Source organism: Quercus lobata, chromosome 7 (genome assembly GCF_001633185.2).
Source record: "Quercus lobata isolate SW786 chromosome 7, ValleyOak3.0 Primary Assembly, whole genome shotgun sequence".
NCBI classification, from domain to species: Eukaryota; Viridiplantae; Streptophyta; class Magnoliopsida; order Fagales; family Fagaceae; genus Quercus; species Quercus lobata.
This window is the reverse complement of record NC_044910.1, coordinates 19,732,034-19,795,745: the sequence shown is the minus strand read 5'-3', so window position 1 is coordinate 19,795,745 and position 63,712 is coordinate 19,732,034. Positions and strand designations below refer to the sequence as shown.

At 34.7% G+C, this 63,712-nt stretch overlaps 6 protein-coding genes across 6 annotated transcripts; 3 read left to right on the top strand and 3 right to left on the bottom strand.

Annotated features, from left to right (window-relative positions):
• Positions 1-1,282: 1,282 nt before the first annotated feature.
• LOC115951723 lies at positions 1,283-1,711 on the bottom strand. The gene has a single exon (XM_031068876.1). The coding sequence runs from the start codon at positions 1,709-1,711 to the stop codon at positions 1,283-1,285; it is 429 nt and encodes a 142-aa protein (XP_030924736.1).
• Positions 1,712-14,412: 12,701 nt separating this feature from the next.
• Positions 14,413-16,196, top strand: LOC115953296 (rhodanese-like domain-containing protein 10). Its single transcript, XM_031070897.1, has 2 exons — positions 14,413-14,938; positions 15,770-16,196. Exons 1-2 carry the CDS (start codon positions 14,478-14,480, stop codon positions 15,969-15,971), a joined length of 663 nt encoding a protein of 220 aa, XP_030926757.1. The 5' UTR covers positions 14,413-14,477; the 3' UTR covers positions 15,972-16,196.
• A 1,985-nt stretch (positions 16,197-18,181) lies between these two features.
• Positions 18,182-23,912, bottom strand: LOC115953278 (E3 ubiquitin-protein ligase APD2-like). The gene is made up of 10 exons (XM_031070873.1): positions 23,381-23,912; positions 22,912-23,018; positions 22,492-22,617; positions 22,281-22,374; positions 21,615-21,689; positions 21,447-21,529; positions 19,806-19,952; positions 19,393-19,465; positions 18,964-19,315; positions 18,182-18,544 (listed from the first exon to the last, which is right to left on the bottom strand). The coding sequence occupies exons 1-10, from the start codon at positions 23,697-23,699 to the stop codon at positions 18,469-18,471; spliced, it is 1,452 nt and encodes a 483-aa protein (XP_030926733.1). The 5' UTR covers positions 23,700-23,912; the 3' UTR covers positions 18,182-18,468.
• A 13,822-nt stretch (positions 23,913-37,734) lies between these two features.
• On the top strand, positions 37,735-44,205 carry LOC115953169 (LIMR family protein At5g01460). The gene is made up of 14 exons (XM_031070702.1): positions 37,735-38,555; positions 38,640-38,725; positions 40,083-40,198; positions 40,377-40,487; positions 41,024-41,122; positions 41,240-41,362; positions 41,604-41,666; positions 41,741-41,805; positions 42,159-42,268; positions 42,363-42,477; positions 42,581-42,646; positions 43,250-43,360; positions 43,439-43,505; positions 43,611-44,205. The coding sequence occupies exons 1-14, from the start codon at positions 38,206-38,208 to the stop codon at positions 43,656-43,658; spliced, it is 1,530 nt and encodes a 509-aa protein (XP_030926562.1). The 5' UTR covers positions 37,735-38,205; the 3' UTR covers positions 43,659-44,205.
• A 1,936-nt stretch (positions 44,206-46,141) lies between these two features.
• Positions 46,142-49,521, bottom strand: LOC115951247 (GDSL esterase/lipase CPRD49-like). Its single transcript, XM_031068433.1, has 6 exons — positions 49,367-49,521; positions 48,038-48,115; positions 47,425-47,565; positions 47,260-47,336; positions 47,014-47,163; positions 46,142-46,602 (listed from the first exon to the last, which is right to left on the bottom strand). Exons 1-6 carry the CDS (start codon positions 49,475-49,477, stop codon positions 46,389-46,391), a joined length of 771 nt encoding a protein of 256 aa, XP_030924293.1. The 5' UTR covers positions 49,478-49,521; the 3' UTR covers positions 46,142-46,388.
• Positions 49,522-54,543: 5,022 nt separating this feature from the next.
• Positions 54,544-55,731, top strand: LOC115951722. Its single transcript, XM_031068875.1, has one exon. The coding sequence runs from the start codon at positions 54,544-54,546 to the stop codon at positions 55,729-55,731; it is 1,188 nt and encodes a 395-aa protein (XP_030924735.1).
• Positions 55,732-63,712: the final 7,981 nt, after the last annotated feature.

Here is a 63,712-nt window from a genome sequence, read left to right as displayed (position 1 = left end):
GGTTTTATCCTGGTTCACCATCTGGCCTGAAGCTGCTTCATACACTGCTAACAACTCCTTTATTTTGTCGCACTCTGCTAGTGTAGACCTACAGAATAGTAAGCAATCATCTGCAAAAAAGAGGTGAGTAAGCTTTGGGCCACGCCTACTAATAGAGAAACCATGAATCTATCCAACATCAGCTGCTCTCCTAAGAAGCGCATTTAGACCTTCAGCACAAAAAAGGAAGAGATAAGGGAATAGAGGATCCCCTTGTCTTAGCTCTCTTGTTGGGACAATCATTCCTTGTGGCTCACCATTTATCAAAATAGAGTATGACACCGTAGTAATGCATTCCATGATCAGAGATACCTAAGAATTCTGAAAACCCATCTTCAGTAAAATTTTCTCCAGGAAAGCCCACTCCACCCGATCATAGGCTTTACTCATATCTAATTTTAAAGCCATAAAACCTGTCTTCCCTGAGCAACAAGTTTTCATGTGATGGAGAGATTCAAAGGCAATCAACACATTATCAGTAATCAATCTGTCAGCAATAAAAGCACTTTGGGTTTCAGATATGATACTGTTAAGGAGAGGTTTAAGCCTATTTGCAATGACTTTACTGACAATTTTATAAATCACATTACACAAGCTAATTGGTCTAAATTCATAGACTCTCTCCGGATTTTTTACTTTTGAAATTAAAGTAATAAATGTATGATTTATGGATTTTAAAATAGAGCCAGAATTAAGACATGATAAAACAGCTTGAGTAATATCCATACCAACTTCTGTCCAGTAAGTCTGATAAAATAAAGGGGGCATGCCATCCGGGCCAGGGGCTTTCAAAGGGGCCATTTCTTTTATTGCTAACTCAACCTCCTCAGCCTTGAATGGAGCTGTGAGTTTTGAATTCATATCCCTGGAAACAACTTCTTGAATCCCCTCCAAAACAAACTCTAAATTTTGCGGGTTAGATGTTATGAAAAGTTCGCCATAGAAATCAACCAAAATTTTTGTAAAGGCAGCTTCCTCAGATACCCAAACACCCTCAGCATCACGTAGCCCTTTGATAAAATTCCTTCGCTTCCTATTGGTGGCTGTCCCATGAAAGAATCTAGTGTTCTGGTCACCACTTTTAATCCATTGAACCCGAGATCTCTGATGCCACATTTGTTCTTCCCTATCAAGCAAGACATTCAATTCTGAATTCAACCTCAACACCTCTTCATAATTATTTTCCCTGACCATTCTTTCCTCTGCTTTCCATAACAATTCCTTTTTCTGCTGGATTTGTAGTTTAACATTGCCGAAATGTGCCTTGCTCCACTTCTTTAAATGTTTTTTTGCACCTCTTCAACTTACTAGCCACGGTGAACATAGGAGTACCATTTGCACACTGATGTGACCAAACTCTAGAGACCGTATTCCCACATTCCGGATTAGTGACCCACATAGCTTCGAACCGGAATGGCTTTCGCTTCCACTTCTGTTTTTCCCCGTTTGGATCAAGAGCTAATAATAATGGTCTATGATCCGATGTGTAGCAGTTCAAATGAGTGATTCTACCCATCGGAAAATGAGCTAACCAATCATAGTTTGCCACCCCTTGGTCTAGACGCTCCCAAATCCATTCACTATGTCGACGACCATGCCAAGTGAACTCAGGTCCAGAATACCCCAAGTCGACAAACCCACAATCATCAAGAACATCTCCGAAGGACTGCATGAGATTATGGGACTGTTATGCACCACCTTTTTTTTCCTTAGCCTCCAATAACTCATTGAAATCTCCAAGACAGCACCATGGGAGCTTTGGTTTAGAATTCAACATACAAAGCATGTTCCATCCCTCAGAATTTCTATTCGTCTTCGATTCACCATAGAAGCCAGTTAAGCGCCATTTGTTATCCGAACCACCATGCACTAACGCGTCAATATGGTACTGTGAGAAACTATCAACCCAAACCACATCTTCTTCTTTCCACAAGAGTGCTAACCCACCGCCCCTCCCTTCACTTGGGACAGTAAAACATCCATCAAACTTCAACTGACATCGAACCCATTCCATCCAATCTTTATCCGACCATGTTTCCGACAAAAACATGATCTCGGGACCTTGCGCTTGTACAATGTCTACAAGCTCTTGAACTGCACGGCGGTTCCCAAGCCCCCGGCAGTTCCATGCTAAAAGATTCATTGGTTTCGGCGGGGCTGGGAACTAGCCTCCGCCAATAACATTATATCAGACTTGGCCACCTTTTTCTTGTTCCCCTCTGTTTCCTCTGTTTCTGTGTTCTCATCTATGGAGGTTCTTTTTGATAAAATGGAGGAATGATGTCCAATGGGCTGAACTTGGCTTTGTTCTCTAAGAACCCAACCTTTTTCCTTATTTTTCCCCTTATCTTTCATTTCACATGGGCTAGAGGAAAGGCCCAACGACCCAGGCCCATTGCCTAATTTTTCCTCAACCTCCTGTTGGTGTAACGTGACCTCATTATTCTCCCCATTGACTTCTTTGACTGTTACATCATCAAACTTTGAAAGTTCATAATCAATCGCCTCCAATTGCTCCTGAAATAAATTATTTTGCACCGTTACCTCATTACTGCGAAGCGGCACCGGCTCCGCAATATTTGGACTTTCCAAAATGGTTTCCCGTGGTTCTGGGCTACCCAACTCTGCTTCCCGATCAGCCACCCGACCAGCTTGCTCACCAGTCTCCTCCATACTCCGTTCTGCAGCTTGACTAGCCTTCGAACCACATCTGCCAACTTCCTTTGAACTGCCACCTGCCGTAACGTTCTCATCATGCCTCTCGAAACCGTTCCAACCCTCTTCCTCGTCCAAGCCCGGCACACGGATCACTATTTTCTTAAAAGGATTTGGCGTGGTTGCACGGAGCCATGCACCATATTGTTGATCACCATCCTTGAGAGTACCTCTGCTTCTAATCCATACTGGCCATTCTCTATCTCCATGGATGAGTTTTCCGCACCAATAACATATATTGGGCAGTCGTTCATACCGGAAGTTTACCCAACCCTCCTTTCCTCTAACCGTAGTAATGGTACGTCCACGGCATAACGGTTTATGGATATCGACCGCTACCCTTAACCGAATGAAATTTACACCATACTGGTCTCCCTCATCTGTCATTTGGTTCTCGACCTTGCCTGCTACCGACCCAATCTTGTTAGCCAGTTCTAAAGAGAAGCTTCCAACCAGCAAGTCATGGACCTGAATCCAGAAACAGGTGATACTAAAATCCAGGGATCGGATAGCAACATCCCTATCAATTCTCTGCAGCACCACAAGATGCCTATCAAAAGACCAAGGCTTCCCCTCCAAAACCCTATCAATGTCTGCCTCCTCAGGAAAAACGAAGAGAATCTTATGATCCCCCATATCTCTAATCTCAAAACCTTTCCTGGTCTTCCACAAGAGTGTAAAGGTCCTGGCTATGGCCTCCATATTCAACACTCTACGAGTCAGAAACTTCGCTGCCAATAAATACTCCTCCACCATGGTCTCCTCTTGGACAACAAACTTATCGCCTTCACCCTCTGAGAGTGAAAACTTCTTCCCCGAACCCATCAACTTCTCCATCTCAACGAGAACTCACTCACTCTCTCCCTCAGATCAAAAGCGACGTGGGAAGAGGACTCTAGAAGCCCCATTGAGACGTAGGCACTAGACTATTCTCCTGACGGCTAGGGTTTTCCTAGGTCAGAGAAACTTCTATGGATTTTAAGCTAACTCTGATTAAATTTTGTTGTAGAAAATGATAGTGTAAAATGCCTCAAAACCAAAAGGAAAAAAATAAATAAAATGATTGAATATTACAATACTTTGTCTAAATTATTCCATTTTTAACCTATGAAACAGCCCCAAAAATATGTCTTGATAGTGTTGTAAATGGAACCTGAGACCTCCAAGTTTATGACACATCTTTCAAGTCCATTGAACTAGCCTACCATTCAAGTGTCCTAAAAACACTATTCTCATTGTTGATGTTAGAAAAATGTTCAGATACATATTCTAAATAAATAAGTGAATCAAACAACCCCACAGCATGAGTTTTCATCCCACCACTGATAGTCCTTTTAATTCTTCTATGATGCCATTACCATCTATCTTGATCGCTAAACCCCACTACCACCAATTACCAGACCCTTTGCTCGATCATTGTCTCCCGCCCTCTGTCTTTGAATGTTGGCATCCACAAGGTCTTCCTATTATTACTGATCACTGACCAACGAATTGGCGTGATAGTGATAGTGAGAGATTCAGTAGAGTGAAAGAATTCAAATTGTTTCAATTCAATTTCACTAATCATCCTACATTTTTTTAACACAACGAAAACCACACACATAAAGCTTAAACACATTGTTCAATACTAGTAAAACCAATAATTACACAACACTAAGGTGGCATTTGGATCTGGATGATTTGCGTTTTGCGTTTGTGTTTTCAGTTTGTTTTTTTTTTTTTTTTTTTTTTTTAGTTGTGAACGTTGACTTTTTGCGTGAACAGTGCACCCATGCACTATTCATGAGACCCACAAACATCACTTTTCAGTAACTTTTTCATTAAAAATGAGTCTCACAATATTATTTACACATTTAAAAATTATTTTGCTACAGTGTTTTCAGTTTTCAGTTTTCAGCAAAATAAGCTGTATCTAAACAAATCATAAAAATGCAAACTAAGTTAACGAAGTCTTACTCTTAGAAACAATAAACATGACTTATAGTCTTGTATCTTGATTTAATTTAAATAAATTAACCACAGTGAAAATATTCAAATAATGATTTTTCCGGGTTTATCAAACTTGTAAGGTTTTCTCTCGGTTTCATTGTAATCACTCCAATGTTGAATACAAATAAAATCCCTAATTTGAGAGTGTTTCATGGTCATCACTCTGACATCATTAATGTTTGATCTCAGTTTGGACCCTGGTTCGACCTAAAAAACTTAAATATCTCCTTTTTCTGATTATTTAGACTGTTCGGGTTTTAAAACATTGGCTTGTTAAGAAGCTCTTATATATATATGTGTGTGTGTGTGTCAAAATTTTCCTTTTATTCCAATTCAAGATTTATGCGTCCAATGAGTTTTTGGTGAGATGCAACATAGCACAAGAAAAATGAACACGTCCAATGAGTTTTTGGTGAGATGCAACATAGCACAAGAAAAATGAACACACCCACACACTCAATTACGACTTCAATGCTAAGATGATACCAAGTACAATTTAACAAATAAATTGAAACACAACCGAATGTTATTGTGAAAATATAAAGATTTCAGCACTTATTTAAATAGGTTAATAATGAACTTATTTATTTAGAGTTACAAATTTTTGCACCAACTCCATACTTAGCAATAAATAGGTCAAGCTTTACTAAACTACAATAAGGAGGTTTTGGATATACAAGAGTTAGGCATTTTTAAATATACACCATTGTCTGTTTCTTTAAAACCTTATCTCCTCTCTCCGTGTGTGTGTGTTATAAATACTTACTATTCTCAAAGAAAAAAAAAACAGTGGGATTCAAGAGTTAGGCTCTTTTAGATATACACAATTGTCAGTTTCTTTAGGACCTTCTCCTCTCTCTCCATGAGTGTATTATAAATACTTAGTCTTCTCAAAAAAAGAAAAAGAAAAAATGGAGGAGGTTTTGAAGATATATTTCTTGGAGAGCTACAATTTGCAATTATTGTATTTTTATATGTGCAGGCGTACTAAACAGATAAAATGTTTATCTATAAATTTAAACATGGAAAAATCTTATTTCATTTAATTATTTTATATAGTCTCGAAGAGCAAAACATTAGTTTTCAATCTAACATAATTAGTTTCATCCAATTAGACAAATAAAATGTTTCAACCATTCGTATCACGTCTTCCATATTAGAGAGTTGCATAAAATTAACTCCTCTGCTCTTTTGTCAAACACTACACAATTTGCAATTTCTATTGTGTCGCCAACTTGCATTTCAAATATGTATTTGAAATATTGTTGTTCCACTTATATCAATTAATATTTTTTAATTAATATTTAAACTTAAGAAATAGTAAATAAATAGAGTTATTTACTTAATTAAATCATCGCATATATTGAGATATAGTGTAATAGAATTATATAAGTTCATATATTTTAAGATCACTATTTCATTTATCTTTGAAAAAATAACAATTAATACCTTGACGCTTTACCTTTTAACCCCTTCTTCATCTTGTTCTTCCTCCTCCTCATCAGATAAAACACACTTGTTGAATTTGAGATTATATTACTCCAGGGTTTGGTCAAGCTGATGGCAATTGTGTTGCATGGTTTATATTGGAAATTACTTGGGTTCATGCAAAAAAATATCAAACTCGGCTTGTTTTCACTCTTTGTGTTAATTGTTCTGATTATATTTTCTCATATTATTCAAACTTTCTCTAATTCCCAATTGAATATGTTCAATTCTTCATAATAATTTTAGAACATCACAAATAGAATTGAAAATTTTATCACTAATGTTCAACAGGAAAAAAAAAAAAAAAAATTTGAGGGCCGAAATCAGGCTAATGTTGGGAAAAAAAAAATTCTTGAACCGTGTCCTTTCATATACACTTCAATTTGTAAAATTTAATTTATATGATAGACTTTAAATGAATGAAAAAAATAATAAAAGTCCATGTAATTGATAAAGCGGTCAACCACATCTTGTCACATAGAAAAACAATTATGGCAAAGGGATGGAATGTTTTGATATTATTGACTTTGGCAAAGGTCCCTTATACGGATGTGCATGAGAGGGTTGAACAAATGAGTTCGACAATTTATTATTACTAGTCGCTAACCCGTGCGATGCATGGGAAAACTATTAGAAAATAATAAAGCATGCATATATTAAAAGACAATTTAAGTTCATATGTGCTTGCAAGGGATACATACCTAAATAGTTCTTGCGGTAGAAATAAAAGCCTTATCTTTGAGATAAAGAACTAATGTAAACAAACTAACCTTACATAAAACAAATTAAAAATAAAAAATAAAAAAACATAAAACTGATGTCACGGGAAATTCAGCCACATAGTAGTAATATATAAATCTCTTAAAACCTAAACCTAAACATAAGGACTAAATATATAAACAAACTAACCTTACAAAAGCTAAACTTTATAAGTTAAAATCTATACCGTGAGTTGTAGATCTTGAATGCTATACCGTGCGTTTAGGGCTTCCTACATTTGGAGAGAGAGAGAGTTTGCAGAAACCAAAGAAAATCTCTCTATAGTTTAAGAAACACAATATACTAAAATCAAAGAGATAAAATTTTCAGAGGACAAAATATTGTAGATAATTTAAAAGAATTTTGATTTAATTCTTGAACACCGCAACTCTATAAAATTCATACTAATAATAATATTTTATGATAGCATAGTTAGAATTTTGGTTTAATTCTTGAACACTGAATTGGAAATTGATTATATGAGTATTGAATGGTGAACAAAGTACTATGTATTAATTAATATATAAACAAAACTAACCTTACAAAAGCTGAACTTTATAAGCTAAAATCTATACCGTGCATTGTAGATCTTGAATGTTTTAGGGCTTCCTACGTCTGGAAAGAGAGAGTTTGCAGAAACCGTGACTTTATATTTCTTAACTTGAGAGAGGGGTAAGGTTGCTAGGGTTTTGTAGATCTTGAATGCTTTAGGGCTTCCTACGTCTGGAGAAAGAGAAAGTTTGCAGAAACCGTGACTTTATATTTCTTAACTTGAGAGAGGGGTAAGGATGCTAGGGTTTTGAGGAGTTATAATTTTTATTTATTTTTTATTTTTTAAATATTGTGCTGACGTGGAAAATTGTGATGCCAGCAAAGGTTTCGGTTTTATATATATACTAGTATTATGCCCGTGCAATGCACGGCTTAGTAAAAAAAACTTATATATAAATTATTATTATTTTTGATAATATAATCAAATTTAATAACAAACAAAATGGTAAAAATATTTTTAAAATTAAGTACATGGAAAATGTATATTATGTAAGTATTTTTTTTTTTTTGCAAAAAAAGATATTATAAAATATTTTAAAAAAATTATGGCAAGTTTTAAATTTTTAAAAGATCTTAGTATTAAAATTGTAATTTGATTATGTGTGTGTGTGTGTGTGGCACTTAAAAATATTTCCATTCTAATTATAGATAAATTTCTTGCATATATGGCCAAAAAAAAATCCATAAACTACCAAAAAAAAATCCATAAATTACAAAAAATGTAAGTATTTAGACTACAATATAAATGTAAAATTTTATCTATAAATTACCAATCATAACCACTTTAATGTTTCCATAAGGGAGGAGATAATCTGTATAATCAATTAAGAACACCAAATAAAAAAGTAGTATCAATAATTAAGATAAATTGCATTATCTAATTTTTTTTTAAATCATATAATTTAAGCAATAATTGAACTACTTTAATAGAAAAATAGAAACTAAAAAAAAAAAATGAAGATAGCTCTTCTCACATAAATCTCATAATTTCATATTGTAGATGAGCTCCATCTCAAATAGATTCAGTGATTATATTTTGACCGAAACAAATATGCCATAAATTACAAAAAAAAAAAAAACATAAGTATCTAGACCTTCTAGAGTATCACAATCAAAATAATTTAAAAAATAGATAAATGAAAGTACATAAAGAAAAAGAAAAATTGTATTACAATGTAAATGTGTAAAAGTTTACATATAAATTACCCGTGTCTAACTATTTTGATGTTGTCATTTGTATCTAGCCATCTTGATATTGCTATAAGTGAGGAAATAATCTGCACAATCAATTAAGAACACTAAATCAAAAAAATACATCAATAATTAAGATGAATTGCATTATGTAAAATATTTTTAAAAAAGCATAGAATTTAAGCAATAATTGAACTACATTAATAGAAAAATGCAAAAAGTAAAAAGTAAAAAGAAGATAGCTATTCTCATTGAAGAAGCCAAATCCTTCATTTAGTAGTTCTTCACTTAATTAATTTTGGTTTTTTATGTATTGATTTTAGCATTCTTAAATAGTAGAGTGGAGTAGGTTTAGTAGAGTTTTAGTTCAACTCAATTTCTCTTGAATTCAAACTTAATTGGTAGAGCTATTTTCTTTTTACGTGTATTATTATATATTTTTTTATTAGCTGTTTTCTTTTTAAGTGTAGCTATATCGATTTTTTTTTTTTAAATCATAAAAATGTGCTCTATGTTGCTATTTTTTTTTTTAATTAAGATTTGTTTTTCAACTTTTTTTTTTTAATAAGATTTTTTTTTTCAACTCAAACGTGTGCTATGTTGCAGGTTTTTTTTAAGTAAATTTTTATTTTAATTTTTATAAAGGATTAGATAAAGAATTTAGATTGAAATCAAATAAAGATAAAATTTTGATTGTAATTAAATTATGATTTTTATCAACTTAAATTTTACCTTTTTTTTAATTAAGAATTTTTTTATAAAGGATTAGATGAAGAATTTGGATTGTAATCAAATTAAGATAGAACTTGGATTGTAATCAAATTATGATAGAATTTGGATTGTAATCAAATTATGATTTTTATCAACTTAGAAATTATAGGAGAAGTTAAAATCATATAAATGTGTACTATGTTGTTGGTTTTTGTTTTTATAAAAAATAAGGTTCTTTTTACGTGTAGTATTATTATTATTATATATATATTTTTTGCTATTTTCTTTTTAAGTGTAGTTATATCTGTTTTTTTTTTTTTTTAATATCATAGAAACATGTACTATGTTGTTGGTTTTTTTTTTTAATTAAGATTATTTTTTCAACTTTAATGTGTACTATGTACGTATTTTGTTTTTTTGTTACACGTGATAATATAATTTAAATTAAAAAAAAAAAGGATTAGATGAAGAGTCTATTGATTTTAGACTTTGTTGATAACATTTTAGATTTACACAACTGCTATAGTTGTAAATCAAATATTACTTTAGTTCATTACTTGATTTGTCATATTTATCCAAAAAATATGTATATATCTATTCTTAAAATCTAAAAATTTATTAAAATTTCTGCAATTTGGTGAAGCCACTTGGCGCAACCACGGCGTCTAAGCTCAACTTTTATTATATATTATATGATATATAGATTATTATTAAATTAAGTAGAAAAAATATAAATATATTAAAAAAACCTAAAGATGAGTATCAATATAACTCTTTAAAGGTAAATAATACTAATGACTAAACAACAATAGTAATTGTAGGTTCCAGTTAGCTCAACTGGTAAAGTTTCTGATGGTTGAATAAGAGATTTGGGGTTCAATTCCTGCCTACACCAAAAACTGATTGATGTCTTGGTCTGATGACAAAGAGTTTCTTATTTAAAAAAAAAATTATTAATTATATAATATATGTAATATATATATATATATATATATATATATTAAATACTGCACACCCCTACTTATACCCACTCACATAAACACAAACCCTAGAGGTAGAGAGAGTAGATACAAGTACGTCTGTTTCTCTTCTTCCCCAACAAATCTCTCTGCTTTTGCCGCAGCCATGTCTCTTTCGAAGTCAAGCACAGACCTTTCTTTGCTCCCACTTCGCAAAAGAAGAAAAGAAAATCCGACCCAATCATCGGAACCATTATATGAATTGATCAACAAACTACCTGATGCTCTGTTGTCGGAGATTTTTTATCGACTCCCTTGTCGATCTGCTTTCCAATTCAAATCCGCCTCAAAGCGCTGGTTTTCTCTTATTTCCGATCCTTACTTTGTTTGCGGCTTCATTCACCACCGCCATCAATTCAGTGAATCAAATTCATCAGACTCGAACTCAGACCCTTTTACTCGTGTTACAGAATTGTTTTAGTTCGACTAAGAATTTCCTGGACCTCCTGGTTTTTCCATCCGATAATTCTGGGGACTGTGTCGTCGGTGATGATGTTCTCAACTTTCTTCCCTGTATCAAGTGAGGAGTAAGGAAAGATTATCACTATATAATCAGAGCATCGTTCAACGACTTATTGTTACTATACAGAGAAGTTCAGGAAGACTTTATTTTAAATTTTAAGCCAGGTTTTTGTGAGTATTGCATCTGCAATCCGCTTACAAAACAATGGATCACGCTCCCTCACCTTCCCCTTCACTTCTATAGTAACTTGGACGACATTATAGTTGGCTTTATATGCGATCCATATAGTTGTGATAAAGAGCAGGGATGTAAAACCCATGCACATTACACATTACAGATATAAGGTGGTACGCTTTCATCCTCCCACTCACCCCAATACTAAATTACATATGCAGATTTTTTCTTCCGACACTGGTGAATGGTGCAACTCAGTTGTTTCTTTGCCACCACGGGGATTGACACGGCACAGTTACATATCTAAGGAAGCTGGTGTTGTTGCATGCAATGCGATGATGCATTTGGCGAATTATACATATGAAGAACTCCAAGGCATTGTTGTGTTCGATCCATTCAACGATGCAGAACGATGCGGTTATATTGAAACACCCATCAGCTTTCCGTATAATGGATACTGATCAGTCTCTCTTTGTGTGTTTCGAGGGCATCTTCGGATAATCCATCAATATTCTCCATCGAGATACATGAACCAATTTCTAACTGGTGACAAATTTTCTATTTGGGAACTGGAGGATTATGATAATGGAGGTAGATGGTGCCTGAAACACGAAGTTTATATTGTGGACATGGTTTTAAAATATCCCAATCTTGCGAAATTAGCGTCTTTATCACCGATGGTGCTGTTGCCAGCTTTCCACCCAAATGATGATAAAATTTTCTTCTTCAATTTCCGCAATTACATTCTTATGTGGGACTTGCAAACGATGGTATTGAAAGTTGCCATCGAACTAGAAAATACGAAGGAAAACATAGTTGACAACTCAAAATCTCTCTTCCTAAGGCAGCAACAACACTTAGTTGACAAAGCAAAATCTGTCTTCCTACTTCAGCAACAATCATGGCCAACACCAGTTCCTCCCCTCCCATTGAAGTTTGAATAGCATTCTAGTTTGTGTCAAGAAGTCGAACATGAAGTTTGAAAGTTGTTAATTTGAATTGCTAGTCATTGTTATTTATTTAAGTCTTTTAAGTTGCATTTGGGAAGTGACTTTAAAGTCAACTTATTTTACTATTTAACTTATTTTTGCTATTATTCATGGGTGTTATTTTATTTTTTTTATCTATTTATGAGTCTCACTGTACTATTTTTGTTAACTTTTACTTTTACTTATAATACTTTCAGCACTTTTACTTTTATCTATAATACTTTCAGCAAAATTTTTCAACTTCAACTAAATAAGCAGTTAATCTTTCCTTCGTATGCAATACTCAACAATAAAAAAAACATTTGGATTGAAAATTATGTCTTTATTTCGATTCCCATCTTTTAAGGAAGAGCATTTTATTGGAAGTAGTGCATTCTCTATTGAGAATGCAAGAACAAGTCTAGGAAGGCCAACAATTCAAATGCTTCAATGTTAGAAAGCATTTTATACCGAAACAAACTGAGTCAAGTTGTTTGGTGGCAATCTAATAAAAGAAATTCCGTATGGATAGCTAACCATGATTACTGATATATTTAAATTTAGTAGTAGAAAACGTTAGTGTAAAATGACCCCAAAGCCTTCTTTTTTTTCTTTTTTTTTTTAAAGATTGAATATTACATTATTTGGCCAAACTGTTTCACTTTTTACCCATGAATCACCCCGAAAAATATGTGACCATAGTGTTGTAAATGGAACTTGAAAGTTGAAACCTCCAAATTTATAACACATTTTTCAATTCCATTTTGCCTACCATACAAGTGTCCCAAAAACACTATATTCATTGTTGATGTTAGAAAAATGTTCAAATACATATTCAGTGAATCAAACAACCACTATCGGAACATTTTACACTAGCTCTCTCAATTATTTATGTTTGGAGTTCAATTTTTTTTTCCTACCATTACTTGCTAGCTAGATCTATAGAGATATGTGTGGCTGAATTTGCCAGACAATTAGTGAGACTACAGGATTCTTATTATCTAGCGATTCTATCCCTGACACATTTCTGGAATGATATTGTCAAATATAAAATGAGTGATGCAGTTGCTATTATTTCTTTTTAGATATTTTGTAACTCCCTAATTCTCATTAATAAAATCATTATAGATTTATAAAAGTTAAGAGAATTTTCTTAATGAAATTCTATCTTAACTTCTTTTTTTGATACAGAAATTCTATCTTCACTTCTAAGTTCTCTATTCAAGAACCAAAAATTTCATCAACTATTGCGAGGGGTGAACTAGACATTCACATTTCACACTATGTGATTGTTTACTAAACATTATATAATGTCATGTTTAGAAATAGCTCTCTCATGTGAATTTCAATTAGCTTAACTAATAAAGTTTCTTATCATCATATAAAGAAATTAGATTAAAAACTTGCTTACAAAAAAATTGATGTCTTGACCTAATGAAAATGAGTAATTATCATAAAGCATGTGTATTGACTTAATGGTATAAAGCAGTAATATTGGAACAAATGCCACAAATTTGAAATCCTATCATCTATATTTATATATTGTTGCTACACTCCTATTGAGTCATATCAGTTTAGCATTTTGGTTCTTTTGCTCCAATTCGGTCCACTTTGGTCTAATTCAGTCCATATGGTCCAATTCAGTCTAATTTGGTCAACTTTGGTCTAATTAGGTCAATTCAGTCCACGTCAGTCTAATTCGGTTCATTTCAGTCTATTTGATCCACTTCTATGCAATTCAGTCCAATTTAGTCTAATTTGGTCCATACGATCTAATGCAGTCCACTTCAATTTGGTCCACATCGATCTGTTTAGTCCATTTGGTCCACTTCAATCCAATTTGGTCCGTTTTAGAGGATGAATTCTTTTTAAAAAATAGTAGAAATAAATTTCAACCTCATATTACATTATTTATAAAATATCTCACTTTATATGATAATTGAATGTAAAATGTATTATATTCCTCGAAAAAAAGAAAAACTTACAAATTTTAAAACACTTTCAAATAAAAAATATAGATAACTTAATTTAAAAAATATAATATATTATATCAATTATACTTTGTCATGTATTTTTTTTTATAAGTAGAAAGTAATCTTGTCATTTTTAAAAAGATTTTGGGACTAATACTTATAAGTTTTTTTTTTTTTTTGAGAAGGTAATACTTATAAGTTGTATCGCGTAAATTTATAACTAGTTCATCATAAAAATGGATATCATAAGTTTTAAATCCTAACCTATCTATTTTATTAAAAAAGCTCACTCATGTCTCTATCCAGGAGTCGAACCCTTGACTCGATGCCTGTTGCTTAGAAGTTAGAAATAGCTCAAAATAAAGGGATCATTGGATTAATTCACTGCACAAATATCAATAACACAGATTTTCAGTTCAGGATAAGAGAGAGAGAGATGGCAATCCAACTGAACCACATATCCACGTTCAATTCAAAGCATGAGAAACAACCTAAGCCACCCCTTCCCACCACCAAAAGAAGACCAACACTTCAAGTCAATGCAGTGTCCAGCAGCAATAATGCCCGGCAGCTCATACAGTCCCAGGCCATCAGGGCCATACAGCCAAAGGAAGCAGTGGCAGCCATTAATTCCGATGGCTTCACACTCCTGGACATCAGACCCGTTTGGGAGACAGAGAAGGCTCGTGTGAAGGGGTCACTGTATGTTCCACTGTTTATTGAGGACAAGGACAATAGCCCTCTTACACTTTTGAAGAAGTGGGTGCATTTTGGCTACATTGGGCTATGGACTGGCCAATATTTAACTACCATGAATCCTGATTTCTTGTTGCGAGTAGAGGAGGTTGTTCCTGATAAGGACTCTAAACTTCTTGTAGCTTGTGGTGAAGGGCTAAGGTGAGAATTTCATTTTCATATTCAAGGCTGAAGGCGCTAGCTGGGCATGGATTGTAATAAATTGTCATGCACATATATTGAATGATCTCTCTATTTAAAATCGATCCAATTCATAGTTAATTAATAATTAGATCAAATATTATAAATCTAAGGTGCATTCATGAGATCTTATGCATTGTCAAACAAATAAAGCATGGACACAAACATTGACACAAGTCACACAATAGTATACATCAATTTTTGAAAAATTAGAACAAAATTGGAATACATCCATACATACATGCATACATATATATATATATATAATGATTATTTTAAGTTTTTAAAATAAATAGCAACTATCAAAATCTTTGAAAATATAATTAGAATCAAAGAAATCTTTTTAAATAATTTTTTTCATCTAATATAATGAGGATGAGCATGAGGATAAGGTATTTTGGTGTGTTCGGGACAAAAACAATTTTAAGTGTTAGGATCCTTTCCATTGAAATGGATTCATTTCATAGTTTAAATTAAATATTACAAATCTAAAAGTATATCTTTTCAAATTTTAAATGACGTGACATTTTGTATACTGTCAAATCCAAGATATAAAATCTTATCTATGAAATGAATTCTTTCCATTTTAAGTAAAATAGAGAGGATCATGTTCCAAGCTTTAAAGTGTCAATGCTTATTTACTGTCAAATCTAGAAAATAAAATTTCAATTGTGAAACTCTTTCCATTTCAAGTAAAATGAAGGGCATCATGTTCTATTCAACAGGCTAAGAAATTAGCACTAACTTGATAATTTAATTAGCAATTTCTTGATTTTGTTGTTGTTATTTCAGGTCCATTATGGCAGCTACAAAGTTATATGAAGGAGGATACAAGAACTTGGGGTGGTTGGCTGGGGGATTCAATCGCTCGGGAGATGAAGATTTCCCAGAAGTAGAAGGGACTGAAAAGTTGCAGTATGCAACAATAGGGGGTGCATCATACTATTTCCTTCAATTGCTCATTTTCTTACAGAGTGTGGGTAAAAGTAATTGACCTTTGATTTTGCTGTACTTTGGGGCTCAACTTTTTGTTATATTAAATTAGCTGCAAGCAATGATTGGCTTTGAGCAATCAGACTGAAGGGTCCCATGAATTCAAGATCTTTTTTTTTTTTTTTTCTTTTTTTTGCAATTTCATTTACTACACATGTATTAAGGATCAAATAAGACAAGAGGGTCGGTTTTAAACAAAATCAATCAACAGAATGAGTTTATTTTATTTTTTATTCAGTATGCATATAAACAGATGGGACACAAAATAAAATCAGTTCAAACGTATTTCGTTTCATTTTTTATTCAACAATCAACTATGTGATTTACTAAATATCCCCTACAGCTACATTTCGTTAAAGATGCTCAAGCAGACTTGACAAACTCTGCAAAAGATCCCACTCAATTGTTCAATACAATGGTCGATCTAACTGCTACACTACTCCTTAACCTATGACTAAGCTAACTAGCTAAGGATAACAAATACAAATTCTGATCAGTCTCGTCTTTAGGATCTCTTTTTCTTTATCATTCTTCTTTTTATATCTTTACTTTGTGAAATTGCTCCACGTGTCATGTACATAAACCATGCTGGCAGTTTCTTTTTTATTTTGGTATAAACTTGTTGGTTATACGGGGTTTGGTGTCTGGTTTGGATTTGGGATGGAGGTATAGGTTCATAGGGTTTTTGAGCAAAGGTTCATCACTGCGATGATGGCAGTGGATTCAAAAAGGGTCAAGGTCAGTTTTGGTAGGTTTTTCAACTTATATGTGACAAGTAAAAGTATCTTATAAGACGATCTAAGATTTGTTACTCATAACATATGTGGGTCTTACACTTGTGAGTCTCGCATGCTACAAAATGGTGGTCTCATGATATACTTGTTGGAGTATCTGTGTTTCAAACACTTAAAATATGTTTGTGTTCCGCATTGGTTAGAGATGAGTTTACATATATGTTTATAAACCATAACACCACTTAAGTGTTAGCTTGAAAAATAATGGGCTAAAAGTTGGAGTTGGGCTTGGATTGGGTTTAGGCTTGTCTCTTTCTCTCTTGTTCCTCATCCTTTTTCTAATTCTTTTCCTCTAGCTCATTTTGGTTCTGCCCATTAGGCATTAAATAAGCAGCCCATTGGGGCATTTAATGTGTAGCCCGTTGGCTTGCACAGTGACCATTACATGCAGTCCTTCAGCCCTCACATTAGTTAGTATATTAAACCCTATATCCACTTCTTTAACTCTTTAGTTTTTCAGCTACAACAGCCGCCTCTTCCCTCTGTTTTTGCTCTGTTTTTTTTGCTCATCTCCACTAAAAATTTCAGCATCAATTTTTAGTTTTAAGGAAAGGCAAATTAAGGTTGTTCTTAGTTTTTCTTGCTTGAGTATGATCAACTTGAAGAAATTACTATAGTCTAATCTTAGGGAGTTGTTCGGCCAAGAGAGTCATTCACACCGAGTTCTACTCCGGGTGGCACAAATCAACCTTTAAAGACAACGCATTTTGCGTGATTCTATAGTTTGTGAGATTTTTCTAACTCTATCTATTTATTTTTGTCATTGCTAATTTTTTAGGATTTGTATTGTTAAATCAAAACTTGTTTATTTAGCCATATTTTCCCACAATACCCTCTCTTTCGTGATAGGATTTTTGACTTTGTGGGCCAATTTGGCAGATGGCCAGATTTGTATGGTGATATATTGTGATAGTTGGTGACGACTACATAAAAGAGGAAAATAATTGAGAGAGAGAGGGGGAGTTCAAATTAAATTAAGAATTTTTTTAATTAAATTTTTTCTGTAATTTTTTTTTTAATATATTGAAATCAATCACAGGCATGCAAACATTATTTTCCACAACAGTGAGATATAGGATCATCAATTTCACGATTTCCCTAATTTTTAAGGGTTTAAAAATTCAAACTAGATGTTCAACGAGTCAATTGGTGCCCTTTTACATTATTCCTTTAGTTTAGTTATTAATGAATTGCTTCAATGTGCCTTTATGGACGATTTGTGCTTGTAAGATTTCTTTGTTGTTTATGATCTCCGATAAAAAGAGGCAGACAAGACACCCACAGCTGTTGTAAATAAAATCTTCTTTTACATGGTAGACCCAGTAGAAAGGTCGCCTCTTCCAGTATTATATAATTCTAGTGTATTAGCACATCAATGGAAAACTGGAATTAGCGAAAAAGAAAAAAGAAAAATCCAAAAATCTAACCTATCAAAGAAATGAATAAAAACATTTCCATTACGTTAAATATTACGTGTGTATTCTCACATTCCTATACCCAGAAATTGTTTTATACTGTGGAAAGTCCACTGGAAAAAAAACACAAGATATGGTCATTCCACTTTCAAACAATACCTGATGATCCGGCTACAAATTTTACTCAATGAATGCTATTGATTGGCAGGAAAGCATTGGTGTAGACAACTAATCCACGTTGCATATTATTCAACTTGGCTTTACCCACTTTAACAAGAAATTATGTCGCTTAAACTGTAAAAATCTTTCTCACCTTCTTCATGGTCCTACGACAGACTGGGCAAGTACCAGCCGCCTCCGCTATCCTGCAAGGGTTTAGATTGAATCATGTCATGAAAGCCTATATTGCCCTCATAATCTGTCAAGAACGGTGCCACAGTAGCACAGTACAGAATGTAACACCTATGTTTGTGACAAGAAAGAAGGCAAATTTCATCTCGTTTAAGCATGGCAAATAAGAGAAAACATGCTTCGTAACATTTTTACATGTTATATCATATTATTAATACCTGTGCCTCTACCATTTGCAAGATCATAAATGGTGTTCAATCTGTTCTAGTAAAATCTATAATATGTACTTTGGACCAATTTGTTGCTCTTGGACTTTGGACCAAACAATAAAGGATTGGGTGAGGCTAGGCTCGGTTCTATGGTCAAATTTTACCAATCAAAAAAGAGGGAAAAAAAAAAAAGAAAGAAAAGGGAAAGGATGGAGACTAGTTACCTAGTTGCACATTCAAAACAAGCCACACAGTGCCCGCATGGAAGGAAAAAGCAGTCTCTAGGAGCATCAAAGCAAATTGCACAAAGACGCCGGGTATTGTTAGTGTTTTCACCATCCCCTTGGGACTTCCCTTCTAGGGAAGCCAATGCTAGAAAGTCTTCAATATCATCCTCATCATGTGAAACGGAATCATAAGATGAACCCCAACTTGAGAGATCATCATCCTTGAATGAAAGCAGAGGGGCCCTCTCAGATCCTATATCCCCGTAAGGGACATACCTTCCCTCTTCACGGACACATTGGAACTTGTTTAAGTAGTTAAAGGCGAATAACATGAGCACAGTCATTCCACCTACAAGGGTAAATATTAAGGTACAATTTATAAATAAAGGTTCCATTAAGAGAAGCAATAGAAGAATGAAAGTATACCTATGCCAACAATATATGTGGCCCATCTTGGTCCATAGGACAATCTGACGTACAACTCATCACTGGTTTTACCCTGAAGCAATTAAAGAAAATTCCGAATAACTGTAAAATTTGTTGTACATACAAGGGATTTGAAAAAAATTCAGTCCAGTGGAGAGGGTAAGAAGGTATTTTACCAATGTCTCCAGTGCAAAACCATGTGTGTAATTAAACAATTTTGTAAAATCAAGTGAAACAATGATTTCAAGAACATAGTGCCTACGGAACAAATGATTTGAATATATTAACCATCCAGACTGATATATAAATTTCAATTTCCTACATTAAAAGTTTTTTTCAATTCTGCTCCAGAGTTTACTCAATTGAGCAAATGATAATAATGACAGTAACTGCCAAGAGAACTACAGTCTTACCTGTTCTGCACTAGGAGATGTTAGGACAGCAGCATTCCCATTGGGAAACAAAACGTTTAAACCACACATCCCATCAGCAAAAGTACACTTGTAATAAGCTTCTGTAGTATTATACAAATAAGCCTTCACTCTGAGGCTTAAGTGCACCTGTTTAATGTTCGAACCAACAAAAGTTAATAACTTAAATGTTGACAAGGAAGAAACATCATAACTGCTTAAAATATCTTAAACCATAGATAATGGCAAGAAGAAATGACTAGCCATGTTCTATTGAGGAATAGATTTATTGAAATTAAATGGCTTGCTTATCAATAGTCACCTTGTAACTATCCTAGCCCTCGTTGAGGACCTTAAATTTCACTGAAATTGACGCTCACTCTAAACACTTTGACTATATGCAAGGGTTACTTGAAACTTACAAAATTAGCAGCTCCAAGATTACAGGAATTCTAGGGTTCCCACCAACCAATTAGCTTATCATATGACAGTGAAAGTAATAAATTGTATTCACAAAATAGTTTGTTACTTTGATGAGCACAGACCGACTAACTAAAAGTCTACCATTCAACTTAAATGCCTAAGTTAAGAAGTGAGTTTACTCAAAATTTCATTCAGTAATATCTCTAGATTTAAAAAGGAAAGGAATTAAATCAATTTAATGGACACAAAATCTAGAGCATTAGGTTAGCAGGATGGAACTGGAACTATGCTCCCCAAGTTTCATAGAATGTGCCTTAAATAAAGGAGGTTTGGGGAACAAAGGGCTTTGTGAAGACACATCCACCCTATCATATTGAGAATGACTAAACCATTTATACAAGCCTTATAAATTGCAGTTTCTATCCAGTTGCTAAAAGTATAAAGGGTATCCAAACTTTCCATACTGAAAAAAGAGAAAAAGTTGGATTGAATGAATCATTTAGATCACTGCATATTAGTCAATGAGTTTTAAAGACAGTATTAGCGAGGGGTGGGGGGAGGGGGGGGGGGTTTCTTTTGCCCTTAACAACTAAATCAGAGAGAAATAAATGCCATGCTCAATATATATTCATTATATAAATTGATTTGAATATCAAGCAGGGGCTACAGAATCAGCCTTAAGTCATGTAGAGCCATCACTAATAACTGAAAGGGCAGTAACAATCTCACTCTGATGCTATGGCATTCATAATGATTGAAAAGAAATACTAGCAAATAATTTCCTTAAATATTATTAAATTCCTTAGATGTGGCATTGAATAGAAAACCTTCCAAGATTCTTAACGTTTCTTCCATAGAATGGTTTATATAGTACTTCAATTTAAGCTCGCTCAATTAAGCAGGACAGATTACAATGACCAAACCAGCCAACTTTTTTTAATTTAACCAATTCAACTACAAGGCAATCCTAATATGCCATCGAATAAGAGCCAAGAGTCCAAAGGTTCCAAAACAGAATTAAACATTAGTTAGTTGATTCCATTTTTCAGTTGTAACACAATATTACTTCTGATAGACAAAACAGAATTTCTTCATAGATTGATAATAGAAAAAGAAGTGTATTCATGGACTTATCATCATAAAGGTTCTGAAATAGATCAAGTTGAAGCCATATCAAACCAGTAAATTATAATATAATATGTTAAAATTTTGCAAAATTACCTCCACTTCTTCTGTGTTTAAGTTTCCTACTGCAACATAATAACTAGAAGACACATATATGTCCTGTGTAATCATGCCACTTCCTGGATAACCAGAGGTTGCCAACATCAGTATATGATTGAAATAAACAGAACATGTCACATATGTACTTTCCAACATCCATCTCACCAGAAATAAGGTTCCAGGATAAGGTGGTATTAGGGTATGTAGGATCCTCAAGCCACTGAGAAAGGCCATCATTCCCTGCAATGTCCCAGCTTCAGAATAATTTGGACAATGAATGCACAATTGCAATCAGTTTATTTAAAAGACAAGAAAAAACACAGACAAATTTCACATTATGCACACACATTCACAGAAGATTCAAAAATAATTATAAAGAAGGGTAGAGAAATGTTGCAACTATGGTAGGCCTTATGATAGGTTAAATTTAGCTTCAGTGTGAAGGTCAATCTCCAAACCTTGCTTAATGGGGAGAGAGAGAGAGAGAGAGAGAAATCAAATGGCTTTTTTATTTTTAACATATTTGACAGTGCAAATCTATAATCAAATGATGTTACTTTAATTGCTTACTATGAATAGTTAGGGCGCCAAGCTTTCACTCAAACTTGTAAAATTAAATGGAGACGTTCCATTATCATAGAATGTGACTGACTTCTATACATAAGAATTTCTGTGCGAACATGTACTATAGTTTTTTTGTTTTATCCTTAGCACACTGCCTGCATGCTTTGGTTTTTTTTATGTTACTTTCCTTTTTATTTAATGAAGTACCACCTATCTATTAAAAAAGAATTTCTGCACGAACATAAAATTTCTACACAGACACATTACCTTCAGCAATTATGAGAAAAACAGAGGACCCTGGGGAGACCACACTATATGAAATATTTATCTGAGACCCCGCATTTAGCAAATATGCCCACTCCTGAATAAGGATGAAAAAAAAAAAGTTAATCCCACCACGTCAACAATACAATCACAAGGTTCAAGAACATACTACAAATACAGAGTTGCATTAAATATTCTGTCAAAGCAAACTTGCCTCATGAGAATCAACCTGAACCGTGGTATTACGTGTTTCAGACCAAGTGGTAACAGTATCAAGATCCGGAGCTTTATAAAACCCATATAACACTGGACCGGGGCCTGAATCATTTAACTCTTCCACCTATTTTAATAAACCAATTAAGATTACCACATCACCACAAACGAACCAAAGTCTCATGTCCCACTCTTAGTGTTTCACTTTATTCTTCACAAACTAACTGTAGTATGCCATGTGTTTGATTTTTTTTTTTTTTTTTTCCATATAAACTTTTGTTTGTTCATAAGGAGAATAAAAAGTATTGCAAGCTTGTAGGGCATCAAGTGGAACACACAGAGTGGGACAGCCGACAGAGGATTTTCATTCACCACAAACTATTGAAAAAAAAAATGACAATAAAAATGAAGGGGCAATCACCTTTATATACTGCACAAAAATTGGGTTAGGTTCCAAAAGAAGTGAACAATTAGGTCCAAGCAGTAAATTCACTGAGCCATAGACTCCCAATATCAAAGTCATCGATACTGTAAGCAACACAAAAATCACCAAAACTTAGCTAACATTATCAACCACATTGAAAATGAAATGCTGTGTTCTAACAATCAAAACTTGGTTCAGCTTAATTACTCTAACAAGCACAATTAAACTAGACTAATTACCCCAAATCTCGAACCCCGCCACATAAATTCTTTTCCATCATTCTATTCTATCCAAAATTACATTCTCTGTTTACTCACTCTAACTAATATATAAGCGAATTTCCTCATTTCGAATCCAATCTTTTCGTGTATTTCCACTTACCGAAATTAACATTCTCATATTTTCCAAATCTCAAGTACGGAGGATAGAAGTGTAATTAAATGTGAGAGAGAGAGATAAGGGGTACCGAAGAACCAGAAGGTGAGGAGGACGATGACGCAGGACCACGTGTCGTCTCTGATGACCGTTGATGAGTCATCGAAACCCGATAGATCTCCACGATGAAAAGGAACATGGCCGACTTGTTGGCGCTCTATCTCATGGCCTCGAAACCGGTGTTGATGCTCATTTTGAGTTTGAGTTTGGTCTTCGTTTTCGCGAAGTTGCGACGAGTTCGAAGACGACGCCGCATCGCCGGAGGTGTCCCTACTGATCGCCGCCGCCGACGAAGTAGAAGTAGAAGCAGAAGAAGAAGAAGGAGCTGTGCTCGTCGTAGTGTCTGCCATTCTAGAGAGCGAAAGGAGGAGGAAGAGTAAGAGAAAAATTGTGGAGGGAAATTGAAACCCTAACCCTAACCCTAGGGGGAGGGAGTGAAGAAGAAGAAGAAGGAACAGGTTGAAATCGCTGAAGAGAAAGGTCCATTGGGATTAGACTGAAAGAGAGAGACAGAGTTTCAACTTTCACCAGTCGGTCTTTCTTTCTTCTTTGTTGGAATGGTAGTTGGAGTTGGGGGAAGAGTGACAATTATTTGGGGTTAGTTCCTTTATTATTATTAATTTTTTTTTTTTTTAACATGGGTTGGTAGTTGGAACTCCCTGGAGGAAAAAATCTTTGTTAACAGTAATTCTTAAATCCATTCTAATGACGGTGAATGATGGTATCTTCTCCTGTATTCATGGTAGGATTCACTCATTAAATTTATGGTAAGATCTACTGTAAATATGAGAAGAATGAATACCATTTCGCTATACTCCCGAACTAGTACACTAAATATGAATTACAACAAAAATGGTAATCTTTATTACCAAGAATAAAATGTATTGTAATAAAATAACTAAATTTATTCATTAGCTTGATTGTGAGAATAAAACTTATAATCTATTTTAGGAAAAATCTCATTCATACAATTATATTTCCTAGAAAATAATATATTTTAAATTTTAGAGAAATAAGTTATTTTTTGATGATTTTTATTTCCATAATTGTTAGGTGTAGGACTGATATTGGGTCGGGTCGGGTCGGGTCGGGTTTATTGTGACCCAAAACTCGACCCGACAGAAATTGGGTTTGGCTGCCTGAAACCCGACCCGGCCCGACCCAGAAAATCGGGTCTGAAATCGGGTCGGTTTTCCGGGTCTCGGGTTGGTTTTTTTTTTTTTTTTTTTTCCTACTCGGTCTGCTGCTTGTTTTCCATGAGCCTTTATACTAAATTTTACTATATTCTTTTTTGCAATAATAATCTCTCTTAAAAAAAAAACCCAATATCAAATCATTTAAAAAAAATCATACTATTTAACTATTTGAATATGCTATAAACAGTAGAAAATAAAATCTAAAATCTCCTTAGCAAGCCACATTTATGACTATTAAATGAATATACACAATAAAAACACAAAATTGCATGGTCCATCTCCAATTACCCATCAAGGAAATTGCAGTGTGACTTAAACTAACCATTGACTTAAAAAAAATAACATAACAAACCTCTTCTCTCATATGCAACTTTCAACAGAATCAACAATAGCACTCCCACCAAAGAAAGAACTAGTCAACCTTGTTTTCACTGTTTATAAGATCCAATACCCAACAAATCCCAGATAAAGCATTGAAAAACTCTATGTACAACTTCATTAACTCAACTTTTGACCAAACAATTAATGTGCAAATCGCATCACCTAAATTAAAGAATGAAAAACTTGCTAAGATATCTCCAGATCATTGAACATTAGAATTACAAGCCAAAGTAATTACAAAAGAGCTTCCATTTCCAAACTCCAAGTGAAAGTTGCTCCAATATTTTCCACCTACAGCACCAAGGGGGAAAAATCAATAATAAACAAGTCATTTAACAGAAGTCAAATTTCTAAGATATACTCATATCCCATTCAACATAACTAAGATCAAAACAACCAACTAGATCAAGAAAAACAATACTCACTGAGATAATCTAATATCATATTAATTAATCCTAACACAAACAGAAAAAAAAAAAAAAAAAATAGTCTTTATATACGAGCGAGCGCAAGAGACATAGAATGCACATATAATTAGCAAGAAGGGGTGAGAGAGACTGCAGTATTGCAATGGCATTTTAGACAAGGAATCTCAAGTTATACAAGCAAAATTTACAGGTTTTTATTACTCTCTCATTTTAGTACTTTTTATGTTCTTTTTTTGCAAAATTTGTTTAGTGTTCTTTTAAATAATGATACAGAATTCCTTTCGAAAGAGTAAATAAATGAGTGCAGTTACAATGGATTAGGCAAAAATAACATTATTAGCAATAATATACCTTAAACTCGAATTTTGGTCTCTAGAGCAAACCAATTTGTCTTTTACCTATAATTCTAAGGCAAAATTAGCTAGCACTGTGGTTTAGCCATGCCTGTATTTTGTCTTTATTTTTTATTATATTCTCTGTCTTCAATATTAGCATTCAAGTAACTTGAGAAACAATTACTATTAGATACACAAACAAGACAAGTAATGAGATCCATTGTAGCTACAACACAAACTAAGAAAGATGAGCAACAGAGACATTAGTAATCTATTAGTCTATGCAACTTAATATTGAAACCACAAGAAAATATTCAAACACTACTGTTACATTAGTAAGAGAATGCAACTACAGATACTTCCTTTTCATTTTCTTAATTTATAGTTTCATTTTCTTCCTTTTCAGTGCAAAAAAGAACCCAGCTCTGCTTTCTATATTCTTTTCCACATTCTCATATTGTCGACAACACACAAAAACCCCCCATTGATTATAAACATATATACACCGAAAATTAGACAATGCTAAGAAAAATAACACAATAAAACAACATAACATCACAGAAAACACAAAAACCCCACCAACCCATCAGATCCAAAGTAATTCTTTTTCATCAATATGAAAAGGGTTGTTCCTAAAAGATGTAAGAACTCCCAAAATCAGAGACTAAGACAAGGAAATCAAGAAAAAAAATAAAAATAAAAAAAAAAACCAACAAAGAGAAGGATGAGTGGATGATTTAAATTATTACACACGTAGAGAGAACTCAGTGAGAGAGGTAGAGGAGCACAACTCTTTAGTTAAAAACCTGAAAAAAAAAAAAATAGAAATGGGTCCTTAAAAAAACGATTCAAGCCAAACCCACATCACAAAATGCAAGAAAATCAAACCCAAACAGGATATTCACATAGGAAAAAAGCCCAAAATTTGAAAGTATTAAAAACCCAACTAAATTAACAAGAAACTAGGAGTGAATATCCACCAATCTTACGTTTGGTTGCCGAGAAAATATGGGGAATGAACCAAAAAAGTTTAAATTTTGAGTTCAACCCACAAAAAATAACACCACTAGCAACGATTGTGTTCTCAAAATACTCCTTTTGATTGTGCTTCATTGTGGCTCTATTACGTATGTTTTGCTTTTTATTGTTTTTATTGATTGTTTCATCGTAAAACTTAGTTAAATTTGAAAATGTTTTCAATTAATAATAATTTTTTTTATTATAAAATGCTATAAAATATTTTACTTTAAAAAACTAGGTAAAATATTTCACAAAAACACATTATGGCTCTCCCATCTAATAGTTGGCTTGTTGGTTCGCTAGTTAGTGCCGCTAATCCAATCAACCAGAGTCAATGGTCTAGTAGTTAGTGTCGTCAGTCTGGTCATCAGATTTTCAACTCTAACCATCGGATCGCCAACTTGTTACCAAATTGGCAACTTTGATGACTGAGCCACCTCTTTTGGTGTTTGTGTTAGAAAAATAGCAGCAACACAAATGGAGCACCAAATAGTGAGTCAATTACCAATTGGTGCATTCTCTCAGTTTCCAATTCTCACTAAAAAAAATTCACATAAATATGTATTTTCATAACTTAATAGCTGGTATATTGCTAAAGTAAGAAGATGATGTCAATAAATTACGTAGAAAGTTGCCAACTCAACCATTGTAAAAGTATATTGTGTTTTTCTTTTTTAATTTAGTAGTTATAACGAGAGAGGCACTAGAAGTTATTAGTTGAGTTATAGGACTGTTGTGTTTGTATTATTTCTCAATTTAAAAATATTTTTTCACACAAAATCTACATGGCATAATATATATATATATATATTTTTTTTTTTACTAAACCCTGGCATAATATGATTGATATATATATAAAAATTGCATGTAATACCTTACAAAAATAATATTAGGTACAATAAAATCTCACAACATTTTCATAATACCTAGCTTGTTTTTAGATGTAATGAGTCTAAGCATAATTTTTATTTTATTTTATTTTATTCTGAAAAATGGTAGGTTGACACCTCAATTTATTGTAAAGATATTATAATATTTTGTTACGTACATAGAAGAACTCATAATATTATACTAAGAGATTAAATTCTATAAGAATGTGGTGTAAAACTCATGTTTTACCTCTCCAATCTCAACATGCTACATCATATAAAACTCATGTTTTACCCCCCTAATACCCATATCTAAATTCAACCAAATTGGGGGTTTACTAAGATGTTATTAGGTGTGATATGATGCATTGGATTTTAAGTAAAATGCTGACGTGGCAATCTTTTATTGGATGGTGTAAAATATAAGTTTTACACCCTATCCTTACCAAATTCGGACTTTTATACTAATCATAATTTACCATCTAAACATTTATGACATAAAAAAAAAAAAAAAAAATAGTTTGCCTCTAGCATTACTCTTTCCAAAAATTGGATGTCATAAGCCCTTCCTAGTTGGGGCCCAGCTTCCCCATGCAAGGTGCTTCATGTTTCCTACAACCTTCCTTAGAACTAAATCCTTGGGCACAAAGGCTCTTGTCCCGATGCCTTTGTCATACCCCTGATTGAATTTTTGTTGGTAATGAGCCAACTTAATGGTTGCAAGTTCTCTCCTTTCTTCAATCAAGTCTAGGCTTGTAGACAAGAGTTGTTCGTTTCTATTGTTGTCAAACTAGTCGGTCCTCATTGTTTGGAATCCTGCCTCTAAGGGATAACTGCCTTGGAGCCATACGTCATAAAGAAGTGGGCACTTCCTAGTTGGGGCCCAGCTTCCCCATGCAAGGTGCTTCATGTTTCCTACAACCTTCCTTAGAACTAAATCCTTGGGCACAAAGGCTCTTGTCCCGATGTCTTTGTCATACCCCTGACTGAGTCTCTGTTGGTAATGAGCCAACTTAATGGTTGCAAGTTCTCTTCTTTCTTCAATCAAGTCTAGGCTTGTAGACAAGAGTTGTTTGTTTCTATTGTTGTCAAACTAGTCGGTCCTCATTGTTTGGAATCCTGCCTCTAAGGGATAAATGCCTCGGAGCCATGATCTGTTTTTTTGCATAAGCAGATCATGGGCAGATTAGAGAGTAAATTAAAATTAAATTCAACATGTTTGCTTTAAGAATGTTAAACAAAAAATCACAATTGATTAGAATATAGATATACTAGTAAAGTTAGATGGAATAAAAGATGAAGGTCAAGCATCTTGGTTGGTGAAAATGGGTAATTACCCATAAAAATCTAACTATTTAGTTAGTTGGCCCGGTTTGGAAACATATTGGAATTCTAGCAACTCGAGCTTCAAAGGCTCGATTTTGGGCCTGTAAATCGAGTCTTTGAGGCTCGATTTGCATGTTCTACTCGGGTCTGAGTTGGCATTATTTCCACGTGGGATCTACTTGTAAATCGAGTCTTAGAGACTCGATTTACATTTACAGTAAAAAAAAAAAAGATTTTGCCTTTACACCTTCTCACCTCAACGACCACAAAACCACAGCAACAACAGCAATCCTAACAAAACCACCAACAGAAGAAAGAGAAAGTTAAAAAAAAAAAAAAAAAAAAAACCCAGAAAACAGGTCGGCCTGCCACGGCCGGGGCGCGCCCTGGGCTCGCGCGCCGGGCGCCTCGCCTGGGTCGCAGGCAACCTGTTTTGGGCGCGACCCCAAGCCGCGCTGGTGAGAGAAGAACCCAGAGAAGGAAGAAAAAAAAAAAAAAAACCAGAAACAAAGAGAGAAAAACCTAGATCAGAGAAAAGAGAGAAAGATCTAGAGAAAGCTCACCTCACCAGCGCGGCCTGGGGCTGGCGCGGCCAGGGGCTAGCGTGGCATGGGGTCGCGTGCGACCTGGGTCTCGCGCGACCTGGGTCGCAGGCGACCGTTTCTGGGTTTTTTTTTTTTTGAATTTCTCTTTCTTCTCTTGGTGGTTTTCTTTGTTAGGATTGCTGTTGTTGCTGTGGTTTTGTGGTTGAGGTGAGGAGGTGTAAAGGCCAAATCTTTTTTTTTTTACTGTAAATGTAAATCGAGTCTCTAAGACTCGATTTACAAGTAGATCCCACGTGGAAATAATGCCAACTCAGACCCGAGTAGAACATGCAAATCGAGCCTCAAAGACTCGATTTACAGGCCCAAAATCGAGCCTTTGAAGCTCGAGTTGCTAGAATTCCAATATGTTTCCAAACCGGGCCAACTAACTAAATAGTTAGATTTTTATGGGTAATTACCCATTTTCGCCATCTTGGTTAGTTGGCCGAATTTGTGAGAAGTGAAGGTCTGACTTTGCTTAACATAGAATAATATCCTAACAATTTAATTCGTTGTCAATTTTTTTTTTGGCTGAATAAGGGTAATGTTTTATTATAGGATGGGCATGAGTCATGACATCATGGGTCACGTGGCACAAACATGAAACACCCAAGTAGTAAGAGAGGAGATGAGATAAAATTAAACTCATTTAAAAAAAATCATAATTTTTTTTTGGTTAAATTTTATACTTGAAGTCTTGAACTATGATATATGATTTTTTATATGAAACTAATTAATCTTGATTTAGTTAGTATTAATTCATTGAGTTATGTGTTGATTTCATCTTTGCTTGAGAGTATATTAAGGTGATTGGGTGATTTTTAATGTTAAGCAAAATTGTAATAATAATAATAATACCTTTCCTAAATTATATTGATTATTCTACACTTTAAAACTTATTTTATTATTGTCATATTATAATTTTATATTGTAGTTAGTGTTCATTTTATTTTAATTTTTAAATTATAAATAATTACTAGAAATTTTCAATTTGAATAGGAAACACTTTATTTAAAAAAAAGGTGAACAATAAAAAAAATAATTGAATCTCAACTAAGATCTCTTGATAACTTTGTTACTAGCAAAATTTATATATATATATATATATATATATAATATGTCAGATGAAAATCTCACAATAAACAAGAAATTTATCAAAAACTAGAAGCTAGAATGAAATAATGCAATAAAAATTATCATAATCATGTTTAAATATGTTATATAGCAATCTTGATTATCTAGAAAGATTGGATTCTTTTTCCAAATGTATGTATTGCTTACATCATTTACATGTTGAATCTACAAGAAGAAAAAGTTATCCAAAATCAAAATTAACAAAGTCATACTTAAGATTAAGTATGACACAAAAAGATTAGGCGTATAATTATTGGTTCTATTCTCAATAAAAAATAAGATGTTAGCAAAACTTAAATAGAAGACCATCATGCTTTGCATGATCTCTTGCGCCTACCAGGAGAAATTATTAGGTTCACTAGGAGGACCGCTGACGAGGTCCTTTCTAACCTCCCAACCAATAAAATGCTTTTATTTATGCAAATGTCACATTTCTTGATAATTTTAATTTTTAATTTATTGTGCTGATTGGGAAGTTTATTCACACATTTGCATAAATGACATTGTCTCATTAATTGGGAGGACCACATTAGCAGTCCTCCTGGTGGATCTAATAATTTCTCGCCTACTAGGATTGATTTGCTTTAATTTGCTTTTGGAGTTTCAACTTTGAACGCAAATTTGGAAAATGAAATAGATCTTTACCGATAAGCTAGCAAAATCAGTTCTTGAGGAACCAAAAAGAGAACCTCTACCAAATTATCAATGAACTAATTTGAGGCAAACTCATGCTATATATACATAATTACAGAATATAGAACACCACAAAAGATTGCATTCAACGAATTAACCCTGATTAGGACATGCAATACTAGTAAACAATTAAAATAACTATAATTAATTAGAGTTGGCCCCAAACAGAGAGAAAACAGCCAGAATCTTCTACTTACAGTTCTTTTTGAAGAGAACCTTCTAGAGTTGAATGTTGAAACTAAGTTGATGAACCAATGAATATACATAAAGGGTACCTAAATTTGGTAGTTCAGATAAGTGTTTATAACGACTTTCACAAGTGGGTATATATAAAAGACAACCACAAAGTTCGTAGTGGGAAAGTTATATATAAGACAACAATACATAAATTTTATACCAATATTCAATCTCAAATATTCCAGATATATATGAAGCTAAGGAAGCAGATGAAGAAAGGGGATGGTGATGATCAACTTAGGTTTTTCCTCAGAAATGGATGGAAGGTTGTGGGCATGTGCAAAAAAGGATGGTACGTGGTTCGGAGAAAGCTAAACATATAGCTCCAAAACCAGCTTTTGCAAGACCAGATTCATTCTCAGCCATATTGTGGTTATCAATATTATGAATGTTATGCCAAGAAAAAAAAGTTTCAATCTCTTTAGCTAATTGATTAAGATATTGTTGGTTTGAGCATGTATGTGGTGATTCTATGCTCAATGCAAACATTGCTCGAGTTGATTTGGTGATTTTTTTTTTTTTCCTGTAAAAAAAGAATGTACAATTTTTTAAAATCTTAAAATACAAACGCGTATTTGTCAACAGTTATTCACTCCTCTAGAAGAACCACGTCATCTAGCTAATGTGGTTCCCCTTTCCAATAAAATGAGTAACAAATCATAGGTGACAAATTATTATTGTTAGACTTTTATTCTCTTTATCTATACTATTTATAAGAGGATTCTTCTTTTTAGACTGGATTTTTATGTGGTTCAGAAATACTCCTCAATCTTACATTGAACAAGAAAAAAACTTGAGAACAACACCATAAAAATATATCTCCAACTCCACTTAAAATGCTTACAAAATAAAACACTCTCTTACTAATGCATGTTTTCAAATCAAACTTATTCAAAATTAAAAAAAAAAATTATGACAGGACCAAGAAAAAGGCCTCATCACACGCGCAAAGGCTACTTTTTTTTTTTTTTTTTGTTAGATATAAAACACAATTAAATTTTAAATTAGCCATGTTTATCCATGGAGCGTCCAAGAATCCTAAGCATTTATTTTATTTTTTATTTTTGGAAAACATGATCTTAGATATAGAATTTGCTCCTTATCCCCCATTTCATTTATATTTACACTACTATTTAAGAGGCTTTTCTTGTTTGGAATTCTCATTTTTTTTGGTTCAAAAATACTCCTACACCCCTATGTTTATGTAGAGATAAAACAAAAAGACATTTTGGTAAAAATACAACTCTAATTCCCATTAAAACATTGCCTAAAAAGTAAGGTCATTCTCCTGTTGATTTTCAAATTATTTTATCAATTTATAAATTAGATTATCAAAATAAAAAATAAAGAGAGTTTTTTTTTTTTTTTTGGCTATAAAATAGGACCACTAAGTCCAACGTTTTCACTAAAAAAAAAAAAACTCTCTTTAAAAGGCCTAACTACACGTGTGAAGCGCATGTGATAAGGCTAGTTTATTATTAGGCTCTTTCATAATACATGACTAGGCCTAAATATGCTAAAATCAATCTTGTTACCATATATCATATTTACCACAAAATTGTATTATTATCTAGGTCTATCCATCCCCAATTTTAGACCAATTCTTTCAACAGAAAATAAGAGAATGTGGGGGTGGTACAAGCAAACTAAATTTGGTCACAGACCACCACAGAACATTTTTAGTTATGACTTGTGAGAGAACCTTGGCAGCAACTCAAACAAAACCCCCCAATTAGTCACTAATTAATAATGTATAACTAAATTTGCTAATAATAAAGAATTGGTCAAGTTGGTGGCATTACAGGTTGGAAAGCTAGATGGAGGTGGTAACATTACAGGTTGGAATGTCCATGATTATGGAAAATACGATGAATATAAAAGGAGAATGAAAATTTAGAATAAGACAGTACCACAAGGTCATCTAATTCCTCTCATTAATTTTCCTTCCTTAGTAAAGACAATTCTGATTTTTCATCATCGTCTCCTTCTCCTTTCTTAGCAAAACAATGGGCGAAACGGAGCTAAAGGTTAAGGAGAAGACTAAGAAGGTGAAGACAGTCATTGTCAAACAGGGAGAGATTGTTGTTTCCGCTTGCAAGAAAGGATGGGACAAAGTCCGAAGCACAATCCAGAAAAAGAAAGAGGGTGGCAATTGATTAATGTGAATTCAAATATGCAGCTACTATGAATGAATGAATCAATGAGTGTAATATTATGGCAAATATATATGTTTGAGTTTGCCTATATATCGGGGTGTATTTTGTATATTTAGTGTTTGAGAGATTTTAGACATTGGTGAATATGTTAAGTGTCTCATTTTTTTCTCATAGGTGTGATCATCTTCATCCAATTGAGGTTGTGAGACAATGACACAATGAGATGCATCTTATTGTGATGAGTATGATTGGATTTATTGAATAATTTCTTGTGGACTCGATCCTAGCTCCCAAAGCCAGAAAAGCATATATGATTATGATGTCAAACTTCTGTGGTTAATAAGATAAACAATTTTGTGTCGATTTGTCTAAGAATGATTGATAAATATAACAATATTTTTATCACGCTTACGATGAATGTATTAGAAAATTGCACAAACAAACCGATAGAAAATTAATGTGAATATAATAAAACTGCTTCATAAACGAATTGACATCACAGATACAACTCATTGGCATTCATAATTATGTTTAAAATACTAAGCATCCTTAGGCTATCCTACTTCTTAAAGAATTTAATCGACATAATAGTATAATATTTCCAGTAAGGATCAATGATTCAAGCAGCATTTTCCACATCTACCTAATTTTTTTTTTGGAAAGGTTTAGCAGGTTTAACTCTTTATATAAAAATATAATGTATTTCCAGTAAGGATCAATGATTCAAGCAGCATTTTCCACATCTGCCTACTTGGTTTAGCAGGTTTAACTCTTTATATTAAAATATAATGTAACAACAACAATTTTGTCACAGTTTTTGTTTTTGTTTTTGTTTTTGTTTTTTTTTTGTTTTTTTTTTAAGTTATAAATCAATGAAAATAAACTATGTCAATCGTAAATATTTCAAGCCCTTTGAAAAGATTCATACTAAAGGTCCTTATTACAAAACTGTCATCACAACACATATGACATTTTTGGTATATTTTAATAGATACAGTAATGTTATAGTTATTCTTATGTTTTAACTATTATTTAATTTGGTTATATTTTTATTACAGGAAATAGTTATTTCTTATAAATAGCTATTCTTTAAGATGAATAATAATTATTTCTCTTTAAAATGGTTGTAATAGCATAGTATAGGTGTAATAATTTCTAAAATTAATATAATTTCAATTAAACAAACTTTCCATATACACAACAATTATAAATAAAAAAAAAATCATAAAAAATAACTCATTTCTCTCAATTAAAAAAAAAATTAAGGAAATTTAACTGAATAAGTAAGATATATATATATATATATATTTGATATTTTTAAATTTAACTTAAGATATTTTTTAAAATATATATTAAATTTTATTTTAATATTACATCTTACCATCAAACTTATGAATATATTTAGTTTTTTCATTATACACATTTTATTCCTAATAATAAATATTACCATTCTTATCGTAATCATTATTCAATGTAACAAATGTAGCCATAACTTTTTGCATCAGTTGCTGGAAACCAGAATCTTGTAAACACATTGTGCTTCCCTCGCAAGTTGATCCTTTACATTGTAAACACATGTAGCCATAAAATTTAATTTTGCTTAAACCACAAATTGATCCTTCACCTTTTTCTTTTTAATTTTTTTTTTTTTTTTTTAAAGATTAGACAAGAGCCTTTACCCTCTAGTGTTGTGTGGACTATATTGGTCAGACTTAGAGGTAGCTTGGGCCAAGCCCTCCACGTGTAGGATGCTATGCACATGTAACAGGTGGCAGCAAGCAAGGATGTTAGTTACCAACTATGTAGCATAGGTACATTTCGGGACTCGGGTGCGGGTGCGGGACTTGGCAATTTTTGAAAAAATAGGGTGCAGGTGCGGCGGGACTCGGCGATTAAAAAATTATTAAAAATATTTTTATTTATATTTTCTATATATTTTTACTATTAAAATATTTTTAAAAAACACATTACTATGCTTTGATTCACAAAACAAAGAAAGAAGAAGGCAAGAAACACATTAATATGCCTCTGAGGTGAGAATTTCGGATTTTCCGACCAAATTCAAGGCAGATTTCGGCCCTTTTCGGCATTTTCCGGCATGTTTCGGCCGTATCGGTTGCCGGCCGATACGAACCAATATGTTCGATATGGCCCGATTCGGCACAAATCGAGCCGAGTCGGCCCGAATCTGAGAAAAAAAAAAAAAAACTCAGACTCGGCACCGATGTGCGGGCAACCGCGTCGGACACCGCGTCCCGCGTCTAACGCTGGTGCGGCACCCTCCCCGCCGCGTCCGTGCTTTCTAGGTTACCAAGCAGTTGTGGAAGTACTAGCAGCAAGATAAAAGAATTCCAAGACAGTAGGCAGTGCATCTAAGAGTTTTTTTTTTTTTTTTTTTTTGATAACCTGCAAGCTTCGTTAAATCAAACAGAGGTAGTGGTTTCTACTTTCTCTTCTCAGCAAAAAAAAGAAAAAAAAGTAGTTTCTGCTTTCTCATGATGTGGCAGCAAATAGAGTGCCATGGTATTTCATGCAACTATAAACCTATGCTGTTTTAGGGGTCAACAACATTGAGCAAGTATGTCTAAGACAGGGTTAGACTAAAAAACATAGGGGGTACTTCGTCAGGGAAACATTGTACCACTGTGGGTTTTAGCCTATGTAGCCATGTAGGACGTGTGTTAGGCTAAGGCAGGTTTTGGTGAGGCAAAACTTTAAGGGTTTTATTATTTATTTTTATTTTTATTATTATTTTTTAAATATAAGGTTGGGTGTTTACTTGTATGTGTTGTGCTTGCCATTCTTGTTGTGACTGCTTACATTGTGCTGTGTTTATTTGATTCACATAAATTAATTTGAGTGTTCCTTTGTGTGGGTTTGTTGGGTATAAGTTGAAAATAAGTCTTCGTTTGTCAACCAATTAAAAGCTAATTTTTTTTTTTTGTTTAAAACATTGTAAGTCCCATGTTACTGTTCGTCTCACTTTTATTTCAAATAATTTAGCTTTTAGATTTTTTGTAAATAAGTTAGTTTTTAGCTTTTTATCTCAAATTATACAAGTAAGTTACCGAATATAAGTAACTCCCAAACAGACATTTAAGTGGGTAGCTTAGTGACATTGCAAGACTGAAAACTTTGGATTAAATTATGTCCTATGACAGTAACCGAGTAAATGACTATGCCCATTGATTCTTGCCTATTGATCGTTGTTTCCTCCACTATTATCATGATAGCTAAAACTCATGTAACGATCGTTGATAATGTGGCACCAAGATTTGATATAAACCAAATTCAATGCCCCAGCCAAGGTTAGACGCTGAATGCCAAAAAAACTCCACAAATTGCTTTTTAAAAGTAAAGGGAGAATTCTATTCAAAGGGAAATATTATAAATCTTTTTCAACTTTATAAAACTATAAATGCATATTAATTAACAAGTCACATAACTAGGTTATGTTTGGTTCGATGGAAATTGATTTTTGGAAAATATTTTTCGCATTTACAAGTATTTAGAGTGATGGAAAATGTTGGTCAACTGGAAGATTTTACGGTTAACTGTAAAATAAAGGCACTTATGACAAAAATTGATTTATACTTTCATTTTCTGTAAACCATTTTTCACCTCACCCAAAACTTATCAACTGAACCTCCACACATGCTCCCCTCCCCCCCTCTCCCCCCATTATTTGCCACCCAACCACCACCCCTCACTAAATTCCCTAGTCTTTGGTGGCCAACTACCGCCACTGTCAGTCCCAATCATGGTTTTTTTAGTCTAAATTTTTGTTATTATTATATATATGCCCTTAGGAGATAATAAAATGTAAGAAAGTAGTTGAAAATGTGTCTTTTATAGCATTTTCAGGAATACAACTAAAGACTGAAAAATATCTTTTTATGTATTTTTAGCAATGTTATCAAACCCGCTTGAAAATCATTTATTTTTCAAAATATATTTTTCCAAACCAAACATAACCTTAACTAAAATCATATATAAACAATTTTGTCATTATTATTTGTCACCTAATTAGTTAGAAGATCTCCCTCAAAACCAATTTGGAGGTAAACTTCTTCTGATTAGGCCGAGCTCCCTTCCTACAAGTCTCAAAACTCTCAAGACACAACATTGAAACCAAAAAAGCCCACTCGTCTCGCCTTGACAGCCTGTTAACAATGTTTGTCCCAGACAAAATTTCCTTTTTCCAGTAATACCCAAACCAAAATTCCCCCCAATCACCATCACACTACAACGCCATCAAACCATTCTTCAAAGGACAAAACAGTAATTTCACAATTTCACACGTCAAACTCCCTCTATTCGCCCTCCCCAACAAACCACCTCACCGGAGCTTTCCCCATTTCTCTTTCTCCAAATTCAAAAAAAAAAAGAGCAGAAAAATTCAGATCTACCCAAAGCCACATTTCCCAAAAAAAAAAAAAATTATATAAGAAAAAAAAAAGAAACCCTAATTTCTCAATCTCTCTCTCTTCGATTTCGATGGGAGATTTCAATCTCGCTCTCGTAATCGTCGCGGTAGTTGTGTGCATAATCGTGTTCATCTTCAATGTCTACCTTCTCGTCAATTACCAGCACCCTGACGATGCGAACCAAGCTTACTTCCCCAAGTTCGTCGTCGTTTTGGGGCTCTCCGTCGCCGCCATCTCCATTCTGATGTTACCGGCCGACGTGGCGAACCGGCAGGCTTGCCAGCACGCGATATACAATGGCGCGTGCAATCTCACGCTCCCGATGAAGGATCTCTGGCTCGCAATCTATATTCTCGACGCCGTGCTCGTTTTCTTCATTATCCCCTTCGCTATGTTCTACTACGAAGGCGACCAGGACAAGTAGGTGTTTCTAGGGTTTCAATAGTTTTCATTCTTATAAGAAATTTCTGTTGATAATTGTTATTTGTTGTTTTTCAATTTTAGGAGTGTTGGTAAGAGGATCACGAGCGCGTTGCTTTGGGTGGGGACTACGGCGATCGTGTGCGGTCTCGTGCTCGGAATTTTATACGGTTAGTTCAGAGCGAAATCTGGTGTTTGATCTGAGCTACATTGATCGTATATGGATTGCATTTTGGAAATTTAAAAGTTCTTGCCTCTAGTAACATAGATTGTTATTTGAACAATTCATTTTGGATTATCTTTGTGTGTTTATGTGTGTGTGTTTTTCAATGCATTTTGTTTCACTTTTAAAATGTTAGGTTTTGAAATTGTCATGAATTGGTGTCAAGTTAAGAGTGTGGCAGCTTAATTTAACTTTCTAATGTAGGAAATTCCACCATTTAAATATACGTTCATTTGCTAATTGGTAGTCGTATATGTGCTTCCTTGTGATTTTCATTTGACTATAGTCGTTTATGGAGGTCCCTCTAGAGCTATGTTATTGTCATAGGAATTAGTATGGAGAGTATCTTTATAAAATAAAATGGTCGTACTCAATGCACAAAGCTTCCACTTCTATTGGGTTTGGGAGAGGTTATTGGTAGGAAGCCTTACCCCCAATCTTTTTTTTCAAGTGGCCGATTCCCATACTTGAAAGTCATGACATTCTGCTTTGGGTGGAAGGCACTTGCCATAACACTAAGGCCAACCTCTTCTATATATAAACTATTGGTTGAATTTTTTGGACAACTTAGAAAAAATACTTTCTCTAAGACATGATGGGGACTGTTAATTTTTCTTTGTCATAGGTTACACCATTAAATATGGTGAAAAGTTTTATAATTAAAGAGTGGAGCATCAAAGGAATAGCTTTTGGGTGAAATAAGTAAAACCAGAAGTTATTTACAGTTAAGGATTTAAATCAAGGTTGACTGATTTAGGAGCATGTCAACACAGTTCTTTTTCTAGAACAGGTTAATATCCTTACATATTTGATGACAGTCCAGTGAGTCTTCATGGCATGCATCTGACTATTAGCTAATGCTGAGCATACAAACAAAATGCTAAATGCAGTAGGTTCATAGGTCTGATTTATTGGAAGATTTTCCTCTTCTTCTAGTTTTTCCTCTGTCCCTTAGTATCCTTCTGAAATGATTTACCATCCCATTAATAGATTCAGTGAACTTAGACCCATGCGATAATCTTCTTTTTCAAGAATATAATGTAGTTGATTTTGTCTATGGAGTTATATTTGATGTTTAAGGCTGGAATTGATGAACTGTTTCTTGGAAATTATCTTTTAGTTAAAACATTCTCTCCCCCCCCCCCCTCCCCCCCCAACAAAAGAAAAGGGTGCCCCTTCAATGTTTTCTTGGTTTTGATATAATTTTTAGTTTTCATAATATTTTTTTTCACCCTCTCAAGGTGTGTGTGGATTACTGCCAATCCCATACTAACTGTCATTTTTACACCATGATGATATGTTAGGGCTAATTGGAAAGGTGGACTTCACTGTTATGCACCTTTCTTCATCCACAACTAGCTTTCCTAATTCCTGGGACTTCAGCAGTTCTCAGCCGTGTATTGGAAGCGGTACACGCCAGGTTCTGTTTCAATTAACCAACCTATGAATAATTGTATTATTTTGAGAAACCATTCTTTCTGTTCGATTTTGTTAAGATTTACCTTATAGTTTTGCATATTGCTTGCTCGATGAAGTTAATTGTTCTCGTTCTCATTCTGGTGCAATTTTTTTCCCGTGTTTTCTTCCACTTCTTACAGTGCTCTGCATATTCTGCAAGTGCTTCATCAGAGAAAACATGGACAATGCGCACTACCTTTCCAGAATATGTTGTTGCTCTTGCTACCATTGTCGGATCCGTACTGTTCGCGGTAGGCTCATTGTTGAAAACTTTGAAAGTTTTTACTTTTTAGTTGTTACACATAGATTTAATCTTAAAAGTTGGCACTAGACAAGAGTTAGCCCGATCAACTGGGGAGCATGCCTCATGAAGTGAGGTTACTAGTTCTGGTTCTTCCTTTTCCCCTCCTCTTGGCAAAACTTACTTATCCAAAAAAAAAAAAACTTCTGTATCTAATAACTATAATTGGCTGAGAGGTGAGTTGTGATGTTAAGTATCTCATTAAAGGTCTGATGCTTTATCTGCAAGTGGTGTTACTATATCAATGGTCTTCAGAAACAAATCTGATCAAATCCATTTTTTTTTAAAGCAAGATCATTTCATTTTCTAGCCCAAGAGCGTTGTAGCTCAACTGGCATCTCCTGGGGTTTCAAATGGAGATGTCCAGATTCAAATCCCTCCTCCCCCCATTGTAACTATTGAATTATCTAAAGATCATTTCATTTTCTATATTTTTTCTCTACTTACTGTAAATAAAAAATTTACTATGCCTTGTAACATATCCAGATATTTGGGGGCGTTGGTATTGCTTGCCTGCCATTGGGACTTATATTTTCATTCATCAGGCGTCCAAAGGCTGTTATCACTCGCTCACAGTATATCAAGGTGCTTCTTGATTTGTATCATATAGATTAATAATATGCCCAATTTTTTTTTTTTTTCTTTTTTTTCCTTCTGCCTTGATGTAATTTCATGCGATGGTTGCTATACAATACACTGTAGGAAGCAACCGAACTAGGTAAAAAAGCAAAAGAATTGAAGAAGGCAGCTGATTCACTCCATCAAGAAGAAAGAAGTGGTTCTAAGGGTAGAAAGTGGCGTAAAAATGTAAAGGCAGTAGAAAAGGTATAGTTAAATCTTTTACTTTCATAAAAGTTTGTTTCACACCTAGCATTAGGTTTATATGCATGCACTAAGTACCACATATCATGTTTGGGTCCTTGAGAATGCCCAATCTTTAGTGATGAGGATTAGATGCATGTTATTCTAGTTGTGGTAGAGAAATCTTATTCATACTGAACTTTTTAAGGACTTTCTTCCCCCTTTTGGGTTGTTGAAACTTATATTGTGCTTGCGAATCTTGCAGGAGGTGCTCCAGTTAGAAGAAGATGTGAAGCTTCTTGAAGAGATGTACCCTCAAGGAGAAAAGGTGATGGTTGTCAACTATGTGACCTATTGCACTTGATTTCCTCCTCCTATTTGTAATTTATGTCTTGACTACAGGCTGAGACTTCTTGGGCCATGACTGTTCTTGGGTACTTGGCAAAACTTGTGTTGGGAATTTTAGGGTAAGTACTGGTATTAGACATTTTATTATTTTGATGAATACCATGATGAACCACTGATTGTTTTGAGGGGAAACCAATATGTAACTAAAATTTAAGTGTGAGGTAGCTTTGATGGATTACTTAGTAGGTAAGGATTTACCTAAAATGGTCGTGTGATCATAGGTTTTATAGCCACCATTTAGATGAAGTGGATTTTAGATGAATGCTTATTTCTTTTGGATGTGATATAGGTTCCCATTATTTATATATTTATTTTGGTATTATTATGCATGATTTTGAAGTTCATCTAGTATTATGATTTGGTCCATGAGAAGTCTTATTCAACCCAATAATTCTGTCTGCTCATTTATCAGGTTGATTGTTTCAGTGGCTTGGGTTGCACATATTGTCATTTATTTGTTGATTAGTCCTCCTCTGTCTCCTTTTCTGAATGAGGTTTTCATCAAGCTGGACAGTGTCTGGGGTAACTTTGGAAATATATATTTTATTTTTCCTTTACATAATGACTATTTTTTGCTGAGTATTATTTTAATTTATATGCTCTGCTACTTGATCAGGTCTTCTGGGTACTGTAGCTTTTGCTTTCTTCTGCTTTTACCTTCTGCTTGCGGTGATTGCTGGGGCAATGATGCTTGGTCTGAGATTAGTTTTCGTTACGATTCACCCCATGAAGTAATGGATTTTTGTAGAATTGGCATTTTGTTTTTGTTTTATTTGTTTGTTGCTGTAGGCTGACACTAGCGATCACTCATTGATTGAATTAATCTGTTCACAGATGGGGAGCTACTCTTATGAACTCTTTTCTCTTTAATGTCGGTCTTATTCTCCTTTGCTCCATCAGGTTAGCATCTTAGATCCTTTGCAGTTCTCATTTGCATTCTCTTGATATTTTAAATAGCCTGGGTCATAATTTAGTATAGGGCAGCATTTGATCAAAATAGGTGATGTTTTTTGAGCAAGTCACTCAACGGAAAGCTGGTCTTATGAATCTTTCTGCCACAAGTCACCCACTTATCTTTTAAGTGTTTTATTTTGTGTACCATGAAAAAAAGGACATATAAATTAAAGAGGTGATAGAGAGTATGTTTTTGGATAGGTTAGAAAAGAAGAGAAGAACATGTGTGCTTGACCCCTGATTAGTTTGTAGAAGATCCATACCCGACCCATTGTTGTTTAACTTGTGTAGCATGAAACAATTTAATGTATTGCTTTTAACCCTCTTCATGGTGTAACAGTATTGAAACAGCATTTTCTTAAATTATTAGCTTTTAAGATAAGATATCAAAGGTCTTTTCTACCCCCACTCTTTTTTTTTTCCTTCCCTATCAGTCAAAATGCCATGGTACCTTAAAAGAAATAGTTAATTCTCCCCCAATGGCCATAGACAGTCATCTTACTATTATTACATGGAAAGTCATTTTGACTTTGGTTTTTACTATTTCAGTGTGATTCAGTTCTGCTCTACTGCATTTGCATACTATGCGCAAGCAACTGCAGCACAGGAAATATTTGGCCACACACTGGAATCACTTCGTGGAATTAGATATTTGTACAAGTGAGTTACAATGGTTAAATCTGATTGGTTATGTCTATTCTACTAATTTTTTTTGGAGTATTAATTATTGTATTGCAGGTACAATGTGTTTCAAATTGCATTTGTTGCTCTTGCGGGATTGACCTTTGTGTATTATGCTGCCTTTGTAAGTACCCTGCCCTGACCTGACATTTTCTTCATTGTTCTTCTTCGGTGCATGTCATGCCTTGCCTGAAAGTAAAGGTCTTACGCTGTTTTCTTCAAAATTTAGGGATGGAGAAGAAAAAAACCCAGTGGCAGGTTCCAACTTTCTTCTTGAGGTATGTTTTGCCTAGAAGAGCGTGCACCCACCTGGAGGCATCAGAATTCTCATTTTTATCATCTCTTCTGAAGTATTTTTCATATCGGATGTGTGGCCTAGTTTTGTTCTATGCTGGAAGGTCAGATTTGAAGTTCAGAGAATTAGGCAGATATCATCTGAGTTCAACTGGATTAATGCAGTGAGAGTGGGATGGTGAGTGCTGCTCATGCCATTGTTGTTTCTGTTTGTTTTCACCCTTTTGTATGTATTAGTCCTTTGTTTGACTTGTGTTATACGATGGCTTGGGCATGTAATTGAGACATCTTCTGCACGTGGCAACCAGGTTTAGAGAACCATCCTTGATGTAATATAACCATTGAGCACAAAAAGTTGTATGAGCAGCCATTTATTTTCATAACTTAGTGTGTATTATTTGCCTTGTATTTTAAATTTATTTGGTGAAAAGTATTAGAAAGGTTCATCAGAAGGAATATGTGTACCAAGGATGATTATGAAAGGTATTTGAGTTGATTTAACTGGTTCTGAATTCCAGCTTACCAGGTCATGTTTTATGCTTGAGTAATTATCTTCTTCTTTTGCACCCCCTATGTCGCATTTATCATAAGAGCTTTGAATATTACCTTATGTTCCATATTCAGGTATAAGGAATACTTGTAGCACGCAGTGTCCGCCCAAAATCAATAAAATCACAATTTTAAACTAGAAAACTTGACTTAAAAGTCACAATTTTAGTTATTTTGGGTGCAATAAACACTGCCCTAAGGAAAAATTGTGCGCTTAAATGACTGATGAAACAAGCTCAGGAAAGAGCTTTGCCCATTCGGTTGCAAGCTGTCCTGCCAATACTTGATGTGTAGTCTGATACTACTTGTGCTCCAAAAATTGAAAAAAGAAAGAGTCGCATTCTCATTGGGATGGCTAATCCAAAAAGGAAAAAGAAACAGTCGTATTCGCATCTAGATAGCAAAAAGGTAGCAGCGTTGATAAATCGCTGTGGTCACAAAACGGATTTTCTATGCCCAGACAAAAGCATGGGGCTTTCTTTGCTAATGTCAATGTCAGAGCCTTACTGCCTCTGTCTCTATCATATTTTCGTGGTGGATTATCATGGTAGGCAAAGTCCAGTGCGTTCATAAAGGAACTAAAGCTCGAGAAGGAATTGCAATTGCAAGAAGTGAAAAGGACACTCTTGAACTCTCTATCTTTGAATTTTCCTCCGTTACCGTTTATAAGGACGACTAGTTACTTGAATTTGGCTAACTGATTGTTGAATCCTTGCCTTAGAAGAAATATAATAAAATGGATTGATATTGGTACAATCAAAAAGGTTAATCTCTCACATTTTGTTAACCAAAAAAAAAAAGAAAAAAAAGAAAAAAAGAACGACGATCAAGAGTTATAAGCTAGTCATGTGTTTAAATTTAATTGGAAATTAGGAATAATTAAGATACAACACCTAAATAAGTTACTTTAGCTAAGTTTTACGCCCTCTCCTCTATGACAATCCAGCAAGATGGATAGGGCCGTGCATAAAAGCTGTTACTAGTGCAGGAGGGCTCATATTTTATCCAGTGATATTTTTCTTGCTAGCTTTCACTCTTGTTGCCCCCACCAAGGCACCAACCAATTGGTTTTGTCGACTCTTATCCAGTCGGCCTTTCTTTGGTTTATTCCATTTTCTAATTTTTCTTTGATATGATTCATAAGACAACTATTCAATATTCTCGTTTTAATGACAACTGTTTCAATAGGTTGTTTTTATTTGAGTGTAAGTTTATATTTGCAGATCAATATTCCTTTCTAACCCATTGCAAGCCAAAAAAAAAAAAACTATGATCCTTTGCTTTTCCAAAGTATGATTCTGACTCTCCTTTTTAGTCTCTTTAGTCTTTTCCACAACCATATCATGAACATCGAAATCTAATTGGAGATCTTGTCATTCACAAGAAAACTGGACAATACTACAATCCACTGGGTAATTTTAAAAGATTGTTTTTTTTTTTTTAATAAAAAATTGTTTTTATTGAAGTGTGTATATATATCCCAGTGGTCTCCTTTATTCCCCTCTTCTCCGCAACCAGTCAACTGATAATAAATGTGAGCACTAAGTCTGATTTCAAGACATTTTCTAAAGTGAAAAATGCTAAAGCAAAAAGACTTTCAACAAAAGTGATTATAAATGTGATTAATACTAGTTCAACATTTTAATTCTTAAAAAAAATTTATAACATCCCTAGCATTACTCAGGAAACAAATATTTAACATACTATCTGTGTTCCATATATAATACTGTTGATGAAAGAAAGGTACTTTGGTTGTATCTTTAATCTTTGAACTCTATAAGAAGAAAATTGGAATATTGCCAAACTGTTCTCGATAATTAAAATATGAAAGTACCGTTTTTTTTCTCTCTCAATAAAGTTTACTGCTAAAGAATCAGATGATTACATAACAAACATTGAGAAAGAAGACGTTGCATATGAACCATTTAAGCACAATAACCACACTACTTATTATTTTAACTCAATCTCACGGCTGTTTGTTATTTTAACTAACATTGAGAAGCAACCGAATTGTTTGCAGAAAATGAAAAGCACAATAGCCACACCAAGCAAGTGCCAGGTTGTGACCAAAGAACTTGTATATATGCTTTAACGAAAGACGATTAATAATTCTGCTCATGCTCTGAGGCTTAGTATTCATTAGGTTTATCAATTTATTAATTTTCTATTCCCATTGAATGTTTCTGCCGAAGCAGAGCTCAGAGACATTCACAGTGGCCTTGCCATCAGGACTGACTGGATCATAGGGAGAATCCTCTCCAAATTCAGCAGGCAATGACTTCCAGTGTAGACTTGGTTCCCATTCTGCTTCCGTTAGGAACTTCGTTATTTCCTTTACTACAATCTTGCTCCCCTCAGACGATAAATGAATTCCATCCCTGAAGAAGGATCATAGAGTAGTCCAATGAAGAATTAAGGCAAGTAAATTTGAAAATAGCATTTACTAATATTAGAGTGATACTAGGAATACTACAAATTTTACTATATAAATTTTACAAACTGATGTGTTATCAATAAAAAAGAAAATTGATCAAACATTTATTATGTTGTTGGAGTGCGACCAATCAACTTCATTGTCATGTTAGTTTGGAAGTCTTTTATAATTAAATTGTAGTAGCTTTAGCACTCTTCCATCAGAGTTCAATGTTTGTGTATCATCCACTTCAAGTGGGAACAAAAGGGTTTGATTCCCTCTTGTTTTTTGTTTCTTCTGTTTTTAGTGACTACCCAGCAAAATTATAATAATAATAATGACAACGAAAGAGCACCACATCTGAAAGCAAACTCACGTAAAGCATTCTGTCAACCAATCATCCCTTTTCTGAATAGCAGTCCATAGATCAATGGCCTTAATGTCCAAGTCCCTACACAGCTCTAAACAAGCTTCTGAATATATTCTGCACGACTCATTTGTCCGATTCGGCTTTCCCAATTTATCACTGGTTTCAATAAAAATATATGCTATTAGAACTGAATAATTAACTCCTACACCGAAAGAAAGAAACAATTACAATTAAAGTTATCATTATGAGCACCTTAATGCTTCGCGAATTTGTTCCTCGTTGACAGGAGGAGCACTAAGAAAGATAAGGCGAGTCTTCTCTGAAAGGGTCTAACAACCAAAAGAATTTATTTCAAAGTATTCAAATGGCAATAAAGTTTGCACCAGTGTTGAAGAATCAATTCAATAGAATCAATACCTTTAGATGCATGGCTATCTTCCTCATATTTTCAATATACTCAGGAAGTGGTACATGAGGGCCTAGGCCAGATGGATGAGGATGCACTGAATCATTACCACCAAAATAGACAATCACCAATGAAGGTTGTATTGGAGCATCCTAACATTATAACACAAAAAAATTAACTTATTAGAATACCAAAAGAAAGGAAAAGTGCATATGCCTAAAGAAAAATTCTGTCAGCCTCATGACTGCAACAACTGAACCTAGATAAACAAATGACCCCTGGAGTTTGACAGGTCCAACAGTATAAGATATTTTTCACTAAGAAATCAATCTTTGAATGTTTTCAGTAAATCCAAATTCACTTCATGATAACTTCAGCCCCATAACGAGTCAGGTTTTATGGCATATGATATGAGTATGAACTATGGAATATTAACCATGAAATTGATCTATTTCAAATGGAGAAAATATTTTTTTTCTTGTTTTTACTCCTACTTATGGAATGTGGATTTACTAGCAATAAACAGCTACTATATATATATATATATATATCATTTTAGATACTGAAAGGTATGGAAGAAACTATAACCTTCAAGTGTGACGTGTGTGATTAAACATACAATACCTTTGGAAAGATTTGATCCAAAACCTGCAGAGCACGCCTGGAATTCCAGCCGGAGTATCCTCGCAAAAATATATCTGCCTTTTTAGAGTTAAAAAATCTAAAATCAGTTTATTTCTACTCTTGTAGGGGAATGAAAATTTAGAATTAAAAGAGAACATAATGAGCCACAGTTTTGATGCCACTGCTTTGGCCTGTCTGTTGTGTCTTGCACACACCTTAACAAGGTGTTAATGCAGAGTTCACCAGAATCACAAGCAGGGCTCAAAAAACTCTCAGTATTGTGTTATTAGTTTCGCAAATTTCCAGTTCTTCAGTATATCTTCCCTTCCTTCTTGCCAGTCTCAGTTGCTTTTCAATTAAATATTCAAAAGACAACAGGCTTGTAGCTCAACTGACAGCTCCTAATGTTTCCATCATGGAAGTCCAGGGTTCAAAACCTATTTGCAAAATGCTTCTGAATAATGATCCTACCCATGATTCATCTCAGTACAAAACCTACAAAATTTGCTTCTATATGTATGTCTCCCTTTACAGTAAACAAGAATATGAAAATAAATGTAACAAAAATTTGAAAAAGGTTTTTGACATTAAAAAGATTATAAAGTTCATAAAACCTTATTCATAAAGATACAGTATGGAATTTCACTGGATTGGCCAGTACAATCCGGTGCAACCCAGAATATGACTGAATAAGTAGGTTGATTTTTAGCATGAAAAATTCCAAACATTTTGATCCATATGGAACGGATTTCAAAACTCTAGTCCTTGACACTTCATAGGCATGCCCATTCCAAACATTTTGATCCATATGAAACGGATTTCAAAACTCTAGTCCTTGACACTTCATAGGCATGCCCATCCTATCATTATGTCATAATCTATGTAGACCTTAACACACACACACACACAGAGATATATATATATATATATATATATATATAGGCTCTTACCGACAAAGTTTACTCCAAATCAGTTTAGAAAAATCTCCTCCAACTCACTATATGACAGTTCATAAGACCATTTACATATGTTAATTAAATAAGAAAAACTACTAAAAGTACACATGGATGGGCTTTTCATCTGCCACAATAATAGGTTGGAAGAATTTCCCTTTCTCTAAACCTCTCTCCCTTCAAATGAATGCTCAATGATCCTATCAACGAATTAAGCAAACTCAAGATAAAAGCACAGTTAACAGATTATGTCTTGTGGAACCCGCCGCCACTATAAAATGCCACCGATTACAAGATAAAAATCTGAAATGACACATCGTAATAGGATACATATGTTTCTCACACCCTTAAGAGCACAAAGGAAAAAAAGAAGTACCTTACGAGCATATAAGGTAGCAAGAGTAGCACCCCATCCTTCGTTGCTAAAACTTAACTCAACTATGGAAGAACCAAACAATACAAGTTGAGGTCTCACTGGTCCAACCATTTTCTCTCTGAAGAAATACGTGTTCCAACTTCCAAGTGGAATTTATAGACCTCGTCTCGTCATGGGCTGATGGGCAAACGGTCATTTTTCTATTTTGTGGGGGGTATAGTGTGAAATAAACACAGCATTAGTCATTGTCACATGACTCATATTGACCATTAAGGAAAAAAAAAATTAATGTGGTATTTGGCATTTTGCCCACGTATAATTTTAAGACTATCTAGCTTCAATGCTTCATGCGTCACTTTGTGCGTCCATGGCTTAAGAAGATATATCATGAGAACTCACAAATGTTGTAAGAGGAATATCCTATAAAAAAATTTCTTATGATCCACTGGTCTAGAGCCACATATCTTGAAGGGTGGAGGAAGATCCTTCTGTAGTTTGGTTAAAGTATTGTGATTTTGGTTTTCAAATAATGTAAAAAATGTGATTTAAAAAGTGTACTAAAAACATGTCTTTTGAATACTCATAATGCAGAAGTATGAGCTTATTAGCATGTTTTTATAACATTCTTTTAAAATTGAAAAGATATAATTGAGTGTTTGCAATGAGAATGTGTTTTTTGTTTTTGTTTTTTTAGTTGTAAGTTTTCTGACAAAAACAGTGAATTAACTATTATTTTTATTTCTCATCCAAAACAAAACCATTATTTTTATTCAATGAGAGAGAAAAGTCCCTCGTAAGGACAAGACAACAACGCTCATCTTGTCTCCTTTTCTGCTCTGCCAAACTTGAAGAATCCAAACCAAACTGGAAGAATCCAAACTCCTATGCATTAGTTCTCTCCATGTCACAGGTGGCTAAATAAAAAACCAACTAAACATGTCTTGACGTATCAACATGACATGTGCAGAAGCTCTTGTCAAAATAATGGTCCCTTGATTGTATTCATAGTTGGTGTCGTCGCCAACAACCTTTGAAGCTTCCTGGAATATTCTTGCAAACCCATTTGGAATTTAACCCAAAACAAATCAAAACCCACACCACAGCTGAGAGCCCCAAATTCCCCAAATTCCAAACCCAAACAAAGTTATATTTTCGCAACCTCAAACGAAAAAACTATACCCACATCAAATTTTCGCAACCCACAACACAACAGCTACAAAAAAAAAAAAATTGTACCCAATAACCACATATCAACCAAAAATACAACCAAATAAAAAGGGAAAATTTTCAGCCACCGAAGAAAAAAAAATAATGTCAGATTTTGAGATAAATAGGCGAGTGCCACAAATCTATGGAGGCAACAAATCTAGGAAAACAACTTTTCCCATAACTTGCTCAAATAGCAAATCGTGAGTGGTGAAGTAAAAGTAATAGGTTCACAACTTTACTACTCACAACTTGCCATATGAGTAAGTTGTAAGAAAAGTTGTGGTATTAATATTACTCTTTTGAAAGAGGGAGTAAGGTTGTTTGTGCTTAATAATGTCAAGTTAGATGCTAGGTCCCACAATCTTCAAGCTAATTACAATCATGTCATTCAAAAAGGTTACTTAAAACTAAAAACTCATCCTCAAGTACACTCAAAATGTAATGTTTAAACTCTATAAATTGAAAACTGAAATTTGAACACACCATATGTGTTACCAAACATGGTTTTTTTTTTCTTTTTGGGGGGTGGGCTCCACCATTTTCCAGCACTTAAATACTAAAAACTGAAATTTAAATGTTGCCACTAAAAGGGCTCTTAACTTCCTTACAGTATTTAGGTTGTGTTTGTTTTGGGTGAAAAACATATTCAGAAAATATTTTACACCCAACAGGATGTTTGGGTGGATTGGAAAATGCGGTCAAACTAAAATCAATTTCAATTTGATCAGGAAATAAAGACCCCTTTAGGCTAAAATCTTTTACACTTTTATTTTATCTTCAACTGAATTAAACTTCTATTTTCAGCCTCTATTCGAACACAGAGAGAGAGAGAGAGAGAGTCTAGCCAAGACACCATTCGACGTATTTTTCGGCGTATATACATATTTTCCAGTGCATTTTCCAATACACAACCAAACAACTGAAAATTTTTGCCTTTCCAAAAAATATTTTCACTTGAAACAATTTTTACACTTCGAAAAACATTTTACATCGAGCCAGGCATAGCCTTAGTCTAAATTGTAACAAAGGGAAACGTTTCACGAGATTGTTCGATGTACTAGATCGTCAAGATGACGACACATGGCCAAAAGTAGAGATGTGTCATCATCTTGACAAGTTCAATGCATTTGAGGCAACGGACATAAGCCAAGTTTTGTAATAAGTGACACTTATTTGATTTTGTGTTGTTTATGTGGATTTTTTTTTTATGATCACTAAAATTTTAAATATCACATATCTTTTATCTTACTAAAAATAAGAAAGAATTAATATAAGGGGATAATTTTCCATATCCAATCTTGTGATTTCTCTTAAGAAATATATTATAGTTACAATGAAGGAGGCAATATTTAAATTTCAGACTTTTTTAATAGAAAACACCAAAAAGAAAAAGTTAATTGAATTATGAGGCTATTAACAAGAAATTGTCAATTACTCAATTTTTGTTTGAGAATGCGCGGATGTGCTTGTGTGGATGGCGGGTTTATTGTGATCCCCAAATTGTGGCATGGGCATTTCACATGTGGCATACATGGGCCTTGATTTGTTAGCAACAAATTGAATCCTAACATCTCAAAAGTTAAAAGTAACAAATTGAACGATGATGTTTCGAAAGGCAACAAAATAAACGCTAACCATATAAATTTTAGACACTACAATTCTACTTAAATGGGTGAGATTCAATACTTTTTGAAATTTTCAAGTTTAATTAATTCGTTACTTTTGAGATTATATAAAGGATATAATTTGTTTTTGAAGCATCATGATATAATTTTTTTTTTTTTTTTTTTTAACATCAGGATTTAATTTGTTAGTTGTTACTTATGATCTTCAAACTGTAGTGTTTAACTTGTTACTCTAATTTTTTTTTTTTTTTTTTTTGAGAAGGTACTTGTTACTCTAAATAAAAGTTCACTTTCATGCCAAAAAACAAAATGGCAGACTTTTGGATCACCGACACGTTAACCAAGTTAGGGTGAGTTTGGTTCAGCTTTTTGTAAAAGTGCATAATGAAAAAATGGAGTTTTCAAAAAGTACATAATTGAAAAAGTGCATTTTTAAAAAGTTGAGTGTTTGGTAAAAACTGTTAAAAAGTGCTTTTTGAAAAAGCTGAGTGTTTGGTAAAAACTGTTAAAAAGTACTTTTTGAAAAAACTGAGTGTTTGGCTAGCACTTATAAAAGTGATATTTTGAGGGATAAATTACCAAAAAGGACAATGTATATATAAAAGTATCTCCAGCAGGTTAGACAAATTTTTGTGCTGTTTAGACAATCAACAGTGACATTTATCTTTTGCCTATCCACTTTTTTAATTTTTATTTTGTAATCAAATTTATTCTTTTTTAATATTTATTTTTCTTTTTCTATTCATTTTCAACAATTATATTTTTCAACAAAAAGTGTTACATCTACAATATTTTTTGCAATACTTTCACAAGAATCATAACAAAGTCTTATATGAAAAGTTGTTACTAGTTCTAATTTGAATCCATTACTGAAATTATATTTTTACTCATCAATATTAGCTAATTACTTAAAATTTATTATGAAAATATTGTGCAAATATTGTGGTAATATTTTGAAATTGTGATATCTAATACTTTTCCTTTTTTTTTCCTCCATACGTTACCTTTTCCTTTTTTTTTTTTTTTCCTTGTATTTTATCCACCACACACGTGTACACTATTTTGTCCACATCCTCTCCTTTTTCCCACACCTCCACCTTCCAGAAGGCTCTCTCATTCTTTCATTCTTTCCTTTTTCCTTTTCCGTTTGTTTCCAGAAGGCTCTCTCAATTTCTTCGCTTTTTTTTTTTTTTTTTTTTTTCCACTTGATTTCCAAAAGATCTCCACTTCCGCTTCTTGACTTATATGAAGCAAATTGCTCGCGGACCTGAACTGAAAATTGAGAAGCCTCACGACCTGAACTGAACACTGTGGGTTCGGTCTTTCTTCGTCTTCATCTTCTTCTTCCTCTTCTTCTTCTTTCTTTCTGTCTTTCTATGTGTTTATGGTTGTTTGGCCGTGGGTTTGTGCTGTTTGATTTCTGTATTTTTGGATTGTGGTTTGTGTTTTGGGTAATGATTTTAATCTTCGTCTTCATCTTCTTCTTCCTCTTCTTCTTCTTTCTTTCTGTCTTTCTATGTGTATTTTTGGTATGTGTTTTTGGATTGTGGCTGTGGGTTTGTGCTATTTGATGGGTATTTCCGTAATTTTAATTTTACAACGGTAACCCACTGAAAACGCACATTGCGCGTTTTCACCAAACGCATATTTTGGTTTGGCTTTTTTCAAAAAGCGCTTTTTGGGTTCAAAATGTGGAAACAAACGGGCACTTAGTGATCTTTTGCTTCTAGAAAAAACAAAAGTTAGTGATTTTTTTTACCCGTATGCATAAAGAAGTTATTTTTTTTTTAGAACAAGTGCTGAGAGTCTAATACGACTGGGCATGGTGTAGAGTTGTGTGTGTAGACTCTATGATTGATGTTTGTTTTGTTTCTAACATTTCACATGTGTCAGTTTCAATGCTGACACCACTGCTAAATACACGGGTCAGTCATGTGTGTAGAATCTATGATTGATGTTTGTTTAGTTTCTAACCTTTCACGTGTATCAATTTCAATGCTGTCACCATTGCTAAATACATGGGTCCGCTGTCACCATTACTAAATACACGGGACCCGTGTATTTAGCAGTAGTGTCAGCATTAAAACTGATACATGTGAAGGGCTAGAAACAAAACAAACATCAATCATACAATCATATATGGAAAAATAGTATATTACTCTAATTCCAAAAGTTAAATCTCCTGAATTTATTACTGAATTTAGGCCAATTAATTTATGTAATGTTGTCTACAAACTTGTCTCAAAAGTCCTTGCCAACAGATTAAAGGCAGTCCTTCTAGCAGTGATTTCGAAAAACCAGAGTGCTTTTCAATCAGGGAGACTTATTACGGATAACATCCTCATGGCATTCGAAACCCTCCATTACATGAAAAACCACCAACATGGAAAATCGGGCTTTATGGTGCTCAAGTTGGATATGAGCAAGGCTTACGACCGCATGGAATGGGTTTTTCTTGAGGGATTGATGAAGAAAATGGGCTTTGATGTAAGGTGGATTGCCCTTATCATGGAATGCATCACTACAGTCAGCTATTCCATCCTAGTCAATGGCGATCCCTCGGACATTATTCATCCTTCTCGTGGTCTTAGGCAAGGAGACCTACTGTCTCCTTACCTTTTTCTTATATGCTCAGAAGGGCTTCACGGTTTATTAAATAAAGAAGCAGAGGAGGGTCATATCCGAGGGGTTTCCATTTGTAAGAAGGGCTCGAGATTAACACACCTATTTTTTGAGGACGATAGCCTGGTTTTCTGCAGAGCCACTATCGCTGAGTGCCAGAACGTCCAAAACTTACTGAATGTCTATGAGAAAGCCTCGGGGCAGCAGCTCAACCGAAACAAAACTGGCCTTTTTTTCAGCAAGTCCACCCCTCCAAATATTCTCAACCAAATCAAGGAACTCTTGGGAGTTCAAGAGGTCAAAAACCATGAGAAATATCTCGGCCTCCCATCCTTAGTTGGAAAACACAAAAAAGCAAGCTTGATGTTCATTAAAGAGAAGATCTTAGCTAAGCTCCAAGGCTGGAAGGAGCAGTTGCTATCCCAAGCGGGGCGAGAAATTCTCCTCAAGGCTGTCATCCAGGCAATTCCAACCTTTGCGATGAGTTGCTTCAAAATCCCAATTACCCTTTGTGAGGAGATTAAGTCCTTGATTAGAAAATTTTGGTGGGGGCAGCGGGGGAATCAAAGGAAAATTCACTGGACTAAATGGAGTGCACTTTGTAAGCCAAAAGACCTTGGAGGTATGGGATTCAAAGAACTTCAAAAATTCAATGAAGCTATGCTTACTAAGCAGGTCTGGCGGCTGCTGGCCAACAATGACTCTCTTTTTCACCGGTTTTTCAAAGCGAAGTTCTTCCTAAATGGTTCCATTCTTGATGCCAAAGAAGGTAACGGTTCATTTGCTTGGAAAAGTATCTTGAAGGGCAGGGATGTGATTAAAAAAGGCCTTCAATGGAGAGTGGGCAACGGTGACTCTATTCATATTTTCCATGATGTCTGGCTTCCAACCCCTCGGCCCCAAAGGTAATCTCCTCTTATAGCCCTCTTGATTATGATGCCAAAGTTTCTGTTTTGATTGACCATGATAAATGTTGCTGGCTTGAAAATGTGATTGATAACTCCTTCTTGCCTCATGAAGCCACTTTGATCAAAGCCATCCCTCTAAGCCTAGATAGCTGTAAGGATGTGCTATTTTGGCCTAGGAATTCTAATGGGCTTTACTCCGTCAAATCCGGTTATAAATTGCTCTTGAAGTGTGAAATGAATGACGGGCCTTCTTCCTCTGATTTGTCGCTGACTAAAGTTTGGAGGGGTATTTGGAACCTTAGAAATCCAAATAGAGTGAAATCTCTCCTGTGGAAAGCTGGTTCGGAGGCCTTACCCACCAGAGTGAACCTCAGGAAGAGGAAAATTTTGACTGACGACTCCTGCCCACATTGCTATCTCGATAAGGAAACATCTTTCCATGCTCTTTAGTCCTGCTCTTGTCTGTATCCGGTATGGAAGGTTCATTTTAGTTGGTTAACCAAACTAGCTGTGAAATGCACTTTTCTGCTGGATGTCATTCAAATCAGCCAGGATCATAACAACCTATCGGAATTATTTGCCATGACAGTAGCGCTAATTTGGGCGCGCAGGAACCAGATCCGTGTTGGTGAAAAGGCTCTTCCAATTGAGAAAATCAACTCAACTGCCCTTGAAAACCTCCAGGAATTCTAGCTTGCTTCCTCCACTCCCCACCGTGCTCCTCCCACAATCAAATCAGCTAAATGGTCTCCTCCTCCTCCGGGTTGGATGAAGGTTAACTTTGACGGTGCCACTTTCTCATCCAAAGGCCTTGTTAGTTTGGGAGCCATTATCCGGAACGACCAAGGTCTAGTTATGGTTGCCTATACACATCCTATTCCTCTACCTACTTCTGTAGAGACAGTGGAAGTGTTGGCAGCGCGTAGTGCAATCTGCCTAGCAAGGGATCTGAACTTTAACAAGGTAATCTTTGAAGGCGACTCGGAGGTCATCATCAAAGCCATTAATAAGGGAGAACTTGTGTCTTCAAGCTTTGGTCACATCCTTAAAGACATTAATCTTCTATCCAAAACCTTTCACAAGGTGTCGTTCTGCCACACTCGCAGACAAGGGAATAGAGTTGCTCATGGTTTGGCTCGAATGGCTTGTAATTTTTCTACTTATCAAGTCTGGATGTAGGATGTTCCTCCGAACTTATCTGCTGTATATTGTTCTGATTTCCCTGAATGTATTGCTCCCCCCTATTCTTGGGGTGGTTTCTAAAAAAAAAAAGAACATATGTGTAAAATCCATATATATAAATATATATATATATATATATATTCTAATCATGCATGTGCTTAGATGCTCTTCTATTTTTTGAATATAGATTAATAATTTACATTTATTATAATTTAAGATTTCTACTTTATCTAATTACCAAAAAAAATGTGGGGTGAGTTTTGTAGATTGGAGGAGTTTTAAAATTAACAAAAGAGTGATCCTATTTTATAGGGAGTTAGAGAGTAAAAGTTAGAATTTAAATTAATGTAAAAGTAGAAACTTATTAGAAGGGCATTTCAACGTAGAAGTAAGAACTTATTATTTTTGTCAATTTACTATTTTAATCTCATTTTTAAGTTTTAGATAGGGGTATTTTTGAAAAAAAAAATAATAATAACTAACTTTCTTTTGCCAATTTATTATTTTATCTCCATTTTTAAGTTGTTGATTAGTTAACTTAGAATATTTTTAACAGGAAAAAAAGCAATAACTAACTTTCTGAATTCTCTTAATATATACAGATATATGATCTGTAGATTTTTCATGTGCAAATATTGTTTATGAAAGATTCTTTGTTACCATCAAAAGCAGATGGGAATGTGTAGCTTTTGCTTTTAGATTTTAGCTTTTAAGAGCATTTATAGTAGAAAATGTCATCCTATCTTATTTTACCATTTCAAAAAATTACTTTATCAATTATACCATACCATCTGTAACGGCACGATTTGTAACGAACCGTAACAGTGTTGGGCTTGCTCGTAAAAAGACCCAAACAATATCATTTGTAGAGCGTGGGTTTGAAAGGCTAGGCCTCAGTCATCAGACGGTGGGTTTCTCGTAGTGTTCCTACATGATTAAGTCGTTTTCGCCCTAGGAGTCTTTCTCCTGGAGGCGGGCTGGGAGGCTCTGGTTTTTGGCCATTTTTCCCAGCCCATGCTAGGAATTGCTTACTTTTCCTTTTATACTAGCCTGTGTTTTTTTATCCTTCGTCCACGTGTAGGATTGACATTCCAAGACTGATACTTGTCCCATTAGCCCATACCCAGAGTGGTTAGGGGTGGTTGTAAAAGCTAGAGAGTATGGCTCTGTCAGGTGCAGAGTATTGAATGGCAGTAAGGGCAGCTTTCCCTGGTCGTTATACTTTCCAGCATACCTTTTTCTATTGGCACAGATATTTTAGATTTTTTTCCAAGTTGTTTCTATACCATTTTTGCCATTTCTTCTTGTGAGATCTCAGACATGCCGAGGACTGAATCGTCCTCGGCTGTGTCCCAAGGCTATTTCGTACTTGTATTGCCGAGCCTGGGCCATCACCTTCCTCGGCTTGGGCTTTTGGATCCCAACGAATAAATGGGCCTGGCCCATGAATTATTGGGCCCCACAATAGCCCCTAAAAACCCTGCTGTCCAACCTCTTGGTTGGAGAGGAGGGTTTTGGTAATACCAAGCCTTTATTATAGCTCGTTTAACTCAGCCCTTTATTAATGTTGGCGTCTCTTCATCTGCCCAGGAAATGTACCGGTCTATGAGACATTCCTCTGAATTTATTCATAACGCGTTCATGCTGTTTGGTTATCCAAAACGTGTCTTTAATAGTTTACCTTTACGAGACCATTCAAATTTAACGGTTATTGATGGTGTGGGGAAGTGGAGCGGGCATATTCTCGTTTACAGATTTTCTTGGAAATCTGAACATATTAAATACCTTCCGTTTCGCCCCTCATATAAAAAGAAAAAGTAAGAGGTTATTTTCTCCTATACATGAACCCTTTTAATCCCCCTGAAATCTGAGACCCTTAGACTCCTCCAGAGTCTACTTTTACCCGCTGGTTATACTTTAATTTGTAATTCGTTCAAAATAGGAGCAAGTAATGAAGGAGCCATTCCCTTCTCAGAAATTCCATGTTCTTATGAAGCTAAAGATGGTTCGGTCGGGGCAGGGATGGCAGAGACTCAAACTACTTCTCACCCTCCTTTCAGCCAAAATCCGAAGCAGGGGCTAGTCGCGTCAGGCTTTTGGCGCAACTGAGCTGGGGTCACCCATTAACAGTACCAGCCGCTCTCTTACGAGCATAGCTAATATGGCACCAGCGTGTTAGGAGTCAGGACTGATGCAGGGACAAAGCGTCCCTGCTTCTTCCTCTCTTTCTCCACTGGTGCCTCCTTTTACCTCTCCTTTTACCTCTCTTTCTTCTTCTTTCCACCGCCAGATTCATCTTGGCGCTTTTCCTTCTTCCTCTTCTTGTCCTCCTTCTTTCTCTTCATCTCCTCCATCTTTTTCTGAAGAAGGTCCTTCTCTCAATATGGGCACTACTGGGACAGAGTTTGGAAGGATTTCGGAGACGAGTTTTAAGAAGACATTTGACCGTTTATTTGTTATATTGTTGTTATTTTCCTTTTATTATTTTTGTAATCCACTTTCTGTATAGGCTTGTTTAAGCCCTTCTTTGTACGTTGCAATACCTCTTTATATTAATAAAAGTGGTTATTGCTTTATTTCACACATTCTATCTCTTTATTTCTGAAATGGTTACGCCGTGAATAGACATACTATCTTGTGAATTCTTTTTCATTTTTACACTTTGACCGATGTCTAAGACCGAAATCCTAGTTAATAAAAAGATCTTACTCTGTGTTTATAGACATTATCCGACTTAATACTACTGAATCGAATTAGTGATACTTAGGGTTGAAACCCCTATTAAGAAGAAAAAGAAAGGAACGTTATGGTGAGCTTATTGAGGCAGCCTGGCACAATACCGCCGACCTTAGAGCACAATACTTAGGGCCGAAATCCCTTATCAAAGAAAAAGGCGCTATTATGAACTTACGAGTGCTGTTCGGCACAATAATACAGACTTGAACTAATGACACTTAGGGTCAAAATTCTTGCTAAGGAAAAGATATTATCACGACTTTAATAGAATGGTTTGGCATAATAATGCCGACCTGCGAAAACAACACTTACCCCAAAATAGCCGAGATGACAACTGAATGCTCGATGCGGTGTAGGAAGTAATCATCCGAAGACATACAACCCACAAAATGAACAGCCCCTCCAGTTTGCTGAGTAGTAGGGCGTTTCACCATTTTCTTAACAACTTTAATAGTTTTAACCTTTTATGGTATTTGAGCCGAGGATTGAGAAACTTAGAATTTTTATTAAGTAGCCGACTTCACGAAACTCAGTTTTTCTTCCAAAACTCAGTTTTTCTCATCTAAGTAGTTGGTTTCCCCATAGGTTTGAGTCCGAGGACCATACAATACCTTGGTTCTGTCCAAAACTCAGTTTTCTCATCTAAGTAGTTGGTTTCCCCATAGGTTTGAGTCCGAGGACCATACAATATCCAAAACTCAGTTTTCTCATCTAAGTACCTGAGTCGAGACCAACATACTGTCCAAAACTCAGTTTTCTCATCTAAGTAGTTGGTTTCCCCCATAGGTTTGAGTCCAAGGACCATACAATACTGATTCTGTCCAAAACTCATTTTTTCATCTCATCTAAGTATTGGTTTCCCCATAGGTTTGAGTCCGAGGACCATACAATACCTTGGTTCTGTCCAAAACTCAGTTTTCTCATCTAAATAGTTGGTTTCCCCATAGGTTTGAGTCCGAGGACCATACAATACCTTGATTCTGTCCAAAACTCAGTTTTTGGCGTGAGACCTTGGCTTTAGAGGAATTAGCCCCTCGGCCAAGCCCCTAGAATCATCCATGCTATTGACGCTACCAAGCGTAGCCCCTAGTCAAGAATCATAGCCCTTAGTGGAACTTTACACTAGAACTCTATAACCAGCTGTTAGAAATGACAAGGAAACTCTCTCGACCTACCGCCTATGCCAACACACAAGCCTTTCCCATAGACGGCGCCAATTGTAAGGGCACGATTCGTAACGAACCGTAACAGTGTTGGGCTCGCTCGTAAAAAGGCCCAAACAATATCATTTGTAGAGCGTGGGTTTGAAAGGCTAGGCCTCAGTCACCAGACTGTGGGTTTCTCGTAGTGTTCCTACATGATTAAGTCGTTTTCGCCCAAGGAGTCTTTCTCTTGGAGGCGGGTTTGGAGGCTCTGGTTTTTGGCCATTTTTCCTAGCCCATGCTAGGAATTGCTTACTTTTCCTTTTATACTAGCCTGTATTTTTTTATCCTTCGTTCACGTGTAGGATCGACATTCCAAGACTGATACTTGTCCCATCAGCCCATACCCAGAGTGGTTGGGGGTGGTTGTAAAAGTTGGAGAGTATGGCTCTGTTAGGTGCAGAGTATTGAATGGCAGTAAGGGCAGCTTTCCCTGATCGTTATACTTTCCAGCATACCTTTTTCTATTGGCATAGATATTTTAGATTTTTTTCCAAGTTGTTTCTATACCATTTTTGCCCTTTCTTCTTGTGAGATCTCGGACATGCCGAGGACTGAATCGTCCTCGGCTGTGTCCCAAGGCTATTTCGTACTTGTATTGCCGAGCCTGGGCCACCACCTTCCTCGGCTTGGGCTTTTGGATCCCAACGAATAAATGGGCCTGACCCATGAATTATTGGGCCCCACACCATCTTACAATTTACTCAACATCCCATTTCTTATTTACATCATCTATTCATTAAAATATTAATTTCACAACCTCTTTCTCTCTCTTCCTCTCCTCTCTTTGTCTTTTCCCTTAGTCTCTCTTCCTCTTCATTTTTCTAGGTCTAAAAGATCACCACCACTGTAAAATATATTTTAAAAATCCAGCCACCATCAAAAAAAAAAAAAAAAACTAACAACCACTATCACTCACATTCCAAAAAACCCACCACGCCACTAGCTACCAACCACCACCACGCCACTGCCATGCCAACCACCAAAACCCATTAAAAAAACCACCAAACCCACCAATAACAACAACCACCATAAGAAATAGCCACCACAAAAACCACCAAGAGAAGAAAAAAAAAAAAAAAACACACAAAGAAGCCACCAAAAATCACAACCAACAACCACAAAAAATAGCCACTACAAGAACCACCAAAAGAAAAAAAAAAAAAACACACACACACACACACACAAAGAAACCACCAACAACAACCACAAGAAACAACCACCATCGTTGATCTCGTCGACAACAACCATAACGCCGAACCCAAAAACCCACCATTGTTGATCTCGCCGATTTAGAAACCCACCATGCCGATCTCCAACTCAATCGCGCCACCACGCTGATCTCCACCGATAGAATTGGAGAACAAATCTGGGTTCTATGTGGCAAAGACAGTGGCTATTCTCTCCAATTCTTGTGGGTATTAGCAATTGTTAAGAATAGCACCACTTTAGCAATGGTAATACGGTATGGTGGATTTGTGGATTGGAATTTTGATATGGGTTTGAGACTAGGTTGATGATCACGGTGGAGCTCCGTTGATTGTAGAGTGAATCTGGAGTTTGGACTATGGCAGTGGTATGAGAGAGAAACGAAGAGATGATAGAGAAAAGGAAGAAAGAGAGGAAAGTGAGTGAGAGACAGAGAAAGATAAAGAGAGATGAGAGATCGTGTGAATGAGAGAGAAAAGCCTGATATTTAGGAATAAAATATTAATATAATCTTTTGACATTGTGCTATAGCACCATCCTACATTTACGAGGGTACTGTAGCACAATGTAAAAAAAAATTACAATTTTACAAGTTTAGCAAGCCAGTTGTTGAGTACTTTTGAGACTTGATGCTAAATATTGTGAACATATGGCATTTACAATTCTCATGGTGAATGCTCTAACTTTTTTGGCTTATGTCAAGTTTTTTAAAACATCAATTTTTTTTTCCTTTCTCACAATCAGTCAAAATCCAAATAAGCTCATGTAGTTCTACTTATAATGATTACTGTTTCATCAAAAGGCTAACTAGGCCTATCAAGAAATGTGGTTTCGGACCCACCCCATTAAAACTCTTTTAATGACAACGTTGGGCCTAGAGATATGCGATGGACTATAATAAAGCCCACTACCATGCAGGATGTTTTATATTCACAACATAAGCAAAGTCCTTCCTTCGTTAGTTTTGGAATGGTGATCAATTTGAAGTAGCACTGTAGCGCATATCATTTAAAATTAATTATTGTTCATTATTTGATGGTCAATTCAAGTCACAAACAGGTTTAAATGTTAATTTACCTTATTATTAAATTTATTTGGAGATTTTGTCAATAGGAGACAAATAGATTAACTTACTCTATTTTTTTTCCTCTTTTTCCTTATAACAAGTGGAGAAAAAGAAATTCGAACCTAAGTACACTCATTCATGAGAAAATTGGATAATACTATAATTCACTAGCTAATATTAAAAGATTGTTTTTATTGAAGTATACATATATATCAATTTTTTTTAATCCCAGGATGATATCGTTTATCCTCTCTTTCACTACAACCAATATGCGAGCACTAGAGTCCAATTTCAAGACATTTTATAAAGTGAAAAATTCTTAAAGCAAAAAGACTTTACAACGTAACAATAGAAGTGATAATAAATCACGATAATAAATGAGATTAGTACTATTTCAACATTTTTATGAATTATAATATTTGTGTAATAAAATTTATAACATCTCTAGCATTACTTAGGAAATAAATATTTAACATTCCGTCCATGTTCCATTTACAAAACCGTTGATGAAAGCAAGGTACTTTGGTTATATCTTTAATCTTTGAACTCTATAAGAAGAAGTTTCTCAAAAAAAAAAAAAAAAAAAA

Coding starts and splice junctions, on each gene's coding strand:
- LOC115951723 (XM_031068876.1), bottom strand. CDS start 1,711: ATGCAGTCCTTCGGAGATGTTCTTGATGATTGTGGGTTTGTCGACTTG.
- LOC115953296 (XM_031070897.1), top strand. CDS start 14,478: ATGGCAATCCAACTGAACCACATATCCACGTTCAATTCAAAGCATGAG. Junction 14,939..15,769: donor GCTTGTGGTGAAGGGCTAAG/GTGAGAATTTCA, acceptor TTGTTATTTCAG/GTCCATTATGGCAGCTACAA.
- LOC115953278 (XM_031070873.1), bottom strand. CDS start 23,699: ATGGCAGACACTACGACGAGCACAGCTCCTTCTTCTTCTTCTGCTTCT. Junction 21,690..22,280: donor TTTTCTCATAATTGCTGAAG/GTAATGTGTCTG, acceptor GGGACATTGCAG/GGAATGATGGCCTTTCTCAG. Junction 19,953..21,446: donor TAAACACAGAAGAAGTGGAG/GTAATTTTGCAA, acceptor AACATTAAACAG/GTGCACTTAAGCCTCAGAGT.
- LOC115953169 (XM_031070702.1), top strand. CDS start 38,206: ATGGGAGATTTCAATCTCGCTCTCGTAATCGTCGCGGTAGTTGTGTGC. Junction 41,363..41,603: donor ATGTAAAGGCAGTAGAAAAG/GTATAGTTAAAT, acceptor CGAATCTTGCAG/GAGGTGCTCCAGTTAGAAGA. Junction 41,806..42,158: donor CTTGTGTTGGGAATTTTAGG/GTAAGTACTGGT, acceptor CTCATTTATCAG/GTTGATTGTTTCAGTGGCTT.
- LOC115951247 (XM_031068433.1), bottom strand. CDS start 49,477: ATGGTTGGACCAGTGAGACCTCAACTTGTATTGTTTGGTTCTTCCATA. Junction 47,566..48,037: donor TGGATCAAATCTTTCCAAAG/GTATTGTATGTT, acceptor TTATAATGTTAG/GATGCTCCAATACAACCTTC. Junction 46,603..47,013: donor TGGTTGACAGAATGCTTTAC/GTGAGTTTGCTT, acceptor ATCCTTCTTCAG/GGATGGAATTCATTTATCGT.
- LOC115951722 (XM_031068875.1), top strand. CDS start 54,544: ATGGCATTCGAAACCCTCCATTACATGAAAAACCACCAACATGGAAAA.